This window comes from Canis aureus, chromosome 29 (genome assembly GCF_053574225.1).
Source record: "Canis aureus isolate CA01 chromosome 29, VMU_Caureus_v.1.0, whole genome shotgun sequence".
NCBI classification, from domain to species: domain Eukaryota; kingdom Metazoa; phylum Chordata; class Mammalia; order Carnivora; family Canidae; genus Canis; species Canis aureus.
This window is the reverse complement of record NC_135639.1, coordinates 7,594,728-7,666,480: the sequence shown is the minus strand read 5'-3', so window position 1 is coordinate 7,666,480 and position 71,753 is coordinate 7,594,728. Positions and strand designations below refer to the sequence as shown.

General features: G+C 49.3%; 2 long non-coding RNA genes across 3 annotated transcripts; both read right to left on the bottom strand.

Annotated features, from left to right (window-relative positions):
* Nucleotides 1-37,049: 37,049 nt before the first annotated feature.
* On the bottom strand, nucleotides 37,050-45,522 carry LOC144300975 (uncharacterized). 2 transcript variants are annotated; one of them, XR_013367720.1, is made up of 4 exons: nucleotides 43,259-45,522; nucleotides 39,530-39,666; nucleotides 39,025-39,245; nucleotides 37,050-38,781 (listed from the first exon to the last, which is right to left on the bottom strand). It is a non-coding gene; the product is annotated as an uncharacterized LOC144300975 (long non-coding RNA). The 2 variants fall into 2 exon arrangements; XR_013367719.1 differs by having other exon boundaries at nucleotides 37,050-39,245.
* Nucleotides 45,523-56,007: 10,485 nt separating this feature from the next.
* LOC144300974 (uncharacterized) lies at nucleotides 56,008-67,419 on the bottom strand. Its single transcript, XR_013367718.1, has 3 exons — nucleotides 62,937-67,419; nucleotides 61,831-61,901; nucleotides 56,008-56,403 (listed from the first exon to the last, which is right to left on the bottom strand). It is a non-coding gene; the product is annotated as an uncharacterized LOC144300974 (long non-coding RNA).
* Nucleotides 67,420-71,753: the final 4,334 nt, after the last annotated feature.

Genomic DNA, 71,753 nt, shown 5'->3' with positions numbered 1-71,753 from the left:
AGAGCCACGGGAGGCGGTTCTTTGCTTCCAGGCCACTCGGGCCCTGCTTCCCCCAGGAGGAAGGGGCCTCTGACGGGGACCTACATAGAATCAGGGTGCTTCCTGAGGAGCTGGTGCCCCGGGGCAGGCTCTGTGTGAGTCACATTAAAGGGAGGACCCGCTAGAAGGGACAGCCACTGCCCCTCAGGGTCTCACTCTCCACACCTTGGAGGACACTTGCCCACAGATGTACCTTGAGACCCTGCCCATCTATCCAAGGCATGTCACCTACTCTGATGTGTCCAGCTCTGCATGAGCCTCATCCCAACCTACTCCCCGCCACACACACACACACACACACACACACACACACACACACACACAGACCCTGCGTTCTCTCTCCTAGAATTCAGGCGACCTAAAGGCAAGCGTGGAACCGCCTTCTTGCTTCACCCCACAGGCCCTGTCAGGGACATGCGCTCCCAGCAGGCCCAGTAATTACCTGTTTTCCAAAGTAGCTTCACCGAGGTGGCAGGTGAGATGGGTTTGCCCATGGGGAGGCACTGAAGGAATCCAGAGCATAATTCCTCCTTACTTTAAAAAGATTGCATGTGTAATGTGTGATATTTTACCGAACTATTCCAATCAAAGAAAAGAAACATAATCCCACTATTGTATTCGGATATATAGTTCTCCAGTCTTTTTTTTTCATACATATCCAGACATAAGTTTTTTTTTAGATTTTTTATTTATTCAAGAGAGAGCGAGCATGGGGATGGGCAGAGGGAGAAGCAGACCCCTTCCTGAGCTCACTCCCCACTGCCTGTTCTGTTTTGTTACTTTACAGACCCATAAAATGCATCATAAATATCTTTCCATATCAACAGTTGTTCTCTGGGAACAACATTCTCAGTGGCTAGACAAGGCTTCACTGCATGTATGCTCTAGATAACCCACTCCGAATCGTTGGCTTCCCATATACATATTTTTTGTGCTCTCACTATTGTAAACCACGCTTGAAAAGTATCCTCAGAGACCCATCTCTGAGCACATCCTGAATTCTTTCTTTCAGGTAAATTCCTAGAAGAACAGTTGGACTACAGGGTAAGTACATTTTAAAGGCTTTAGTAAGTGTTGCCAAATCGCCCTCTAGAAAGATTACAATGGCTTGTCCTCCCACCAGCAGATGAGAGCAGGAAAGACATCTATTGAAATATTGGCTGTGTTCTTGGCTCTTTCTTCTCCTAAAAAAAAAAAAATTGCCCTCCAGGAGCCCTAGAAGGTTAATGAATGTATTAATTTATTGTGGGTAAATCATTTATGAAATCAAAACATCCCTTGGAATATTGTAATATCTCAGAATTGTGATGGGGGTCCTAGTAAATGGTCAGTGGAGGAAATCAGGCATAAGAGGCAAAATGCTTCTTCCGCCAACCTGGCCACCCTTGGAAGAAGCTTGTGGTTGGGTTTTGGGGGGATGGTGGTACTTTGGGGGCCTGCTGGTGATTTCTCAGATTTCTTTTTTTTTTAAGATTTTATTAATTTATTCATGAGAGACAGAGAGAGAGAGAGAGGCAGAGACACAGGCAGAGGGAGAAGCAGGCTTCACACAGGGAGCCGGATGTGGGACTCGATCCCGGGACTCCAGGATCATGCCCTGGGCTGAAGGCAGCCCTAAACCACTGAGCCACCCAGGGATCCCCGATTTCTCAGATTTCTATAGTGTTGGCCACATTTGTGGACTCAACTAGCAGAGGCCTGTACCAGCCCTGCCAATGCACCAAGGCTGAGCCTGGGAGCAAGGGGATCAAACTTTAGAACCCCAGAAAGGACCCCCTAGAGAAAATAGAGAGTGCCATCCCTAGCATATAGGTCCCCAGGCAAATATTGTTTCCAGGCTTCTGTCTATACTGCAATTTGAGTCACCCCAAATCAGCAGCCCAATCTCACATGATCCTGGAAAAAAAATCCACCAGAAATGCAAATCAAAACTGCAATATTACCTCATACTCGTGAGAATGGCCGTCATCAAAAAGACAAGAGATTATAAATACTTTTGAGGATGTGGAGAAAACGGAACAGTCATGCATTGTTGTGAGGGATGAAATTTGGTGTAGTTATTATGGAAAACGGTATGGAGGTTCTTCAACAGTTTAAAAATAGAACTACCATGTGATCCAGCAATCCCACTTCCGGTCATGTAACCGTAGAAATTGAAATCAGGATCTCAAAGGGAATACTGCTCTTCCACATTCATTGCACCATTATTCACAGTAGTCGAGACATAGAAACAACTTTAGTGTCTGTCAAAGGATAAATGGATAAAGAAGACGTGGCGTCCATAGACCATGGAATGCTATCAGCCACCAGAAAGAAGGACCCCTGCCGAGTGTGACAAAACTTGAAGACATCATGTTAAGTATAATAAGACAGAGAAAGACAAATGCTGTATGATCTCACTATCGTGTGGAATCTAAAAAAGCCAAACTCTTAGAAATAAAGAGAAGAGCGGTGGTTAGTAGGGGCTGGGGGAGGGAGAAATGGAGAGATACTGGTCAAAGGGTACAAACTCTCAGTTACAAGATAAATAAGCCCCAGGGGTCCAGAGTACAGCACGGTGATTATATTTAATAATACTGTATAATATACTTGAAAGTAGATAATAGGTCTCAAATGTTCTCACCACGCGCACACACTCATGCACACGCACATGCACACACACAGTAACTATGTTATAGTTTGGAGGCATTAGCTAACACTACAGTGGCAATCACTTTGCAATACATAACTGTATCAAATCAACACTTTGCACATCTTAAACTTACACCATATGTCAACTTTATCTCCCTAAAGCTGAAAAATAAATACCACAGCAGCCACTGGGAACAATCCCCCATGCCAAGGTGCCAGGGCTCTAGGATGACTGCATAAGTGGGAGTCCCAGAGCTCCTTGGAGCATCTGGTCCACCCAATAGATGTCAGGTCAGGAAGGAGCAGAGGGTAGAAGGCTGGAGTGATCCTCAAAGAAAAGAAATGGGATTCAGGGCCCACCTGTGACCCAGTCCAGGCTTTGGGCTTCCTGCCCAGCCAGCACTGCCACCCCATCTCTTCTGAGCACTAGAGACAGATTTTTAAATGTTTTTGCAAGGTACTCCAAAGCTCTGGACCTGAGCAGGGGCCTGGCCTGCACAGGACTAAGGGCGGTGGTACTGATAACAGATTTTCCTAGGAGACCTACGGTGAGTAAGCCAACTATCCTTTGTATAATGGGTAAAGCCAGGCACAAGGACAACCAGGAGCCATGTGATTGGACACTTCCCAAGTGTTTCTCCCATTCTGCACCCACTTTGTGGCCCAGGAGGCTCATCTTTGTGATGTGTATCAGCTGAACCCAGTTTGGCTCTGGTTTTGGCCAATGAGGGGGCACAGGCTAGAGATCAGAGGGTGGGAGCAGAGAAAGGCCAGGGTATTTATTTATCTGGTTTCTTGCCTGCTAGGCCACGGTCTGAGGGGCTCTGCGTTTCTTCTCCTAAAGCTTTCCTAATGCCCATACTAGGAAGCCCTTTCGGCTCCTACCTTGCTAGCTTAGAGATGGCAAAGGCTTCTTCCTGCTCCCAGCTCTAGGATGCCATCCCACCCCTTTCAGGATCCTTCTAGCCTGCCCACATTTTGTAAATGGACCCTTCATTTAACTCCCTTAGATCATTGCTTTAAATGATTCCCTCTCGGGCAGCCCGGGTGGCTCAGTGGTTTAGTGCCACCTTTGGCCCAGGGCGTGATCCTGGAGACCCGGGATCGAGTCCCACGTCAGACTCCCTGCATGGAGCCTGATTCTCCCTCTGCCTGTGTCTCTCTGCCTCTCTCTCTCTCTCTGTCTCTCATGAATAAATAAATAAAATCCTTAATAAAAAAATTAAAAAATAAATGATTCCCTTTCCTGCCTGCCAAGCCCCTGACTGACGCACTGGTTTAAGACTCAGGAGTAGTTCTGTTTCTTCATTCATCTTCCCCACTGGACCATCTAACACTCAGGGTCTTCTCAATAATGGTCCCTGGCTTCTTACTCAGAGGCTGAATGCCACCACTCTGCTAAATGCTGGGCAATGAGGGTGACTCCCCCATGGACACTGCTCTCCATCACTACAAATCTGGGAAGAGGCTGGGGAAGAAAGACACGCATGTGCTCAGAGAACCCAAGAACCCAGGGAAGGACTCAAGGGCTGAGGAGGAGGTGGAGGTATTAGCAAGGCGCTGTAGAATGGAAGGAGCAGGATATTGTGGGGAGGAGAGGGGCTTTCGGGGCAGAGGGAAAATTCAAGGTAGGCTTTGAAGAATGGATGGATTTTGTCAGGTGGAAACACAAATGAGCATTCATTCCATCACCATCCATAGAAGACGATGAGAAGACCAGAGCCTGGGGTAGTTGAATCTATGGGGCACTAAGGAGCCTAGACTTTCTTTGTGAGTAGTGGGGAACCAGTGATGATTTTTGATGAGAGGAGAGGTTTAAAGAAACTGTCCTTCAACCCAGAGTGGGATATTTTTGCATAATCTAAGCAGTACAAATTGTGATAGAATTCCACATTAACTTAAGAGCCCTCCCTATAAAAGTACTAAAGAAAAAGTGACAATATTCTATCTTTTTCTGTAGTTCATGAGAATAGGTTACAAACCATAAACAAGCTTAAACTAAGGCCTTTTTTTATTTTGAGATTGGTTTGTTTTTGACTATATTCCATCTTCTCCATTCCCTGGGGGGGAAATAACGGGAAAGAACTAGAAAGAAACATGCTTGAGGGCTTACGCTCTCCACCCCAAACTCTAGGGCTATTTTGATCCTTGCTCAAAGATGTCCTATTGCAACAGAGACAGCAGATATGGCTGGTGTTGAAGCAGGGACTGGTTCCAGAGCTTTAAGTCCCAACAGCCTTGGACCAGAGAAAACAATTAGGAGCCATGGAGACGGGAGACAGAGGCACTGGTGGCTGCAGTCAAGAGGAAATCAGACCTCACCACATCACTTTCCCATTTGTGACTTTCCCATCAATGTAGACAGCTTGAAGCCTCTCTGAGGCAGGGAGTGGGTTCTGTCTATCAGAGGCCTCCCCCAGGGAGTGGGGAAGTGGAGACCTCAGCCATCAGTGCTGCTCTGGGAGGGGAGGCACACACCCAACCAAAGGCTCAACTCTTGGGTCTCTGAGCAATTAACAAACTGACCTAACTCCCATCACAATCTTTCCATCAGGTTGAGATGATCTTTCTATGACTTACTGACTCAGGTCTTATAAATCCCAGAATCTGAGACTAGAGTAGTTGGGAGGGGCATAAAGGGCCCATATGATAGTCACGTCGCACCAACCCACCCCAACTTACAGATGGGAAGCACTTTGCCTAAGCCCCTCCAGGGCTTTCTCTCCTCACCTTATGACCTGTCACCAGGTTCCCAGTTTCTGCCTTGAATACAGTCCCAGTGGCTACCATGCCTTGTATACTCTAGGCCAGGCACCATGCAAAGGGCACACAATAAGATAACTCTGGAAGGTGTATTAGCCTGCCTTTTGTGCATGCAAGGAAACTGAGGTTTACCAGAACTTAGAGAGGTTGCCCCAATTGCCTGAGCTCACACAGCTGCTCACTGTTGTAGCTGGGATTTGAGGCTGGCCTGGATGTACATCGCTTGCACTACCTGATATGTGGTGTTGCATTGGTTGTAGACTCAGCACATAGGTTCCTAGAAGTCAGTCACTTGCTTTAAGGGCTGATAATACTATCCAAATGTCTAACTAAAATCAATCCTGGGCAAAGGAAACACATCTCCTTTTGGGCCCTATGCTGACATTGAGGACAGTTAAGTAAACAGCATGGGCCACAGGAGTCTTCCAAGCACATGAATTCACTCTCAGCCTTGACCTTCAGGGCACTGCTGTTTTATACCCTCTGTGTTCTCCATGCATCATCCAGCCTGGGTGAGGCCCCATTGCCACCAATCTACCGTGACTCTGCACTTATGCAAGTCAGCCTCCATTCCACATGCCCTGCAGGTGCAAGAGCTCATAGCCATGAAGTTGTCATTTCTGCCTCCCCTCCTTTACCCCCAGAACCTAGCTGTCCTGTCTGATCCCTATTTTTCTCTTGTGGCACTGGATTTAGTCATTCTCCTTCCCTGAGCCCCATCCCCAGGGGCTTCACTCCTAACATGGAGCCTGTTGCAATAGCACTGAGGAGGAACAAGGTAGCCTTGAGGATTGACAGCGTGGGCTTTGGAAGCAACAACAGACTAACTGCTGCTCCGCCAGCTATTAGCTCTGGGGACTTGGCGAATGACTTGACCTCCCTGAGTTTGAGTTTGTGCTCCTAACCACAGGGGGCTGTTGTGATGGAGAAATAAATAACATGCGTGACAGTGCTTTGGTCCAGGGCAGAGACCCAACGGTTCAAATTCCTGTTTCCTTAAAATGTATCTCAAAGGAATGCAATAAGGATTGAGTGAAATTATAAAGTACCTAGCATAGTTCCCGGCGCCAGCAGACACTCAATAAACAGAGCTTCCCTTCTGAGGTACTGCCTGCTACCTCATCTTTCATTTGAATTTTTGTTTAGGGCAATATGGTGGAACTAAATGCTGACAAACCCCAGCCTGTCTCAGAAGCTGGGGTGGACGTGGGCTGTGTAGGTCAAGGCCAGACCCGTGGCAGGCTCCCTCAGGCACCTTATCAGCTGGGATTCTGGGTTCCTGGGCTCCGTATGGCCCTGAGGCCGCCAGGACCAAAACACTTGCACAGATGGCTACTCCTGCACAGGGCCTGCCCTCCCAGGCTGCATCTCTGTCTTCCGAGAATCCTCCCAAACCTCCCTCTACTCCTCCTGCTGCTCTTTAACTAAAGCCCATTTTGTCAATTCAATAATCTTGTACTCTTTCTAAAAATAAAACCCATGCAGTCAGATCTCTGAGAAAGGGGAGCTCTAGGTTAAAGGGCAAATTCCTCCCTTTCTGATGTGATCTGGGCTCCCAGGGAGAGAACAGAGCTGGGAACCCCCACCAAAGCTGCTGTGTCAGGAGGGAGCCCCAAGAGAGGATTAGAGAGGCTGTCTGCTAAGTGGGTTCCCACAGGGGATAAATGGCCAAGCTCTAGCCCCTTCTTCTTGGCCCTCGCTCTATCTTATGGCTCATTTCATCTCCCTGCAGACAACTTTGACAAAAGGCCTCTCTGCTTTTGCCCGGGCTCTCCCACAACATAAAACCATTGACTGATATCAAAATGGTCACCTCACTTGGGCCTTCATCATTTTTCAATTTTCCAAGTGACTGCCTCCAGCATGTTGCATTAGAGAGGACAGTGGCTGCATGGGGAAATCCAAGTGGGTGCCTGTCCAACCCTGAGGTCTGTCATCATCCGATTCCAATCTCTCCCAGCAAGGTCCTCTTTAGTTGTTAACAGCCTTCTTCTAGAAGGCAACTGGCCAAGGAAGTTAAGCATTCAAGTCTTGGAAATCAAATGGACCCAGATTTGAATCCCAGCTCTGACACTTAAGTGTAGCACTGTGAGGACCTTACCTCTTTGGCCTCAGTTTATTATCCATAAAATGAGATTATAAAGAGAAAGGGATCCTACCTCTTGGGATGATAAGAGGATTAGATGAGATGATACATACAAAGTGCTTACAATGGCCTATGCCCAGAGTGATTATGTCAATGTTTTCATTATAATTGTTAATACTCTTACAAAGAGCAGTTTTTGAGCAGGATTTGCAGGTAGAACATCCGTTTCCTTCTTGAACTCCAATTAGGAAAGTACTCTTTGGGGCAAAGGGGGATCAGCCTCTGAACCCCACCCCTATCCTCCTACCACTCATTGCCATTGTGTAGGGTTCACATAGGAAAGGAGAGTGTTGCCTGGTGGTGGGCATCACACAGGAAACTTTGGAGAAAAGCTGACTGCAGCCATCTCTGGGGAAACCCTTGAACAGAGATACTTGTGAAGTTCATGCAATCAGTAACAAATGCTAATAAGAGAGAATGAACTCCTGGACCTGAAGGTGAGAGGTCCAGGGATAGGACTAGCCAGGGCAGGTTCATGAAACAGCACAGCTGAGTGAGGGTAGGAGCCTGCAGGAAGGGAGGTCTGGGCAGAGCAGTTAAAACCTGAAGGGGACAAAGCAATGGAGGCATTTTTCAGACTCGGGGAAGTGGTGGAGTATCTTAGCTAAGAACCTGGGTTCTGGATGCAGACAGCCTCCATCACATCTCGCCTCCACAATCTATCTGCTGCATGACCTGGGCCTCATTAGTTCTCTACAAAAGGAGTATAATAATGGAACTTTTCTCATAGGGCCACAGTCAGGACTTAACTGAGCACATACGTGTAAAGCCCTGGGCACAGCAAAAGGCACATGACTCATGAGTAAATGAGTAAATGGAGCCACCGGGCATGTCCAGGTAAAGAGAAGCCACCATCCAAACTCTCTCTCCTCTGTGATGCCATCCTCCTCCCTCCCAACTCTGGCCTATGCTGCCACACATTCCTCATTCCTCAACCTCCACATTGGTACAGGAGGGAAATTCTAGAATCTTAATTAGCCATAGAAACTCATCCTCAATATAATGTATAAACTTGCCAGGGATGTCTAACTGCTACTAGTACATCTCCAGTGCCAGAAAACTCACTACCTTCTAAGGTAGTGTGCAGCACCTGTGGAAATTCTAGAAAGCTCTGTCCCTGGTGGCTTGTGTCCATTGGTTGAAGTTAATTCAGCTGAGTGGCTACTCTGTGCCAAGCCCTGTGCTGGGTATTCATCTATAATAGCCACCAGGACAGATGCGGCCCAGGCTACGGTGGAAAGCTGTCCAGAGCAAACCAAAGTGCCACATACTGTGATGAGCTCCAAGGCTACAGAAACAGAAAACTGGGCCTCGGTGGATTAGTTCTTTCATCAGTCAAATCAAACAATGGGGAAGAATATTAGAAGCAGAGGAAAAGGCAGGAAGAAAAGGCCCAAGAGTGAGGGAGTTTCGTTCGCCTAAGCTGGGAAAGGATTTCCAGCTGAGCGGACCGTGAGGACCCAGGCCAGATGTGTAGGGCAGGGTCTTCCCAGGACCAGCAAGCCTGGTAAGCTGCTGGACCTTGCTGTGGGCCCCAGGAGCCCACTGAGGACTGCTGGGGACCAGTGACCTGACCCATCCGAGTGCCAGGAGGAGGGAGCATAGGGGGAAGCAGTGACAGCTGGAGAGGAGGTGGGTGGTGAGCCTCTGCCCAGGTCCAGACTGAAGTTGTGGGTTCGGGGGCACCTGGGTGGTTCAGTCGGTTGAACATTGGACTCTTGATTTCGGCTCAGGTTGCAATCTCAGGGTTGTGAGGTTGAGCCCCTTATCAGGCTCTATGCTCTGAATGGAGTCTGCTTGTCCCTTTCCCTCTGCTCCTCCCCCACCTCTCTCTGTTCTCTCTCTTCTCTCTCTCTCTCTCTCTCTCTCTCTCTAATACGAAAATAAATAACTTAAAGAAGAAGGGGGTGACAATGGCCTTGTGAAGCCCTACCCAGACACAACGCCTCCCTGAGGGAAGGCTGGAGCTGCCCTGGATGAGGGTGGCAGGGGTCTTTCTCCATTCCCTAGTCCCACCTTGCTTCCCAGGCATTCCAGGTTGGAGCTGGCAGTTATAACTGAAAGGATTGTAGATTTGCACTTAGGAGCGATGGTGCACAAACAGCTCTGGGTCCTGTTGACTTTGCATCCTGGAACCCTTTGGAGGCGGAGGAGGCGGATCCAAGGCTGGCAATTAACCGATTTTCAGCCTTGTTTCCCGCGCAGCAGACCAGATGCCTCTCCCCCGCCAAGACCAGGAGCCCATGGCACCCACCTGACCTTTATCCGGGGAAGTGGGGGTGGGTGGAGGGCCTCTGGTCTGAGCCTGCTGTCCCTCAGCTTCATCATCTGAAAAATGGGCCCTTCAGGGTCTCTTCCAGTGTGAACGACCCCATGATCGTCACCTAAGGGATAGCAGAATGGCTCCCCGATTCCACATCCCCATTGCCTGATGGGCGCCAGCAAGGTCTCCAAGGCAGGGGAACTCTGAGGGAGACTCAAAGTGCTCCAACCCCCCGCAAGCTGACCCTCACGCCCAGGTTCTCCGTGCCCCATCCCAGCGTGATCTATGGCTCTGGGGACTTGGAGCACAGCGCGCAAGATGCCGCAGTCCCAGACATACTGCCACACTCCCCACATACAGGAAATGGACCGTGATACACGTAATATTACATTTTAATGGTCTGCAGCACCAAAGGCAGAATGAGGGATCATTCCTGTGGTGGCGATGGATTAACTCCTTCTTTTCTGGTCTCTTCCAATTTTCCAGGGAAACGAATTGCAGCACAGCACACCCGGTTGTCAAGACAGCAGGGTGCTGGAGTCAGGAACTGGTTTACATGACAGCTTCTGGAATTCTCCTTTTCTGCTTGTCTGTCAATATGCAGGAAGGATGTGACCTTCTGATCAGATCCAACTCATCTTTCTTTTGTGGACCCCTTCAAGGTCTACCAGGAGTTCGCCTTCCCACCCTCAGTACCACACAGACCTAGAACCCATAACCCTCCACAAGACAGGAAATCTCTGGTGGCTGGCATCTGGGGTATTTTAAAGGGGCACTCTTTAAAATTAAAAGCTCTCTTAAAATTAATAGCTTTGTCTACACTGTAGGGCCAGAAGGGTACCCAGAGACTGCCAGCTCCCCCTAAGGTCCAGAGGGAGGAAGATACCTGTTCAGTGAATCAAGATCAAGGTGGATCAGGGACCAGAGCTTTGAGAGAGGTCATTACCACCTAAGTGCCCTCTTCCCTGGGTGACAGCACCTGTTGAGCCAGGTGATCCTTCCTTGCCATGCCCCCTCACAATGGTGCGCTGGCAAATGTTCAACAACAGACTCCAGGGGTGGAGGTGTCATTGACTGGTAGCATTTGCCAACTTTGGTGGTGTAAATAGTCCCACCATGGCCAGCTTCAGGCTACCAGTGTGAGGTCACTTGTGCAGGGCCAGGAAAGAGGCTCAGCATGACACGGTATCTTCACCACACAGATACAATAGACACAAATAACCTCAATATGCATCACAGTAAAAGAATTAGCAAGTGATGAGTTGTGAGTATTTATCGCTTTTGTTTTTCATAGGATTTAATTATGAGTTTATGTAATGTTTAACAATCGGCTCTCAAAATTCCTGAAAATTGGACAATCGGCAGTTATGAGGTATTTCAGGTTGGCTCCAGCACACCACTGCTCCCTCAGCTGAAAGTCACTGGCCACATGTCACTTTTATTAGTGTGGACATACCCGAGAAAGAGCCATGGCACTGGCTCCCAGGCTCAGCTGCAAACAGACACCAGCTTGGAAGGACCAATCACTGGCAGGTACTTCCTTTTCTCATCAATCAGCCTGAGCAGCTGCTGAGCTCAAATGCTATCACATATTTTGCTCCACAGATAAGATCTGGTCCCTGAACTCTACGTCCAACTCCTGCAGGCAAGGAGATTTGGACACTAGCCTGTCATCTTTAAAGCATACATGGCCTCTTCCATCCGATCATCTCCAAGGTGACCCTTTGTCAAATATTGGCTCTATCTGACTGACCCAAGGGCACGGGAGGCCTCTCTGTGGCACCTGCAGCTAAGACTGTCTTTGCTGAGGGACAAAAAAGAGAACCTTGAGGTACCCTCCAGTAAGATGGAAAATTGTCTTGAGGATGAAATGGGACAAGACCCAAGATGGCCTCCAATGATGCCAGCCTCCTGGTGGTGACACACTGCATAGTTCCCTCCACAGTGAATAAGGTGGAGTAGGACATCATGAAACAGCAGGAGAGTCCTTTGGAGACAGAGTCATGAAAGACAGTGTTTCTGCCTTGTTCCTCTTGTACCACTCTCTCAGGGAGGAGCCAGCCTCCATGTCACCAAGACAACCAAGGAGTCCTATGGAGACAACCACATGATGATGCACTAATGGTTCCTGCCAGCGATATGAATGAACTCTCTCGAAAATGGACCCCTCCTCCCAGCACCCCTTCAGTGCCCTGCAGCACACAAAGCTTTTGGGAAAGGGGACATTAAATAAGTCAAAGCATGATCCCAGCTGTCAAGGTGATGCATTCGCAGGGCATATGTGAGTTAGGAGTCACTTTGGCTGCGTGTATGATACTGCTATTGGTCACACAGTAACAGTGACTTAAACAAGATAGACGTTTGTGTCCCTTAGGTAAACAAGGTCAGAGGTGGACAATCTAGATCTGTTATGGCACTCCATCGGGTCAGTGACCCAGGCTCCTTCTATCTTGTTACCTTGCTATCATCAGCACGAGTCTTCTACATCCTAGTCCAAAAAGGCTGCCTGAGTGCCAATCATCACATCCCTTTTATCCAGGGAAGAAGAAAGGGATAAAGAAGGATAACCCTCAAGACAGTTAGCAGACATTGCACACACCCTTTCTGCATTTATATTCTATTGGCCAGAACTTAGTCATAGGGCCAGTTTTTATTCATTGCAGCCTTGCGCCCAAATAAAACTCAGGGGTTCTGGGATCCCCAGGTGGCTCAGCAGTTTAGCGCCTGCCTTCGGCTCAGGGCGTGATCCCAGAGTCCCAGGATGGAGTCCCACATCAGGCTCCCAGCATGGAGCCTGCTTTCCCCTCTGCCTGTGTCACTGCCTTCTCTCTCTGTCTCTCATGAATAAATAAATAAAATCTTAAAAAAATATAAAAAAATAAAACTCAGGGGTTCTAGGATAGGAAAGGAGAGAATGGGTATCAGTGAGCAATGAACAATTTCTTTCCCAGGGCTGGTGGAGGCCTCACAAGTCTCCAGCCATCAGACACACCTGCCCGATGCATCTCTTTGTTGCTCTTGGTGGTTGACCGAAAGAGCCAGCACTCTCTTTCCAAACCCTTCATCTGAAGCATATCCCACCAGGATTCCCTGCCCTGACACCCTATTTACTTGCTGACTTCTTCATTAACTGTCTCTCCCACCAAAAGACAAGTCCATGGTGGGAGAGAGGCCTTCTGATGAATAGATGAAGGACCCAGGTGTAGACTCTGACACTTGCCCACAGTCAAGGACACACGCACACAGGTGCCCCTCGCCATGAAACCACTATGAAAACATTTGCATGCCTATGGCCCAAGCTGGGGCCACCCCTGAGGCATCTCAGTACCCTCTTACCTGGTGCCTGTTTAATATCTGCTTGGGCACAAGACATTCCCTGGCTCTTAAGGACCTACCCCATCTCATCGGCCACATTAAAAAAAAAAAAAAAATGCCGGACATTCTTATGAGGAAAACAAAACAAACACAGAAAAAGCAACTGTTTTTAGAGCTCTTTAACTCTCCCCAGGGAACCAGAGTCTATGTGTACACAACACCCGAAGTTCCAGATGAAACACACAAAACATAATCAATCATGTCAACCACTGGTGTGAGGGGTTTTGTTTTTGCCATACTGGTTTAGGGGTCATGGAGACACAGACAACGAATGACGTCTAAGAGTTTTAAATACAAACCACATTTCCAAAGAAATGGATGTGAGAAAAGGATCCCCTGCTAAGTGTCTGCGAAAAGCGTGTATGTTGTTTTGCAGGGGTGATCACAAGCTACCATCCTCCGGCACAACAACAGTAAAGTGAGTGATTCTCACAGGAACAGGTATGAATAGCTCCCAAAAAGCCCCCAAAGGAAGAGGAATAGAGGAAATAAATAAAATTCATGGGAAACGGAAAATATGAAAAACCATTGAACTCCATTAGTTAGCACGTAAACTATTTTCACCTTCAAACCAGCAAATATTTTAAAAATAATACACAGTGCTGGGAAACATGTAGAGAGATGGTCAATAGCACACACTGCTAGTAGAGTGCAAATTTTTACACTTCTGTGGAAAGCAGTTTGGAAACATGCATCCAAAATCTCAAAAATGTGCACCGTCCATCTGATACAATAATTCTACTTCTAATCATTTAATCTAAATATTCTTTCATGTATTCAATAAATCATCGTTGATTGTCTCCTACCTACCATGTAGCATGTGTTGTGCAAAATACTAAACATTCATGGGTGAATAAAAAAGACATATTTCCTGCCCCACAGAGTTTACAATTTAATGATAAAACACAGAGTAAACAGAGTTTACAATTTAATGATGAAACAGATGTAAACAAGTAAACAAGCCAGTAAATAATTAAGTATAGATGATCACTACTAAGAAGGATGTTGTGTTATGTGGAATCATAACAGAATCGCTAATAGACGTTCACAGTTTCCATCGAGAGGGTGCGATGGAAGCCAAGATCTGAAGGACCAAGAGCCAGCCATGACAAAAGAGGAGTCCTGGGTCCAGGGTAAAGAGAACAGCTTGTGTAAATGTCCTGAGATTGGAAGACCTTACAGAACTCAAGAACCAAAGAGAGGCGGGATAGCTGCCAATCCAGAGGGACCTGAGACAAAGCTGGAGATGAGTCAGAGCTGGGAAGGGAAGCCTAAGTGTCCATGGACTTCATGCTGCAGACAATGGGGAGCAGTTGAAAGTTCTTGAGCAGAGGAGTAACACAATCCCAGCTATACTTTGGGAAAACCCAAATCCAGGGATATTTTAAGATCCCCGAAGACCTGTTTAAAGAGTCCAAGAAGACCAGACTGGAAGTCAGGAAGTTTCCCTGGGTGGTTATGCCATCCATGGCCAGAGGGGCAGATGAAAGAGGCAATGGGAGGTGAAGTCACATGATGTGACCACTGATGACTGTGGGTTGCCCAGAAATGGGAGGAGCTAGAAATATCATCACATCTGCAGGTTTGGACCCTGGGAGACCGATGAGTTGGTGAATAGAATCAGGAAACAACAGGATGAGAAGATATAAGGACAAAGATGAAGAGCCACCATGCGAACCTCCGGAATCACCACTGGTCACGTCTCCCTTGCAGAGCCCATGGTCTGCCTTGACTCCCTCACACAAGGCAAAACTGAGCATTTCCAAGTCCAATTCAACAGAAAGACCAACAATACAACAGGAAACCAGTTTCATTGCCTTCCTGGTCCCTTTCTTGATGTTCATGATTTCAGTTAAAAACTCAATCAAGGTCAAAGATTTTCCTTGGGAAATTCTTGTTGGTAAATTCTTTCATGGAGTGCACTCCTCCACTCCCTGGTTCCGGTTCAGGAAAAGCAACTCGTGTCAACTTACCTCAAGATTTTCTCTTCCTTGAGACACTACAGACTCTCTCGAGCCTTTCTTGGGAATGACAGCTGGACTTTGCATTTTTCACAAAGGGCTGTCTCACGTGTATTAGCAGTTCTTTCCTGGAGTTAACTATCTCACCAGCAATTTAAGTCTTTTTTTTTTTTTTTTTTAAGGATGCTGGTGGGGACTTTCCTCAGGGAAGAACAGGAGTGGGAGAACTATTCCTTGAAGTATAAGTGGCTCCCGGGGGCCTTCCCTCTGGCATCTGTGGAGACCAAGTGCTGCTGCCAGGCCTAATTACCTATCACTGTTTCTCCTCACATAAAACAGGGTGTCTTAATGCAATGCTCATTTCTCTGGAAATCCTGTGTGGGCCTGAGGAGGCAATTGTAATATATGCAAGCCCACTGCCGAGAACAGAAATGAAGGAATTGTTTGCAACGGCTGGGCTCCCACCAAGCTCACACACTTCAGCAAACAAGCACAGCTCAGAATGTCGAGGCAAGGCCACCTAGCCCCCCTGAAGGGCGTGCCTGGGAGGCAATGAATTCAGAAAAACATGATTGCCTTGATTTGGGCCACTTTCAGTAATGAAAACTTTTCCTCATAGAGGAAAATTGTTCCGAATGAACCGACTCAGTAACTCAATTTTGAAACTGTTTTCTTAAGTCCTATTGAAATGGGAGGTATTAGGACAGCACAATAAATCAGTTTATGAAAATACAATTTCCTGTCAGCTGTTCTAAATAAGGGTCTTTTAAGACCATTGTGTAGTCGGGAGGAGAAACCATTCCTTCTTCCATTTGGAAGTTGGGTTTTTTTTTAGGTTTGGGGTTTTGGGGGAGTTTTTTTGTTTTTGTTTTTCAAGTGATTTTAAATCTTGTGGCTGGAGTTAGAGGAAGAAAATGAGATGTTTACAACATACTGAGAAACACGTTTTTAATACCGTGAGACCCTTCCTATCACAAACTCAGGCACGGAAGGAAGATTTCATTAAACCCTAAATTTCACACTATCTCGTGTCTGCTTTGGAACTGCTAAGGCTGCCCATTTAAAGGAAGGAAATCTTCCCACTCCAGCTGCTGAGCCGGCTGCAAAGTCTTTAATAAAATCTCTTTCTACAGAAAGATCTACCGGCTTCCCCCGACAGAGGCCTAACCGGCAGACACGACTCCACAGCCACATAAAAAGAAATTAAAGTAAAAAAAAAAAAAGAAAGAAAAAGAAAAGAAATTAAAGTGTGCTATTTTCTGGGGAGTCCCCACAAGCCATATTTCCTTTTTTCTTTTGTTTTTAACGTATGAAACATTTCAAACATATCCAAAAGTATAGAGAAATAATACAACAGACTATTTATCCTCCACTGAGATCAAACATCTGCCATCATTGCTTCAGATTTCTCTGTCTCTCTCCCTCTGAAAGCATTTAAAATCAGTTAAAGTCACACATTTCATTCCCCCCCACCCTGCCTCAGAAGTAACTCCTTGTCCTAAAATGGTGTGAGTCCTTCACATGCTAATCTTAGTCTGCTTACAACAAATGTATGAATCCGTAAACTGTATAGACTGTTGTTTTGTACGGTCCTTAAAGTTCACCTAAGTAGGAATGTTTTTTGTATGTGTCCCCCAGAAGCTTGTTTTTCCCCTGAAAATTTTATTTTGGAGGGAGAGACATATGAGGCTCTTGACTCAAGAGACTCATCATCATAAAGATGTCACTTCTGCCTAAGTTAATTTACAGATTTAATGCACTTCCAGTTAAAAAAAAAAAATACCACCAGGTTTTTTTCTGGAGCGAGGCAAGTTGATTAAAAAGTTTATCCTGGAGAACAAAAAAAGCAAAGCTAGCCAGAAGAACCCGGAAAACGAAGAGCCATATGGGGGCAGGGCTACCCGCCATTAACACATACTGTAAAGCCTGTAATTAGGAGTTTGGGATTGGCACATGAATAAACAGACCAATGGGACTGAAAGAAAATCCAGAAATAGATCCAACTGCATCTGGAAAGTTCTTATATGCGAAAGGCGGCTTCGCAAGTCTGTGTGGAGAGATGATTTTTTTTTTTTTTTTTTAAGTAGAGTTAAGATAATTGGATAGCCATATGGAAAAAGTCAGACCTGGAGCTTACACCACACACTGGGGCAAAATCCAAAATGGATCAGACATTTAAATATAAAAGCTGAAACCCTATAGGTACCACAGGAAGACATGGGTGAAGGCCCATATAACCTGGGAATGGAATGCACTTCACCAGAAGCAGTGAGGGCACACATTGTTGAATCTGAGCATGTTAAAATAAACCCTTTCTCACAGCAAAACCATGATACGTAAGTATAGACAGATGACACCAGGGTGGAGGGCTCCTGTGCTTGGGTCAGCCTGGATCAGCCTGGGTGACTGGGCGGTTGGACTGGCTTTCTGGACAGGAGGCCACAGAAATGACCCTAGTTGAGCACATGGGACCTGGGGTCCAGGTACCTGTGTTTGAATCTGGCTCCACCACATATCAGCCCTGTGACCCGGGGGAAAATGTTTAAACTCTCTGGACTTCACCAGTCCTGGGGGTGTGAGGAGGAATAAATGAGTTTCTGCATATGAAATGCTTAGATCAGTGCTTAGAACATTCTAGAACTTTGGTTAAAAGCACAGGCAGTAAGTCGGCTGCCGAGTTCTCCCCGCCAAGCCCTCCTCAGAAGCTGAGAGACCCGCCTCATTCCCCAGTTTTCGACAGCAAGCCTGACCCTGGCCTCCCCTCCACCTCCATCTCACAAAGACCTCTTGTGCTCCTCCCTGCTCTTGGCTGCCACTGCCATCGAAGCTGACCTCTTCTGTCATTTTCACAAGAAATGCCTAATATTGTTGATTGGTGGCGGTTTTTTCCCTCTCTTTGAATTACTCCATCTTGTCATACGTTTCTCTATCTTGCTAGTTCGCTGTTTGTTTCTTTGTTTGTTTGTTTTTTAAATGAATCGGTTTTCGATTTTGATCTTTTCAATGATCCCTTTATTTTCTCTTTCATTCATTTCTGCCATCATTTCGTCATTTTCTTCTGCTTTCTTTGGGGCTTCTCTGCTTCATGATCCTTGTACTCTCTTAAGTCGAACTCCTAGCTCGTTGGTTCTCAGCCTTTCTTCCCTTCGAACTTTGGCACATAAAGGCCATCTGTTTCTCTCAAGCCATTGCTTGTGTTGAATCCCATGTGTTGTCATGGGTGGTGGCCGCTATTACTACCACCCACTGGTGACTGGTACCCTCCCACCTATGACAGGACTATATCTCTTCCCCCCTTCAAGCTCAGCCTGGCTGTGCAGAAATGCTAGTGGAACCAGTGAGTGCTGCTCTTGGGTGGAAGCATTTTCCAGACACTTCCATTTCCCAGGGCTCTCCTCTTTTCCAGTCTCTTTTCCAGACTTTCCAGCCACAGGGATTGGTGACATTCCAGATGGTTGAGGTTCCATCAGCCCTTGTCTCTGAGTAAAGAAGGTGTGAAGTAGAATGTCTTCCTGGCCAACAACAGACACGTAACGGAAAGGAGAAACAAGGCTTTGGTGTGTAAGCCACGCAGACTTGGAAGCTGCTTGTTATCCTAGCATAACCTCGCCCGTCCTGGCTGATATACATAGTGTTCTGTTATTGTTCAGTGTTAAGTATTATGAAATTTCCGTTATAATCTCTTCTTTGATATATGAATTATATACTAATTTTTTCTTATTTCCAAGCATATAGAAGGTTTTGATCTCTAATTTTATTACATGTGAGCAGAGAACATAATTTCTCTAGGATTTGATGATTTGGCATCTGTCAAGGTGTATTCTATGGCTTAATACTATCAGTTTTGGTATAAATATACTCATATGCTTGGAAAAATATGTATGCTCTAGCGGGCGGGTACCCGAGCTCTTTGATTTGTCGTTAGATCAATGTGTGCTTCAACTTTTCTACAACCTTGTTACTTTTATGTTTGCCTGATCTAACAGTTGCTGAGAGAAGCATGTTAAAATCTGCTGTGATTGCGGATTTGTAATCCTTTGTAGTGTAGTCAAGGCCTGCTGATGCTCTACTGTGTGCCTCCTCTGGTCCCTGGTCTCAGAACCCTGGGGACCCCATGGGACTCGCCCCTAGCACCTCACATCTCCTGGGAAAGTCTTGCTGGGTCATGGGCTTCTGGGAGTAATTGTGAAAGCTGGAGGCCTTTGTCTTAAATTTGTATTTATATTTGTATGTGATTTCAGGGGGTTCTCCTATCCTGAAAGCTCGATATCCCAGAATGGAAGTTTGGTGACCATCAATTTGAACCAAAAATGTGGATTTATAGCCGGATGGTTGATATGAAAAACAGAGAGGAAGACAAAGGACATGCTTTAAATTTGCACCAAGTGCATGGAGCTGGGAGAATCCATCCATGTGCAGTGAGCTTACCCTCTCTCCAGTTCAGACTGTCTCCAGCCCCAACTGTCTCTCTGGGGCTTCCTGGGCATGGAGATATTGCCAGAATGTATCTAAGAAGCCCCAGTCTGGAGAATGGGACAACAAACATGGGTCCCTGCAAGGAGACAGGGACAGGGATCCTTTCCCGGGAATCTGATGGGCTGGGGATGTTGGTGGGGTCACGAGGAACTGAAGACCGGTGGTGGTCGTCATGAAGAGGATGGTAACTGTGACGATGGTGGGGGAGAGGAGAGAGAAGGAGCTGGAGGAGGAAGAGGGACTTAAGACTTGTGCAAGCTGTGCAAGAAAGTATTCTGGGCCCAGGTTGGAGCCAGATTATCCAAGGAGATGGGGCTCCTTGAATACTACTCTGAGGAGGTTGCATTGAATCCTAAAGGAAATGGGGCCTCACCGGGAGCTTAAGAAGAGGGGACTCACAGACATGCAGTAGTAGAAGAGCATCTATAGACCACATGGATGATAAGAGCGTGGGGTGGTGTGGACACACGGGACCACAGGGAATGACAGGGCAGGACTGGGGGTCCCCTGTGGATGTGAGAAGGGAGGAGGTAGAGACGGGAGCCTTCAATCCAAAGCAACAGCACACGGGTGCCTGCTGTGTGCCCATGTGTTCCAATTACCAGATCACAGTTACCTTCAGGCTTTAGACACCCCACACAACAGCTCGCCAGGCAACCCATTCCTGAAATTGTGCACGGAGCACATTATTATTCATATTTTATAGATGAGATGGCTGAGGTAATAAGAATTTAGCTACAGTTTCCTATATCCAGCAGTTCAACATAACATGGTACTTAGGAGACCAGGATCTGAGTATGAAGATCTACCCTGTAATTGCTTGCTGTGTGACCTTGAGCAACTTCCTCAACCTCTCTAAGCCTCCATCTATTAGGATCGCATTGAAATAACATGTGCAAAATGCTCAGCAAATACCAGGCACACAGTAAGCTCCCAGAAACTACTTGCTGGTGTCGTTACTATTATTGACATTATCAACCTTGTTCGTGCTGACAGGACAAGATCAAGGTCAGGACCAGGGTCCCTGAGTCCGTGTTCTCCCCGTGGGGGGAGCTGACCCCGCCCCACCTCGCAGTTACCAGGGGACCGCTGAATGGTAGGAGCTGTTTTGCTAATTACCAGAGATGAACTTATGAAGCTAAATCTAGTTTAACATGTAAATCCTGACTTTCCTGCCGCCCACAGAGAATGATGATTCCCAATGATGATTCCCAATGATGGTTTCCACCCCAACATGGAGTCGGAAGCGGATGCTTCTAACAAAGCTCTGTTTCCTCTGCACTGGGAAGAAATGGATGCCTCTTAGGCAGATGGATCCATGGCCCAGGATTTTGCTGGATGCTAACCTTCCTTCATTGGGGCTCACTTCTGTTTAAGCTGATACAGATTTCAGACTTTAAATAGAAATGATAAATTATTGACTATCATGGTGATTGATTCTCAGACTGTCTGCTGACCACCAAATTGCTCCGATTCTCTCCCGAATGAAAATTCCATAAGTCATTAGCGTGAGCCCACACCGGCATCCGTCATGTTAACGATAGTGCTGCAATCACTCCTTGACACTAATTACCTTTTCTGACTAATTTTGAATGCGAAATTTTGCTAATGACTGAGACCCACAGCAAAAGGCCCCATTTTCTCCCAGCATTCTATAATCTATGGCACCTTCATGCCCACATAGCAATTATTAACATTGCATTCCATCCTGCCTCCTCACCGTGTTGGCAGCCTTTAAATAGAGAACTCTTTATTCCAGGCTCCTTGACATAAACATAATTTTATCTAGAGAGTCCCCTGAAAGTGAGTTTCCAGAGAAGCAGGGTCTGCGTGGATAGATTTCTAACTTGTAGAGACAATCATGAAAAATGTTGAATCCACAGTCCTTCTACAGCCAGGGGAGAGAAGGAGATGGGGCCTTGCCCTGAGAAAGTGCTGTGCTTGGCTATTTTGCACACACCGTCATAGGTCATCCTCACAATGGCCTTGTGAGGGCCACAGCTGCTAGAAGCCCATTTTACAGATAAGGAATTGGAGTCCAGAGGTTTTCTGTGACCTGGCCAATGTCTCAAAGCTTGTGAACACTGAAGAGAAGAGACCAGGAGTATGGTAGGCAACTTCTGGGTTGGCTCTCCATAGCCTCTACCTCCTAGTATAATCCCCTCTCCGTGACTGCAGGTGGGACCTAGAGACACTGTGGTCTGCATAAAACATGTCAAATGTGAGCGGAGGTCACTGCAGAGGTTGGGTTACAAAAAGACTCTGGCTTCACCTAGCTCACTTTCCCCACTCTCTCACTTGCTCACTCTGAGGAAAGCCAGTTGCCATGTTGTGAGCTACCCTTGGAGAGGTCCTTGTGGCAAGGACCTGAAGGTGGTCTCTGGCCAACAGCCCGTGGGGACCTGACACCTGCCAACAGCCACGTGAGTGGCCTTGGAAGATCACCTTCCTCTGACAGGAGCCCTCAGATGAGACAACAGCCCCCGGTTGCAGCACTGTGAGAGACGATGAGCGGGAGGCCCAGACTCAGCCATGCCCAGATTCTCGACCCAGAGAAACCATGAGCTAATCAATGCGTGTGGCTTCATGCCCCTGGGTTTGGAGCACAGACAACAAACACAAGGACCAAGCATATGTTAGAACAATGGCCAAAGCCATTGTTTGCTTCCTTTGGTATGTTTTTTTTACTCACAGAAGGGATATTTTATTAATTCTTTGTTTAGAATTCAAACAAAAAATATGTAAAATTAAAATCAGAAGCTCCTTTTCACCCTTCCCTCACCCCTTATCATATACTTCCTTCCAGAAGGAACCACAAATTCTTGAGTACGTTGAGGACTTTCCTATATATCCACATACATAAATATATTCAATAATGAACAGGGTACCCCATATATATTCTTCTGTGATTTGTTTTTTTTCATTTAATAGTATACCTTGGATCTCCCCATGTTGGTACATAAAGGAAGCTTTTCCCTACTTTCCCCTGACTTCAGAATAGTCAGAGGGATAGATGTGTTTCTTATATAACCGCAATGAGTATCCATATACATAAAACTTTGTGCATTTATACGAGAATTTCTGTAAAAGAGATTCCTAGAAATGGAATTGGCTGGGTAAAAGGTCTACCTACACTTTCTAAAGCCTGGCCCTTGTTGTTTCCAGGGCATCATACTTCACCTTCAAACAAACATACAAAATCACAGGGTCTTGCCATTCCTGCAGATGGGGTCAGCACTCCCAAATCTCAGGGAGTAAACCTAGGCAGGGCTTCAGGTTGGGAACCCAAGCCCAGAAGACAAGAATCATGGGCTCAGCCACCTCCTCTCTTTATAGAGCTTGGAAGAGTTTCCTCATGATTTTTCCTCTTGATTTTTTTAGTGGAAACAAATAGAATCCCAAAGGAGGTGTTGGCAGAGATCTATGCCAGGAGAGCCAGAATCCAGGCCCAGCTATTGTCTGACTTACTGTAAGAGTCCTGGCCAAGTCTTTGGGTCTCCCAGGCCTCAGTTTATCAACTCATCAGGCTGGATGAGGTCTGCTTCTGCATGAGTTTATAGGCTGGTTCAGAAAAGCCATGAGGAATCTGCCTTCCCTGTCATTGGCTGTGGGACTCTGGGCAGGTCTCTTATCCTCTCAGGCAAGGAGATAAAATAAAAGTCTTTGGAGAGTATATACTTAATGCACACATTTATTTAGGCCCCTAATGAGCCAGGTACCAGAGCCACAGAGATGGGCTGACATGATTCCCATCCCAGAGACACCAAAGGCCAGGGAGGGAGGCAGGCTGGAAGCACTGTGGTGGTCTCCACCAAGGCAAGGTGTGGAGGGTGTGGGTTTGGATGGAAAGGTAGTGAGCACTATTCTGAATCCCCTGCTTTGGCACACACTCAAGCACAAGGCAGTGTCATTGTCTTAGCCAGTTCTCTGGTGCCTTCCATTTGAACGTGGAGTCAGGATTATTTTGACATTCATTCTAGAAGAGAAGTCCTAGAGAGTCTGCAGAAGGGCACACTGTCAATCCACTTGGAATCTACAGCCCAACAAGAAATGAGGGCCAAAGCCAGATACGGACTCTTGGGGAAAACTCGATTGGCATTCTGTTCTAGGCAAGACAGGGATGAGGTGTTTCCTAATGGAGTTATAAATGCAATAATCTTAGCAACCAAACCATGAAAACACCACTCTACGCAATGGAAAACAGAGATTTGTGTTTGAGATTTGCTAAAGCTCTACAGAAAATGACCTGCATTTGAAGCATGGTAAGTACTCAGCCAGTGACCTTGGTGTCTCCATATTCATCCTACCCCAGGTGTGGTCTGCAGCCCAGCACCACCTTGAAGGTTGTTAGAAATACAGTATCCGGGCCCCATCCCAGATCTGCCACATCAGAACCTGCTCTGTAACAAGATCTCCAGATCATTTGTAGTAAGGCTCTAGCCTTGGGGTCCTGGTTGACTAAGGCAGGAACTTTTGCAGGATTCAGTCAGGACTTTGAGACCTGCAGAGGACCAGTGACCTGTGATTTCTTAGTTGGTCACTCTTTGGAAGCTAGTGACGAACAAGTTGTGGTCATTATATTTGGACTTGGCCACTAGGCATTCTGGGGCCTCAGGGCAAGGACTGGGAGGTGGTAGAGAGACAATGCTGCCAACTGAGCCAGCCACGAAGTTGGACACAGAAGCACAGTCTACCATATATGATGAGGCATGGCAAGCACGGGCTTGGTTGGGTCTGGCATCAATTCTTGGGTTCAGCTTCCAGAATCTGGGAGAAGGTCCAGGGCTGGCTGGCTATTGTCTGTTGCTATGCCTTCTTTCTTTACCCAAGTAAAGGAATGAAGAAGAGTGTGCCGGTGGAAGAACCAGCAGAGGACACTGGGGTGTTCTGCTTCGCCTGCAGGAAAAAAGGCCCAGGGAGCACGGGTCCTTCTACGGATATTGGAAGAGCAATCTTGGCAGAGCAGGAGAGCTCAAAGCCATGCTATATGAATTTCCTGGGTCTTCTGGAATAAACTACCACAAGCTCGGTAGCTTAAAACAACAGAAATTTATTTTCTCACTGTTCTGGAGGCCAAAATGCCAAAATAGTATCCTTGGTCCGAAATCAAGGTTTGGGCAGGGTTGCATCCCTCCAGAGGCTCCGGGGGAGCATTTCTCCCCTGCCTCCTCCAGCTTCTGGGGCTGCAACCTTCCTTGGCTTGCGACGGCATTGTTCCAATCTCCACCCCGTGATCACCTTGCCTTCTCCTGTTCCGTCTTCAGATCCCCACGTCTCTCTCACAAGGACACCCAGGATAACAATTAGGATCCACCCCAAAATCCTGGATAATCTCTCATCACAAAGTCTTTGATTCGCTCACGTCAACAAAGAACCTTTTCCCCAATAATGCAGCATTCACAGGGTCTAGGCACTGGGACTCACTACCCTTGTGGGGTCGTTTTCAGACTACACCAGACCGATTTTGGATCTGAAGAGAGGGCTTTCCAGCAACCTGGAGTCCGAGATCAGAACAGACGGCTTGGGAGCAGTGAGCCCCCGGGGGCAGATGCTCACCCATCCCCTTGGCATTCTTCTCCAGACACCAAAGGCTGCGTACTGCAAACCCATGACTCTGCCTGAAGGTTCTTCCTGCCACAGGAGCACGGGCAGCCACGCTCAGCCCATGGGCTGTATGGGCCAGAAGAACTGCAGTGTAAAAAGTCTCCAGAAGTAGCCCTCAAGCCATAAGTGACACAGGTTGGAGGGTAAGTAGCCCAGCTGCCACAGCCCTCTGCGAAGGGACTCTGAGCTGTGGTCACACCGCCACGCAGTTCTCGGGTGGGAATGAGCTCCAGATGCCCACAGCTCAAAACTGGCTTGATAGTACACCACCCATCAGCTGCTGTACCCTTCCCCTCTCATCTGCCTACAGATGTTCCCTGAAATCACCTCCTAGATAAACTACTTACTACAAGGGTCTGCTTCTGGGGGAGACCAATCCAAGATGGCTTAAGAAGTGGTTGTAGGAAGTAAACTCTTATTCTAGACTTGGATCCTTTGTCCTCCTGATAGCAAAAGAGTGCCACTGTGCGTGGCCAGATGACCCCTGGTGTTCTGTGCATCACAACTGCTAAGAACGCTCACCTTGAGGGGGGCGCCTGGGTGGCTCAGTCCGACTTTTAATCTCAGCTCAGGTCTGGATCTCAGGGCCATGAGTTCAAGTTCCACATTAGGCTCCATGCTGGGCCTAGAACCTACTTAAAAAAAAAAAAAGAAAGAACAGAACAGAACAGAACTGCCTTAGAACAACTAAGACAGAGTACAGGTGCAAGGGGATACACTAGCCATTGCTAATTATTATTATCATTAATTGATATATTATTTTAGTTAATTATAACACCATAATTATTAGCAATTATTATTATTAGTTGCTAGTTGTTATTATTTGCTAATTAGTACTATTGCTAATGCAGTAGCTCTACCACGGGAGACACATGGAAATGGTAATTCTAAGGATTGCCAGCTGTCATTAACAGCCATCAAACACTAAACACATTCTCAGGCCAGGTCCAACAGATGCGTCCCCAGATGAGCAACTTCTATTCTTGGTACCTGAATCTCTTCATCCTCAATTTGAAGATAAGAATTGTTCCTCCCGGGGTGCTGGGGGAGCTCAGTCTGCCGAGCTCAGCTTGGGTCATGATCTCAGGGTCCTGGGATAGAGCTCCCTGCTTAGTGGGGAGTCTGTTTCTCCCTCTTCCTCTGCCCCACCTCCCCACTCATGCTCTTTCTCTTTGGTGCTCTCTCTCAAATAAATAAGTAAATTCTTTTTATTTTTTATTATTTTTTTAAGATTTTATTTATTCATGAGAGACACAGAGAGAGAGGTAGAGACACAGGCAGAAGGAGAAGCAGGCTCCATGCAAGGAGCCCGACATGGGACTCCATCCCGAGACTCCAGGATCATGCCCTGGGCCGAAGGCAGACGCTCAACTGCTGAGCCACGCAAGTGTCCCAGTAAATTCTTTTTTAAAAAAGAAAAAAGGGGGAAAAAAAAGAATTGTTCCTCCCTCAGAGCGTCATGGTGAAGATTAACACAGGAGACTCATCCATGGGAGACCTCCACACTATCTGGCACATGGGACGTACTCCAATAAATGTTAGATGTTTTTATGTAAGGGTGGATGTAAAATGCCACAGAGAACTTCGAAAGAACTACCAGCAACATGCTTTTAATTTATAAGCCTTCCTAACCCACTAATATAGCTAGTCTCCTCCCCCAGCAAAATCCATACAGCTTTCCAAAAGTATCAAGATTGATGATACCCTCGGTCCAAGCATCAACCAAGTCAGCCATCAAAACCCGGCCGTCCCATCTCCTGCAGCTGTGTTGATGGCCTGGCACCGGGGCCTGTGATTTGTTAGCAAGGTCCATGAAGCCGGGGAGCCAAGGCTGAAAGATCTGTTTAATTCCCACTTTCCACGGGGTTGTTATTCGGCTCAACCCCCTTCAGCCCCAGAGTGAATCACAAGCTGCCAGCCTCTCTGCTCAGGGGGAGACTCACAGATCAACGGCTGCCACCCCACGTCTTGCCAAAGTGCTGTCCAGTGGTCACTGGCACCTGGGAATCAGCAAGTCAGTTTGATTAGACCTCGGGGTAGTTCCTGATAACAACCCTTCCTTCCTGCCCTCCCCAAGCACTGGCTCCCGAACCAACGGAGATCTGCCGGGGGGATGACCCCTGGTTTGAGGTTCACGTTCCTTAGCTGCTGAAACAGGTTGGAGGTGAGGTGCCCGCTACGCGAGGAGACCTGTGGTTGGCTGTGAAATTAATGACTTTCCTTTCTGACCCCCCTGCATGCATAATCACCCCAGGCAGTAAACAACCAAGAGCCCAAAGAAAACACTTATTGCCATAAACACCCGCTGTGTTATCATGAATTTATCATGAATTCGGAGTTCTATCTGGATGAACACATTTTTTAAAAACGCTCTTAAAAATGAAACCATGCAGGAAAGGATGGTAGCTTTCTGGAAAAGTCAGGAGGCTGGGAGGAACCTCTCAGGGCCTCCTGGCCGAAATCACCAATTGCATCGGGATGGGGTGAGAACACGCAGGTTAACCCCGTGTTTGCACTGATAGGTCGCAGGGCAGTCCGGCCTCCCCCTGGCCAAACACACTCTCCAGGTGTTTTGTAACGGGTGCCCAAAGCCAAGTCTCTCCAGGCAGCACGAAGCCTCCAGTCTGAGGAGGGCCCAGGAAGAGGGGTGGGGGGCTCAGAATGGCCCCCTGGCAGGCGATTTCAGTGGAAGCTTTGTCTGAGATTGGGAGACATAAGGGCAACCCCACGCAGGCCAATGGAAGCCAAGAGAAGAACTAGAAGGAAATCCATTTACGAAGGCCCGGTTTGCACTGTAAGATATTAATCCTTCCCCTTCTTAAAATTCATTCCTTAGCAAATTTAGCTAATAAGGATAAAGTGTTCCCTCCTTGGGCACTTAATCTGTGTCAGGCACTGGAATTAGCATTTCACGTACATCCTCTCCAAGGCCCCACGCTGGGCCCTGCGGATTTGCTGCCTAAAGGGACCCACAATTGTCTCCCCTCTGCTGATGAGTCTAGGGAGTGAAAATAATTTATTTCCCAGGCCCCACTGAAGTGAGGGGTGATCATTCACCATAATTCTAGCCAACAAGACATCAGCCAAAGGCAGGCTCCCCTTCTGAAAACAGAATACTTTGTTCTTCTTTCTGACCAGAACACAAACCAGAGGCACCAGAGGCAGGTGTTGGAGCGATCATTTTGAGGCCATGAGGCAGCAAGCATGAGGACAGAACCAATATTCTAAGAGTTGGAAAAAAAAAAAAAAAAAAAAAAGGAGAAGAAGAATGTGGGCTGCTGTTGGGAGCCACGCCAATAACCTTGGACCATCTACTCCAAACTTCTGGTGAAGGCAGTTTAAAAAATAACCCCTCTTCATCTATGCCAGTGTTAGCTGAGCATTCTGTTACTCCCAGTGAAGAACGTTTTGAACCAACAGATTCCCATTCTACAGATGAGAAAACCAAGGCTCGGAGAGATGAGGTGACCCACTGTCGTCCCCACCAAGGTAAGTAGTGGTTCTAGGATTCACTCTGACTCTGACCCTACCGTCAGGGTCCTGGCCTAAGCCAGGAATCACCTGCATAAACTCTGCAAACTTTTTTGACTGTCACATTTCTCAAGTGCATGACCCCAGGAACAAGCCTGGAACAAACCAGATATGCAACCGACAGCCATCATTACAGCTAATGATAATATGAATCCTGATAACAGCTAACGTTTATCGAGTGCACACACGCCGTACCCACCCGTCCCATTTAACCCGACAAGGCCCTCTGGGGTGTTTACTCTTATAATCACTACTTTGCACCAAACGGAACCAGGACACAGAGTGGATAAGGGACTTGCCCAAGGTCTCCCAGCCAGTGAGTGGCTGAGCCGGGTTACGAAGCAGGGCCCCAAAGCCCACGTGCTAGCTACCGAGCTGTGGGCAGGAGGAGTGCGCTCAGCAGCACTGGTGTGCCTCCCCGTGCCCTTCGACTATCCCCAGCCACCCCCAGGCCTAGCAGGGTTCCACGAGGTCTGTCACCTGTCAGAGGGAAGGGAGTGCGAGGCCTGACCACCCTTCTCTGGTCCCTAGCTAAGCTCTGTTCCTGAGCCTGCAGACAGACCCCACCTTTGTGCTCTTGGTCTGGTACTCGTCATAAGAGGCAGCTGCCCACTAGGCAGATTTCCCCAAGTGGAGGATCTCAGTCCGAAACAGAAAAACAGGGAGCCCCTTCTCTAGCTCTGTTTCCCTCCCCTTTACGTTTGTCATATTAAAAATTACTTTGGCAGCGCCACGAAGCCCTGAACTTGCAGCCAGAAGGCTCCAGCTCCTCTTGCCAGCAGCGTGCTGCATGACCTTGGACAAGTCACCCCTCTATGCCTCACCTTCCCCAACTGGGAGCTGCCTCAGAAAGCCAACATGTGGGGTGCCTGGGTGGCTCAGCGGTTGAGCGTCTGCCTTTGGCTCAGGTCGTGATCCCAGGGTCCTGGGATCGAGTCCCACATCGGGCTCCCCACAGGGAGCCTGCTTCTCCCTCTGCCTGTGTCTCTGCCTCTCTGTGGTGTGTCTCTCATGAATAAATAAATAAAATCTTAAAAAAAAAAAAAAAAAAAAAAGGAAGCCAACAAGGAAGTTTGAAGAAAGTCGAAGAGGAAATGCAGGTGGAGAAAGAAACACGGATGGTTCTTTGCCCACAGAAAGCTCCTAGATTTCAGAAGATCAGGTGGTGTCCTTTCCCCTTTGCACTCGGCAGAGGCCACCAGGGTGTTGCTGTCACCCACCCACCGACTGGCAGGACTGTCATTGGAGGTGGGGTGGACCGGCACCCAGCCACCCAGACTAGAAGCCAGGCCACCCACATTCAAACACTGGCGCCTCCTCTCTCAGCTCACTCTGCCTCGGTCGCCTCATCTGTAAAAAAAGAATAGGAATAGCACCTGCCCCATGAGGTCGTGGGGAGGACTTGTTGAATAAGCACAGGTAAAAACATCTGAGCGGTGCCCGGCACACAGACGCTCTCGACAGATGTTGGTTTTCAGCGGGGAGGGTCGTCCAGATCCGTTCGCTGCCTACAGTCTTTCAGGGGAGGGAGGACAGGGGTTGTCTTGATGCTAACCAGTGGAACAGGGGAGGAGCGGCCGCCCCAGCTTATAGAGATGGGAACCGAGGTTAAGTGAGTTGTCCAAGGTCACACAGCTATGATACCGCCCCTGCAGCTCAGACCAGGTCATCTGGTCCGTCTCCTGTCTTTCACGGTCTCCATGGACTGTGTTGGGGACCACAGTCCAGGGCTCCTGGCCTTCTCCGACAGGATCCCCTGAGGTCCAAGGGCTCAGCCAGGACTCAAAGAAGGAGGACAGACCTTCTGGGGACACCCGGGGTGGATTCCTCTGCCCCTCACAGCCACCACCCTGCTCTACTGCAGAGGCTCAAGCCCCACCCCTCCCTGGCCTTTTGTTGTTGTTGTTAAGATTTTATTTATTTATTCATGAGAGACAGAGAGAGAGAGAGAGAGAGAGAGGCAGAGACACAGGCAAAGGGAGAAGCAGGCTCCATGCAGGGAGTCCGATGTGGGACTCGATCCCGGGACCCCAGGATCACGCCCTGGGCTGAAGGCAGTCAACTGCTGAGCCATCCAGGTGTCCCTACTCCCTGGCATTTTTGGATGGAAAATACATGGGGGTCACACAACCCTTATCACCTCGGTTCTCTGTAACACGATACATGTTCTTTGTATGTGGCAAGGAAGGACGTCTCCGACACATTTCAAAATGCCTAAAGTTGTGGGACAAGACAGCTGATTCTGCGTCAGGTCAGGGCTAATCCAGGCGAGGCGGGCTGGAGCAGCGCAGGGAGACAGCTTTCCACGGTGACCACCCCCACCCCAGGCGTGCTTCTGCCTCCCTCCCACTCCTGTGAGGACTCCCTGCCACCAAGACAATTTTTTCAGTTTTGCCTTTCTTTGTTTTATGAAAACAAAGGTTGGTGTTTGGTTTTGCTTGTTAGCTCTCAAAATACAAAATCATGTTTGAGGATTGAGTTCACTGCTCCAAAAAACACCTGTCACAGCTTTCCCCGCCCCCCCCAATCAAATTTCCACATGCCTACAGAGGAATGCCACCACCGAGCAGACACCCCCAGAATGTAGGGGAGCACCCCACAGATGTGTAATGCTGCACAGGAGGCCCCACCACCAGGGAGCCGTGCTGAGCCTCCCCCCGTGTTTCCAATAAACATCGTGGCCAGAACCAGGGTCCAAGAGGCCACAGAAGGCCCCACTCTGGACTCCGGTAAACAGCAGAGACTGATGTACCTGTGGTTACAGGCGCCACGAGAAAAGAGGGTGCCAGCTATTTCTGAGGATCTGGCTTCCAGCAGGCATCAGCAATACAGACACAGCATGGGAATGAATATCCCAGCGCCAGACCAGGGCTCCGGGACGCCCATCTCACAGGCTGCCCACCTGCGGCCTTGCTCGCTGCAGCAGGTGCGTGCTGGGCACTCAGCCTGTCCCTCGGGACCCCTGACCCCTCTCGGCCTCTCAGTCCAGAGGTTTCCCTTCACGAGGGCGGGTCACAGGTCACTAACTCCCTGGCCTCTAAGAGCCGTGAGACCTTGGGAGCCATCCTGAGGCTCCTGCCCCAGCCTCCGGGGGGCCCTTTCCACCATGGTTCAAGCAGTGAGTGACTACCAGCATCTCCTAGTACCTCGACAGTCTGCTGTTCACAGAGCTGCTGGCGAGAATTGTGATTTACCTGCTTCACAGAGAAGGCAACAGAGAAGTGAGATTGAGGAGTTTGTCCCAATGCTTCCACCCCATTCTTGGTCCCCAGCATCATGCTGGGCACTCAAGAGGCATCTGAAAAAGAATGTCTGTAGTCCATAGACTCCTGATAGGTCAACGCTAAGCCAAGGGAGAAGACACGGGGTGGGGGGGGAGAGACAAGGGGGTTCCTGAAAGGCTTTGAGGAACATCAAATCACATGAGCGGGAACAGACACCACAGACGTGTGAGCCCAGAGCTGGAGGGTGTTCAGGAGAATATGTTTGGTTGCAAGTGAAAGAACCCCAAATCAATTACCTTAAGAAAAAAAAATTGGAGAAGTATATAACAGGGCAGCTTGGGGCGCTGCAGTCAGGCATGGCTGGATCCAGGGTCTGAAATGATCAAGGCCCTTGGACTTCCCTTCCTGGCTGTCTCCTGGTCCACCGTTCTTCTGTGCTCCTTGACCCTCCTACTTAGGCTCTGTTCATGCAGCAGAACGTGGCAGCTGGCAGCCCCTCCATCTTACCTTCCAGCCCGTGTGCCAGGTGGCAGCACACCTGCATCAGTAGCAGCCAGGATGCTCCTGGAAGGGCCTTCAGACTGGCAGAGGGAGGGCTGTGGTCTTTCACCAGGAGCCTCAGTTGAGCATCAGCTCTGTTTCTGCCCAGAGGCCCCTCAGTCCCCCTCTCTGTGTCTCCCTCTGTCCCTTCCCTCTCCCCTCCTCCACGGGCCCTGCCCCACTAGCTCCCTGTCTCCTGAAACTGCTCACTGTGTCCTCATGGATTAACTCCGAAAAACGCAAACTAGACGATAACCCAGGAAGACCAACCTTGACGGACTCCACACAGCGCCACGGCGGCAGCTGCGATTAGTAAAGTCTGAGATGGAGAAGGAACTGATTTATGGAGCAAACCTCCGCTGCGAAATTCTAAATGCAAGAGAATTGATCTCCATGAAAATAATTTCAGCAAAATGGAGACGGAAACATCGGAAATGGTTTAACTGTGCTGGACAGAAAACTGGTAAAGGGATTAAATTGGCTTAATGGAGTTCCCTGTGGAATTCTGGTACTTTCTAGAGGGAAACGCATCACTGTTGACTAATTCTGATTAAAATCCTTGAATTCAAAATATCTCGAGGACAAAATGTCCACAGGAACAGAGCTTTGGGTCGAAATATCCCAGCCCCTGACCAAGGAGTTGGAGTTTTGTCAACAGCCCCAAAAGACAGAGAAGGGGGGAAGCAGGGCCCCCGAAGGCAGAGTGGCAGGAGGTGGTCACCGTGGAGGAAGGGAGTGGGGGACACAGGAGCAAACACACCCAACCCGGATCTTCCCCACAGGCCCCTGCTGGGGCTGGAATGGCCGCTGGTTGCTGCAGGCCACCCAGCCCAGGGTGGTCGGCTCAAGTCCCTGCAGAGTCCCGGCCCTGGTGGCTCCCACCTACTGCGTGGCAGCCTGAAGCCCACACGAAGTCCTCCCCCCAGGGCCCTTGGGTTCCAGCTGAGACCAGAAAGCAGAAGTTCTCAGCAAATGCTATTTTCTTTCTAAATGGCATTTATTGTTTTCGTCTTTCTGACCGCAAGCACAGTGCAGCAAAAGGCACAACTTTTGGGAAAACAGAAAACCAAAAGGGAAACACGTCGCTCCTACTCCACGGCAGGAGGACACAGCCACGGAGGGACCCCTGCTGTGCCGCGTGGCCCCTCGAGCCACCCAGAGCAGGGGCTTCCCATTCTTCCCCCTCGTCACCCTCTGATGAGTCAGTCCTGAGGGGTGGCCGGATGGGGAAGTAGGTGACTCCAGGCCGCTGCCTCTGTCATCCTACCAGGGCCTTATCAGGCTAGGACTCTTGTTACTCCTATTTTGTAGAAGAAGGAAAGGAGCCAGAGAGGTGAGGTTATTTGACCAAGATCTCAGAGCTGGGAAGTGATGGATCTGGACTCACACCTCCGGGTGCCAGTCTCTGGAGCTCTTCTAAGCTCAGGTCTATATGTGGAGCAGGAAGGGAGAGGGGAGGGGGGAGTGGAGGAGAGAAGGGGAGGGGGAGGAAGCAGTGGGGGAGGATAAAACCTGAAGAGCCTCTGTGGGTCACGGGTCACTGCCCATGGGTGCGGCCGCCAGGTCCGGCCCCCAGGGCCCCCGTGAGAGTGCGGATGGCACCCTGAACTCCCAGGCTGACCCTCCAGGGCCCAAACCCTGGCCTTCCCTGTGCTGCTCAGACACTTGTCTTCCCAAATCAGGAAGCTGCACTCCACGGCCTTTAGGAAACAAAACCAAACCAGCTGCTATTTTTAAAAGGGTATTTTTATAGAACAATCTCTGGTGTCCTGCAGGAATTTCAGCCCCAAAGCCCCTGGTGCTGTGGTTTCTGGAGGAGTTAACGCACATCCTGTCGGGCAGCCCAGAAGCTGTGTCACTCCTCCCCTCTCTCCTCTTGCTGAGGAGGCAATAGCTCTTTCAGCAGCTTCTCGAATTCCCACATGGGCTTTCTGAGCCTGTTTCCCCACCACCGCTCAGCCCCTGCCTCCTGGCAGAGACTGGGAGATTCCAAGATCCAGAGAAGCCAGCGTCTGCCCCTCAGGAGCTCACAGCCCAGGGGACACGTAGGGGCACAGTGACATGCCATGGTCCTTCACCCATATCCGCTGGTGGCCTGTGTGCCCAGCGCCTCGCTGAGGTTCGGGGGTGAGTCTGCTCGAGCCCAAGGGCCCTCGGGCTGCCCACCATCCAGGTCAGAGACCAAGCACGGGGCCAGCCCGCTCAGAGAAGGGAGGACCACCAGATTCCTTCTATGCAGGGGTCAGGGTATTGACACGGAGCCCAGAGGGACGAGGTCAGCTCACCAGGTCTGCACGGCCCAGGCAGGGGACAGCAGGAACAAGGGCAGAAGTCATGGCAGAGCTAGAGGTTTGGAGAACCTTGGGTAGTTTGGCCCATCCGGGGGCAGTGGGCTCAGGGATTGTCTGCTGGAGTTACCCAGGACACCTTTTGAAAAGATTCAGGGTTGCCCTCCCTTTCAGACCTGAACTCTACATTTGCGGGCCCTCGGGCCTGTCTTGTTAGCTGAGGGCTGTAACACTGACGGTACCCAGGGCCCCCGGTCGCCAGGATCTGCCCGTTTTCGTAGCTCCCTGATAGTAAAAGCTACACACGGTGCGTGGTTAATTTATGCAAAGCTCGGTCTCAAGCTAACAATTAGCAGAGCCCAGATACAAGCCCAGGGGACTATTATCCAAACCTATACTTTTAACCCAAGAAGGCCTTGTGTGGATGTTCAGGTTGCACACTGCACATGGGTGCCTTCACTGAGAGGGGCTTCACACAGCTTGTAGACATAGCACATAGAATGCACAAGGGGCCATGGAGTTCTAGACTTCCTGGCCAGTCTGTAAGGTTGAGGAGTAGAGTCAGCGGGAAATCCCTTCCACATTAACCTACCCTGCCATGTACATACTCACAGGCACTCATTGTGGACACTTGGAGCGTAGACATCCCCAGGTTGCCTCTCCTGCCCCCCTCCCCCGTTGCTGTCTGAGGCCTGATTTGCACTCCTTCAGACTAAACAGATACAAATGCTCCAGTGCCTGGGAGCTGTGTAATTGGACAGGAAGGTAGGTTCGGGTTCGTGTGCACTTGCCCACACACACATATGTGCAACCAGAGTTGCTGTGTGCCAGGGAGTGCCCTTCCCCCAGCAATTCAGATTGCAATGTTGGACTAACTACCAAATGTCTTTCTTGAGCGAGGAGCACTGGGCTCTCATTAGTGCAAAGGCACCATGGGAATTGACTGTGGTCTTGCTGCAGCCCTGGAGTTGCACGGCCTCGCAGTCCAAGGCTCAGGTTGGTTCTAACCCAGAGGAGCAGGCCAGGGGCTGATGGGAAAGAAGCATGTGAGAGAGGTTGCTTGTGGGGTGACTGACTGATCCACAGGTTCTCTCTCTGCCATCTTCCACTCTGCTCCTGGGTGAATTTGAAGAGTAAAGATAGAAAATGGGGGGAGAAGGGAGGACATCAACCAAGACTCTGGGCTAGCTGGGGTGTGGCCGGCACGAAGAATGACACACCCAGTCCTTCCAGGATGAGGCCATGAACAGAAGGACGGCTGGGGGAGCAAGAGGTGCTGTTCCTCCCAAGCATGTTCTCCGAGGGACACACCTGGAAGCCAGCAGTTTTTGATGGTGGTAAAGGCTGTTGGGAGCTGCTGGGACTAGCAAATTGGAGGGCAGGTCAGGAGAGGGAGGGGATGGTAGTGCATGACCTGCAGGGGGTTGGTCAGAGAGGAAAACCAGGCAAGATCCAGAGCTAGACCTGGGAGGGGCCAAAGGGACAGCAGTGTGACGCTCAGAGTAAGGGACAAGAAGGCAGACATGGCAGGGGAGGAAGGGAAGATGTGATATGTCCTGGGGAGGAGCAGCTGGGAGGAAGGGTCAGGGAGTCCCCCGCCTGTAGGTCATGCACCAGCCAGCCCTGGGGAAGGAAGGGAGGGGGGTGGCCTCCTGTCTCTCTGTCTTCCGTGCACCCAACTGTCCTCTATTGCACTGCTTAGCTCTTCACATCATCTTACAGAAATCTGAAGTGGTTCTATCACTTAAAAATTGGAAGATTTGGGGACTCCTGGGTGACTCAGTGGTTGAGCATCTGCCTTCAGCTCAGGGCGTGATCCTGGTCTGGGGATTGAGTCCTGCATCAGGCTCCTTGCGAGGAGCCTGCTTCTCTCTCTGTCTATGTCTCTGCCTCTCTCTGTGTCTCTCATGAATAAATAAATAAAATCTTTTTTTAAAAATTGGGATATTTCTCACAAACCAATCAACGTGATACATCAGATCCACAAAAAAAAGGATAAAAACCATATAATCATTTCAATAGATGCAGAAAAAGTATTTGACAAAATATAACACCCATTTATGATAAAAAAAAAACCCTCAACAAAATAGGTTTAAAGGGAACATACGTCAACATAATAAACACCATATATGAAAAACCCACAGCTAATATCCTCAATGGGGAAAAGCTGAGAGGTCTTCCTCTAAGTTCAGGAGCAAGACAAGGTCGTCCATTCTCACCACTTTTATTCAACACAAGTACTGGAAGCCTTAGCAATCAGACAAAAACAGAAGTAAAAAGCATCCAAATTGGTAAGGAAGAAGTCAAACTTTCACTGTTTGTAGATGTCATGATACTATATATAGAAAACCCTAAAGACTTCACCAAAACATTGCTAGAACTGATAAATGAATTCAGTGAGGGTGTTGGATGCAAAATCAATGTGCAGAAATCCGTAGCATTTCTATACACTAACAATGAAGCAGCAGAAAGAGAAATTAAGAAAATAATCCCATTTATAATTGCACCAAAAATAATAAGATACCTAGCAATAAACTTAAGCAAAGAGGTGAAAGACCTGCACTCTGAAAACTAGGAAACACTGATAAAAGAAATTGAAGAGGATACAAAGAAATGGAAAGACATTCCATGCTAATAGATTGGAAGAACAAATATTGTTAAAATGTCTAAACCACCCAAACAATCTACAGATCGAATGCAATCCCTATCAAAATACCCACAGCATTTTTCACAGAGTTGCAACAAACAGTCCCGAAATTTGTGTGGAATCGCAAAAGACCCCAAATAGCCAAAGCAATCTTAAAAAAGAACAAATTTGGGGGCATCGTCACAATGCCAGGCTTTAAGCTATATTACAAGTCATCAAAACAATATGGTGCTGGCACAAAAATACATACACACATCCATAGAACAGAATAGAAATCCCAGAAATAAATCCACAATTATATGGTCAATTCATCTTTGACAAAGAAGGCAAAAATACGCAATGGGAAAAGGACAGTCTCTTCAGCAAATGGTGTTGGGAAAACTGGAAAGCTACATGCAGAAGAATGAGACTGGACCATTTTCTTACATCATATACAAAAATAAAGTCGGCTGAGTGAAGTAAGCCAGTCGGAGAAGGACAAACATTATATGTTCTCATTCATTTGGGGAATATAAATAATAGTGAAAGGGAATATAAGGGAAGGGGGAAGAAATGTGTGGGAAATATCAGAAAGGGAGACAGAACGTAAAGACTGCTAACTCTGGGAAACGAACTAGGGGTGGTGGAAGGGGAGGAGGGCGGGGGGTGGGAGTGACGGGCACTGGGGGTTATTCTGTATGTTAGTAAATTGAACACCAATAAAAAATAAATTAAAAAAAATAAATAAATAAAAATAAAAATAAATAAATAAATAAATAAAATAAAGTCGAATGGATTAAGGACCTAAATGTGAGACCTGAAACACTAATTTGGAAAGATTTGGGAACACCTCTGTTTATAGCAGCATTATTCATGCCAAGATATGGAAGCAGCCCAAATGCCCATTGACTGATGGATGGATAAGAAGAGGCTGCAAATATACATATATACACAATGGAATATTAATCGGCCATAAAAAACAATAAAATCCTGCCATTTGCAACAACATGGATAGATCTTGAGAGTATAATGCTAAGTGAAATAAGTCAGAGAAAGACAAATACCATACGATTTCACTCATATGTGGAATTTAAGAAACAAAACAAATGAACAAATGAAAGAAAAGAGAGAGAAACCAAAAAACTGAGCCATAGAGAACAAACAGGTGGTTTGTAGAGGGGAGGTGGGGGGGGGAGGGCAGGGGAAATAAGTGATGGGGATGAAGAGAACACTGATTACACCTACCCTGATGAGCACCGGGTGTTGCACGGGAGGGTTGAATCACTATACTGCACACCTGAAGCTAATGTAACACTGTATGTGAATACACGGGAATTAAAAATGTTAAAACCTGGGAGGTTTCACACACCCGCACGCAGGCCTAGCTTTCTTCCCTGGCTCGTGCTGAGCACGCTGCTGGTTCAGAGCAGGTGGGCTCACCACTTCCCTGCAAGTCCCCCCCTCCCTGGGGAGTGGCTTTGCCCCATCCACTCTCCACATCTAAGCCAGCAGCCTGGACCCTCAGATATCTGACACCTGCAGCCCTGGACCCCATACCTGCATCAGGTACAGCAGGGAGCTCCTAGCTAAGGCTGTGGTTAGCGGTCAGGGCTCTTCCTGAGCTTAGATCGTAGTCCCAGGAGAACAGAGAAGGATGGTGTGTCACCCAGTCACATTCCACCGAGCCAATGCCTGGGGGGCAGGGGGAGTTCTTGATCCAACACACTGACCAAAGGGTCCCCTGGGGCAGATGTCAGCCCCTGGAGGATTCTGGTAACCTAGGGAAGCAGGGTCCAGTCAGAGAGATGCAGACCCCTTGGTCCCCCTCAGCCTGGCCCCCCACTACCTCCAGGACAGAGCTGCGGCAGTAGCCACTCTTAGGCGGGAGGCCTCCCCCACTAAATGTCCTCCTCCCTGCCCCCCACCTCCCCAGTCTGGTCCTTCTGTGCCTTCTACCGCAGCCCCACGGAGCAGCACACCTTCAGGGCTGGTCCAGCCCAGCTGTGAGTGTCTCTAATGGAAAAACTAAATGAAGCTGAAACACTCACCCAGGAGCACCCACCTTTGGCATTTGCTTCTCCTGCTCCTCGAGGTTCATAGAAGTCTTGTCATTCGTACAATGGCATCCCTACTGACAGGTCCTCAGTGGTCTTGTGAAAAATCAATGTAGACTGTTTGGAAGGACACGTCTTCACACCCCTGAAAGCCGGATGTATCGTCACCAAGATGCATCAAGAGCATCCCCCATTTACAAAGCCCTTTCCTGCTGTGCATGTCCTCCGCCTCTCCCACAAGCCAGCAAAGGAGGCAGGATTACACCCATTTTACAGAGGAGGAAACTGAGTCTCGAGACAGAGAATCATTCGCCCAAAACCTGAACTCTAATGCACAGAACCCAGACTCAGATGCTGAGACTTTACATCCTGTGCCTGGGGCAGGATGGGATCTTGGGACAGAGGGAATCCCTGCCCAAGGGTGGAGCTAATCTTGGGTGGCAGGTCTGCAAGGCCTGGTGTGGTGGCAGTGTGACCCCAGGGGTCGTTGTTCTTCCTTACTTTCCTCCCTTTCCAAGGGTGGGGAAGGGCAGGGGGACCTGAGGGTGACTCTGAGGAGGCCCCTGGTGGGCCCCATCCCTGCCGTGGATGAGGAGCAAACCCTGAAATGAGGTGGAGGGAGCCTGGCCGTGCCACGGCGGCACCTGACAGGTATGACAGTTTGATCACGGGCCACCGCGCTCCACACTGCCACTGGAGCCGGCACGCTTGCTCTAGCCCTATGAGGTGAGAACCACCTCATCCTCACCTCGCTGTTGCCGGCATCGCGAGACCCCACACCGCCGCGCCAGGCCTCCTTGCCTAGAAGACGCTTAGACTTTGGGCAGAACTTTCTTCCTGCCTGTCCCGCATCAGGGGCATTTGCCACTTGACTTGGGGGTTCTTGCCACTGGCAAACATGACGCATTTTTGCCAATTCCCATTGTTCAATGGCACCCAAGAACACTCTGACCTAGTGCATGGCGTTATACTGGCATTTGGCTAAAACTTCTACCCAGAATGTTCCAGAATGTAAGAACAAGACAAGGGCAGGTGATGGCGCTGATGGAGACAGCACTGTCGACAGTGCCGCACTCGGGCCCAAGAGGCTGTGGGGAGCCAGGCTCCGGGTCAGCGGAGTCAGCGAGGGCTCTCCGGGCCAAAGACTTGGAGGCAGGACATGAGGCCATGTCCCCGGAATAATGAGATGCCTGTGTGACCGTCCTCAAGGGGACACACAAGACGCCTGCTGGCAGATGAACAATGCTGTTTTCAAAGCTTCTGGCAGGAGGTTTACTATTTCACCTGCTTCCTTCTCAGGGTTGAGAAACCTTGACTTCTCACACAGCTTTCACCTCCTCGTCTGCCAGGTTCTCACACTCACACTCCAGGCTTCTAGAACTCCATCTCCACACATCAGGAGGAACAAGCGCGTTTAATGGGAGAGCCTTACTTCCCAGAGCTGGGGCCTGCACACGGCCCAGTATGGGGGGAAATGGATCCATCTCTCCCACAGGTGAGATTCCACTAGGAGCCCAGGAAGGAGCCAGCACTCCCAGGGCTCATCAGTGAAAGCAAAGGGTGTTGAAGACCATCTGGGGACAGGGATGGGACATGCCCTGGGACCAGTCCCAGGTCTGGCTCTTTCCACGTTGCAGAGGGCACCTCTTTCCCCGCGTGTGTGGCATGCTGCCCGAGGATCGCAGTGCTCCTCGCCACACCGTGTGGCCGGCTCAGGCTCCTTGTGAAGATGGCCTGGGGCGTGGGGTCCCCTCTCCCGGCCTGGAGAGCTGGTATGAGCTGCACAGAAGAGAGAAGGGAGCGAGCACAGACAGAGGACCCTCAGCCACATCACGGCCTCCTCCCAGCACCCATGCAGGCTGTGGGCAGCACCCCCCCCAGAATTCCAGCCTCGAGCACACAGATGGACTTTCTAGGAGGTCGAGACGCCTTCCCAATGTCACTGGCTGAGCCAGAGGCCACCAGAAGCACAGTCCCTGAAGTTCACACGCCACCCAGTATCTTCCCTGGGGCATCGGCTCATTTCTGTGCCGGCGGAGGACCTCCTACTCATTCTAAAGCACGGTGCCACGGCTTCATTTGAAGAGAATGTGCACACGCTGCAGACACAAAGAGCTCAGAAAATAGGTCAAACCCAACACGCGCATCCACAGCACCATCTTCTCCGATGCTTCCCTCTAAAATCAAATTGGCGATGTATGCAAATGAGTTGTGAGAAGTCATTACGTTAATTTATCTAATTTCAGAGGCAAACCTGAAGCAAACAGCGCCTCATTCTGCAACACTTAGGACCTCGTGGAATATTGATTTCGGAGTTTTATTAGCCTGGCACCAAGGCCCTTTTATAGCCCAGAGGTATGAGATCGTCAATTTTCTCATGAATACAAATGCTCCCGCTGCAGGGCCCCAACATATGGTTTTCCAAGGTCATTTCTGGGGGTGACCTATATGCCAGGCCCCCAAAACTCAGAATCGGGATCTCTGGGAAGCCCTGGCAGGAACACAGGGCCATCTGTCCCAGCAGGATCAATGGCTGAGCCGTCCTTCCCATGGCATCCACACTAATAGGTATGGAATTAAGAATCTGTCCCCTTACTGAGCATCCATAGCCAGGGCAGCCAGCAGCAGAGCTGAGCTCAGGGCAGATGAGCTTTATGAGCAATGATGACTTCATTGTCTCCTACCTCCTAGGGGACCAATGTGATGTCTTCAGCATGATACATTTCACCATAAAGAACCCAAATTTACCCCCTGCTAGTCTGGAGCTGGCCATTTTAACATACCCCATAAAGGCGACTAAGTATGAGTTTCACCCAGTCTCATGAAAGGAAAGTCACTCTGGCCAGTCCCTCAAAGCAGCCAGATAGGCATGGGACTCCGTTTTAGAAGTGGGATCACAGGGCACCCTCTCTGCCCCTAAACACCTCTTTGCAGCCTATTGTGAGCTGGAATCTCCTGTGCCTTGGTCTCAGGCCTTCAAGGCTGGCACAAGGTAAAGCATACAGACCTTGGGGCACCCGGAACTGCCTTGGAGTCCTGGTTCTGCCTTGAAATGCCTTAAGGGCCAGGACAGGTCAACTGACATCTCAAAGACTCGGTTTCCTCAAAGAGAAAATTAAATAACACTACCTGGTAGGGCTGATTTGAGGATTGGCACTAATTGGCTTCCATAGAAGGAGCATAATGGGAGTGGCTGCTTTCATGACTAGAATCTGTCAGGGTCACAGAGCAGCTTGATGAAGCTGTGTAACGAGTGTGTCCCCAGCCTTTTAAAGAGAGGCTCTCGGGGCACCTGGGTGGCTGAGTCAGTAGGCAGCTGCCTTCAGCTCAGGTCATGATCCCAGGGTCCCGGGATCAAGCACCATGTCAGGCGCCCTGCCCAGCAGGGAGTCTACTTCTCCTTCTCCCTCTGCTGCTCTCCTGCTTGTACTCTCTCTATCAAATAAATAAGTAAAGTCTTTTTTTAAATAAATAATAAAGAGAAGCTCTCCAGGGGCATCTGGGTGGTTCAGTCAGTTAAGCATCCAACTCTTGATTTCAGGTCCAGTCATGATGTCAGGGTCATGAGCTCAAACCCCACGTTGGGCTCCACAGTGGGTGTGAAAGCTGCGTAGTATTCTCTCTCTCCCTCTGCACCTCCCTCCTCCGCCCCTGCCCCTACACACATACACATGCACTTGCACTCTCTCTCTAAGAAAAATTTAAAAATGAAAATAAAGAGAAGCTCTCCAGCATACCTGAGTACTCGTGTTAGTGGCTGCTGACTCTTTCCTACAGATGAACATGGTGGCAAAATGGATTCTTGTCTGGTGATCATTCATTCCCCCTCCTCCACCTCCATAGGGTTTGTGCACCCTCCTCCCTCATCCATCCTGGCCTTGCCGTGGCCAATGGGATTTAGGTAGAAGTGACAGGCCTCAAGGAACATGGCATGCTTCCATTCACCCCTTGAGGAAAACATGCCCTAGCCATGCTCCTTCTCTTCATCCTAAAACGAGAACAAAAATCCAACCCACGTCTGAAATAGCCACCCCCAGGTCCGGCGTCCATCCCATAGACCCTTGATCTTGAGAACAAAGACTTGCTGTTGGAGGCCACTGAGTTGGGGGCTGAGAGTTGGTTTTGCAGCAATAACTAACAAACTAGATCCTTGAGCGCCCTACTTATGTCTCCGGCCCCGGTTGCTATCTACATTTTGGCAAATGCTAGTCTCAATGCTCATGGCATCTTCCTAGCGCCTCCCCATCCTTTGGTTCTATCCACTGCACAAAGTTCCCCTACCCCTGTTGTTCCCCCTGGATCCCAAACCCAATGCACTGCCACTTACAGCTCTGACCTTACACCTCCTGGCTTCATTCCTGCTTTGCCTCTCACCCCGGGGTAGAGCAGAGAGCAGGTGATGGTGCAAAGACCCTCAGCAGAGAGAGGGGCCAGCCCTGGGCAGGCACCAGGCTGGGCACACTGTGCATGCTCCTTCATGAACCCTAGGAGTGGTAGGGGCCAGAATTTGAGCCAAGAGCCTCTGACCCCAGAATCGGAGTCTTCACCTCCATGCAGTGGCTGGAGTTCCAGCTTCTCTGGGCAAGCAGAGTCTCCTAGCAATACAGAGCCCTTGTGCTGGAAGGGATTTATGCAGTTCCCTAGTCCAATAAATAGCCGGTGAACCGTGCGAACTGGCCATGTTTGTAGGTCAAAATGGTCAAATATCGGCAATCTCACAGCTCTACCAGATTCACAGCTAGTCGAACAACCAAATTCAGTCCTACCTCAACTGACCAACATTCAGTTCCCATTTCCCCTCTGTGGTTCACGAAGATTTCAGGAGGGACTCTGAAATGCCCTGCCAAATTTCCAAATAGCCTACCCATAGGGCATTTTCCTGGGACACCCATAGGAACCCCGTGGCCAGGGGCAAATGGCATCACCCTGGCTTGCTAACAGTTCATTTTCAAGTGCGCGGATCGAGCACCAGCCCTCTGCTCAGCCCTATAAGTAAACAGACAAGTAAATATTGTAATACCAAACAAACCAGACTTCTTTGTGATCTCCACTTTCTTTTCTGTTTTATAACGTGTCCCAGAATTCGGGCCAGGGATGAGCTCAATCAAAAATATAATCCATCAGTCTTAGATCTGGAAACTTACCCTTTCCCTTTCTTAAGTATCAGGAGACTCGTCAGTCACCACTCCTGTGGTGACCAGTTTTTAAAGACCATCCCCACCCAAATTCTTTCCTACTGGCCTCCACCCTCAGGCCTGTGGATTTCCACGCTGGCCGGAGTCCCCAAAGGCAAGCTATCTGGTCCTGGGCAGCCTCTTCCCCCCTGAGATGCCTCTATGAGGGAAGAGAGGGACAGGGCAGGAGACAGGCGATCACTGACGGATGGCGTGCCGGGTGCCAGGCACTGAGCTGGCCCAGACCTGCTGTTGTGTCCACGAATCCTCACATCATCCTGGGGTCATGACCGGGGCCTGGCCGACTCCTAGCCCATCCCCATCCTTACAAGGAGGCCCAAGTTCCTCAGAATGTGCTGGTTCTTCTGCAAACACACCCTGGTTTCTTCGGTGTAGAGGAGCTTCCCAGCTGTATCTGGCCTCGGCTCAGCCTAGTCCCCTGCCCTCCCGGCCCTCCGACCTGGAAGTAGGTGTGGGTGGCACAGCTCAGCAGCCACGAGCAGCCTGTTGCTAACGGGACACAGTCTGAAAAGTCGTGCAGCTGTAGTTCCCCTCTGGTCCAGCCACCTAAGTGCCCTTCCTGTCTTCCTTCCCACGCCGGAGCGGAGCATCTAAAATTAAACTGCCAGAAATAGAGCCACTTGGACCGGAAGTGGCCAGAAATGCTTGGGGCCTCCTGACACTTTGAGGCAGCTCGGCTCACGCCACGGAGACTTGAAGGCAGCTGATCACGGGCAGCTCCGGCGCCAGGGAGAGGGGGCACCCGGCCAGGAGGGAGCTTGCGTCCTCCACTTCCTCCCCCATCCTGTGTTATCTCCAGACTTCCTGTTGCTTTGCATCTCCTTGAGCAGATCTGCTCCAGCCTTACCAGCTTCCAGCTGACTTAGCAGAACTGGAAGCAGAGTCCTTGAGCCATCGTGCTTCCTCACAGCCCGTTCACAACTCCTCACCCCCGGGGCCACCTGGCAGCCTGCATCGCTGCGCCCCTTCTGTAGTGCCCTTACCCTGGCCAGGTGGTTGGAGAGACACCGGGGCAGGCGGAGACAAGGCTGGAGAGGTGGGCAGGGGGCTGAGCACGGAGACACCAGCACCCTAGTCAAGGATGATGGGCCAAACTGGTAGGTCAAGGTTGGGATGCTGGCACATGGGCGCTTTCCAAATACTGCTCTCTGCAGGGTCGAGGCGACGTAAAGGCCCGCGGAGGAGAAGAGGCCAGTGGAGGCTGGGCGTGGACTTGGTGGGCTGTGCTGGGGTCCCTCGCTCTGGGGTGCCTTGGAGTCAGTCCAAGGAAGAGACACCCCCCACCCCGACTCCAGTTAGGCTTTCCACAAGCCCTCTGTCTGCCAGGCCTTCTTGAGGTCCTGCCTGCTGTGGAGCTCCCAGCTCTCAGCGTGGTCACATGGGGCTAGCCCAGAGGCAAGCCTTTGTTTCCGGGGATCCCTGAAGCTGAGATGAGCAGGGGCAAGAGGACGGAGAATGGCTAGAAGTTGGGGTACAGGGAGCCCCCCATGCATCACAGAAGGGAAACACAGAGCCTGGGCAGGCTTTGGAGCCCTCCCACTGTATCTTCTCTATTACTGGAAGCTGTCATCACCGGGTCCCTGGGGTAGCCCCGGGAGCTCGTGACCCCTGCTGTCACACGGGTTCCAGCCCCAGGAGGACCCCATGCTCACCAGGGCAAGGTACTTAATGCATCTGACTGCCATCGTGAAATTCTTAACCTTATCTTTGAACTCTTGTATCTTGTGAGTGCCGTGGGCCGGAGCCTGCGTGCGGGGCAGGAGGTATGTGCAGTGGGCACATCTGCCACCGCTCCCTGCCTTCTCACACTCACCCGGCACAGCTCCCATAGCACCGCACCTGGCCCACCTGGCCTGACGCCCAGGAGGGCTCCTCACTTGGCTTAATGCTCTGCGGTCACTATCTTAAAGCCATAGTTCTGTCTTCCCAGCTGTGGTTTGGAGATGAGATGCGATGGGACAACAAGGGGTGCCTGTGAGCAGCGGGGTGGAGGGTGGTGGTGCATGCAGTGTGTGCGTGTGCACGTGCTGCTCCTTGCCATGCTGCAAGCGTGCCACTCCAGCGGCCCCGCGGACGTGTGCAGTTCAGCCGCACTCACAGGCAGCCCTGGGTACGCACGTCATATCTGCAACCATTCTGATCAGAGCTTCTTCAGAACACACGCACGTGCACACACACGCACGCGCATGCACACACATACACACGCATGGGGCATTCTGAGAAACGAGAAGGACCGGGGCACTGCGTCACCCTCTCTTAGTCACATGAGGTCCCTGCATTAGCCAATCACTTCTGCCAAAATTGAAGGTGCTGAAGGACCGGGAGAGACGGCCCCCCCATAGTTCCCTCTGACTCAGCCCTTCCTGGCTCAGCAGGAAGGCGAAGGCCCAGCACGTGGGCAGAATGTGATTTCGTCAAGAAGCAAAACAAAAATAGTTGAGTGTTCTCACTTTTCTGGTAAGAATGAAGTTCATGTGCGGGCAGGACCTTTGAAATAGGACATGTCGTTTCAGCGATTCCGCTTACAAGCTAAAGGCTCTTAGATCTCCATTTAAAACCGGTATTGCACAATATAAAGATGACCGGTCAAATGTGTGCCAGTAATTTTAATTTTTAATTGTTCTTTATGTAGAAAATCATTAAATACAAGTAAAAACCCTATGATAAGACAAGAGAGGTAAATGTGGAAGAAATGGGGAAAGCTTTGTATTTTAGCGCCTTGAAATGGCACTGGTCCTTGCTTTTTAAATAAGAGGCCCTGCATTTTCGTTTTGCCTTGAGACCTGTGAATTATATAACATCTCTGCGTGGCCAGCTCCTGCCTATTCATCCTTCATGGTTCTGCTTAGGTGCCACTTCCTCCAGGAAGCCCTCCCTACCTCCCATCTGTGTGCTCCCACAATGAACAGTACACCTCCCATCACTGTGCTATAATTGTCTGCTTGTCTGATCAGCTCCTCAGCTGGATGGGAGCTTCGGAACTGGATTGCCAGATTTACAACCCTATAGAGCCTTCTCTACCTATCCTCAGCATCAGCCCAGGGCCTGGAACATAACAGGGATTCCTTCCCAATTAGATGAATGAATGAATGGAAAGAGTGTGTCACATCTCAGATACGGTCCTTAGCATTTTGCACACACTGCCTGATTAGTGAATGAATGATGGCACCAAGATTTCTTAAAGGCCCTGACCGGTGAGTTTCCCCTGTGTGACCACATGTGGTGCAATAAACCCTGGGGTCTCAGCCATGACACCCATTTTGGCTGCCTCCTGTCCTTCCCCTCTTATTGTGGACATGTATGATGGCAAAACGACAGGTTCCTTGAGGGCAAGAACACTGTTTGGTTGTATCTGGGCCCCAAGGGTGGCCCAGAGTTTTGCACAGAGTCAGTACCCATGACTGTTAACAAGAATTTGTGAAAATAGCATCTAAGAGAAGACATTCTGACCAAACTGATTTAGATCCCGATGAGTCCATTCCAAACCAAGCCACAGGTCACCCAACTCTTCAGGATATACAAATGGAAGGAAGGGAAGGAAGGAAGGAAGGAAGGAAGGAAGGAAGGAAGGAAGGAAGGAAAGGAGGGAGGGAGGGAGTCTTAGTATTTTTTAAATCGCACTTCTGGGATGACCTGGGTGGCTCAGCATTTAAGCATCTGCCTTTGGCTCAGGGAGTGATCCCAGGGTCCTGGAATTGCATCCCACATTAGGATCCCTGCAGGGAGCCTGCTTCTCCCTCTGCCTGTGTCTCTGCCTCTCTCTGTCTCTCATGAATAAATAAATAAAATCTTTTTTAAAAAACACCTAAATAAATCACACTTCTGAAAAATGTCAATATCACTTTTTTTTTCCAAAGCAAAGCAACAAAAACAGAAATCAGGCATTTGGCAAGGTTGCCCCTGGACGCCGATGACAGACTGCCAATCTTCAGACACAGCTCGGCCACTGCACATTAGAGCAGTCTCGCTTTCCAGATCCAGAGCCCACATTCCCAGATGGGTCTTTGGCAAACTGTGATGCCAACGTGTTCATCTCTGGGATGGTTCCCTTTCAGCGAGTGTGGAGTAGAGACCGGCTGCTAGCTCACTAACCCCATTTCTTCCTCCTGAGCATACAGAAAGACGACATCCCAGCCTCTGCTTTGCAGTTAGATTGAGGCTCTATGACAGGGTCTTGACCAAGGAGATGCCAGCAAAAGCAATCCGTGCTGTTTACAGGGTTGGCCATAAGATCACGGACTTGGTTGTCTGCATTCCCCCTCCCCTTCCATGGCAACCACGGAGACCATGCGTGTGTTGAAAAAGATAATGTCACGGGATGGAAGGAGCCTAGATCTCTGGGTCACAGCTTGGAGGAGCATTGCCTAACCCACATCAGATGGTGACACGAGTGAGAAACAAACTGAATGGTGTTTAGCCGCCGAACATTGTCGCAGCAGCTAGCATTATTAATCCTGGCTCCCACAGAATGTCAGCTCTTGGTAGGAATGCATTCAGATGCAAGTAACTGAGGAGCCTGTCAAAGTGACATAAATACACATAAGATTGTTTTTCTGCAAAGCAGGAAGTAAGTCTTGGAACAGGCGATTAAAGAGTGGACCAGCTCCTCAAGGACACAGGCTCATCTATCTTTCTGCTCAGGCATTCTTGCTGTAGTAGCTTTTGTCCTCATGCTTGTCAGCGCAGTCACAAGAGGGCATTCCATGTGCATTCCAGGCAGCAAAAAGAGCAGAGGGCAAAGGGCTAAAGAGTCATGCGAGTCAAAGGTGTCCCAACTTTTACTCTACTTCTACTCTGGCCAACTTCTACCTACACTTTATTGACCAAAATGGCATCGTATACCTGCCTGGGACCACTGATTGGCCAGTGGGAATGATGTTATTATGCCAGCCGTACTACAGCTGTGATTCGTCTCCTGGGGCTGGGGTCCGGGCTCCCACTATGAGCTCAGGGCATCTACAAAACTGCCTGAACAAACTGCAGATCTACTGGTGAGGAGAACACAGGAGCGATAAGGGAAATTTTCAACTTTTCTCTGGGCTCCCAGGAAAGCTCTCCTTCAACATTTTGCCAAAGTCCAAAATGACTCGGCAAAATCTCAAAACACGGGCTCTATTTCTGCCCCGAGCACACACTGTATGTCTGCTTCTTTAAAAAAAATAATAAATAACCAAAAAGGAGCATTCCAGACATAAAGATAAGAAAAACATAACAAAAAATCTCCTTGGTTCCCAAATATTCAAGTCATACAGTCTTGCACATATTAAAAACATAAGATAAGGTCTGTAACTTTCTGGAATGTACTTCTTCATGATGATTTGTCATTCTTTATGTAAAAGACACATCACCCTGCACCAAATGTTCCTTCCCTGGAGCACTCTCTTCTTCGTGAGGATTGTGTATCCCGGGCAGCTGTCCTACCTTGGGCTTGAATGAAATCCTTTCCCTTTCTCTTTATAATGTTTGAAAAGGTTTGTTCATTTTGCACTGATAGGAGTGAAATAGAAGGTGCACCAATGACTGGCACCCTCATATTTTTCTTTCCTTCTAGGGCATTCATTTCTCCAGAAACAGTTGCGGTTACGAGGGGCCAGAGAGACTCCTGACTGGATCCTTTGACCTTCAAATCCATGGGTTTGGGCCTCAGCTTAGCTGACCATAGAACTCCATTTGGTCGTCTTGCCCAAGGGACTGGCTCACTTGGAGTCAAATGATGGCAAACTTGTGGTCAATAGGACAGCAGCATAATACACACTGGAGGACAGTTTTCCCAGGACCTGGCCCTCTAGGACAGCTCCTGTCTTTTCTAGGATGTCATTGATTTCCATAGACTGGTCATCAGAAATTAGCAGAGCTATTTAAAAATTAGATGCTCAATGCTCATGAAGGTGCAGTGAAATACGCTTGATCACAGGATGCCTGCAGGAGGGTGAGTTGTTGCCATACAATTGGAAAGCAATCTGGCAGCAAGTATCATGAGGCTTAAATATATTCAAACCCTTTGATCTAATAATTCCACTTCTGGGAATGTCTCCTAAGGAAATAATTTGAATACTGAAAAAGCTTTTTGCCCCAAGATATTCCTGGCAAGATTACTTATAATAGTGAAAACCTAGAAACAGCCAAAATAACCAGCCATTGGAGAACAACCATTGGAATAAAAAATATATATTTTCTATAGAATATATTCTATGAAGTGAAGGTGGGACAGATAAATGGATGGATGGATGGGTAGATAGATCAGTGATCAATAGGGTGGATAGATGGATGGATGGGTAGATACATAGGTGGATAGATAAATAGATAGATAGATTCCACTCAATGAACTATATACATTCATTAAAGATTATGACCACAAAAGGTTTACATTGCAAAAGTGTGCTTGGATAAAAGACATGAGTTAAAATAATGGGCATGATATAATTATTAGTATATGGAAAAGGCTGAAATAAAATACGCCTAAATGTAGTCCAAAGTGAGCACTGAAAGCATGGATGGTTTTTGTTCCTTCTCTCTATTTTATGCATTTAAATTTTTTCTTTTATAAGGATGCACTGTTTTACAATAAAAATTATTTTAGAAAAATATGAGGGTTGCTAAGTGAGCATGGAAATTGGATGAGGCTAAGGGACAGTTTGTTCAGCTGGGGCAGCATTTGGAGAAGTTCCCCCGCCCCGCTCTGGGCCGTTCTCTGGTGACCACAATGCTTATTCAGCCAGTTTCAGGGTGTCTCCCCATCCCACTCCCCTGGGAGCTGTCTTCTCTCTCTCTCTCCCTCTCCAGGCCTAGCGGAGGCCCCTCCCACACTGGCTCCCCAGCTTCAACTGTGGTGCATTATAACCCTCTACAGGTACCTCCAGTTCTGGTCACCTTGATTCAACTTGGCCACACCTCAAGCTCCAAACCAACCTTGGAGGTGGTCCTCCTGCAGACAGAGTCTCGCCCTCTTCTGTTGACATCTGCCCATCCTGTTCTCAAAAGGTGGTGGCCTTTGACCACAATTGCCCCTAAATGCTGGACAACTTTTTGGGGTCCCCTATGCACCAAGGAGGGAAAAATCTCAGATTTCCTTTTATTTTACTTGAATATCCATTCAAATTAGATTCTAGGATTCATTCATATTTGTGTCCCCACTGTCATTCAGTTTTACTGCTCCATAATATCCCAATGTCTAAATACACCATAATTCATTTATCTACTTGTCTATTTCTGTTGCCAGGATGTGGGCTGTGTCCAACGTTTTAATACTAGCAATGGTGCTGCCATGAACATCCTGGTAAGACCTAGGAGAAGAATTGCTGGTATGTGAGGTATGTAAAGGCTCATTCATGAGACAATGCCAAAAATGCTTTCCAAAACAGCAATATAATTTTGGGAGAAAAAAAGAAAGTCCAAAAGGATTACACAAACTCTCTGCATTCTCAATTTTTCCGTAAATCCAAAACTGTTCTAAAACTTCACATTTTTTTTAAATTATACAGCATAATGCCCTTTTTAAAGCTAAACATGACCAAAATTAAAAATATTTTTGAGGTTATATTTAGATGTGATCAAATGAAACCAGGGGGATGATAAACAGAAGATTTATGGAAATCTGTTCCCTTGGGTTGGGGGAGGAAAGTTCTGGATGGAGGAACACAACATGGCAATTGTTGTCAGGGTTCCAGCTTTCTTGTTGGATGTTGATTAACGGGTGTTTATTAGATTAACATACAGGAAGGAAGGGAAGGAGGAAGGGACAGGGAGGGAGGCAGGGAAGAGGAAGAGGGTCTTCCGTGGGGAGCTCAGAGAGTGTCATAAACAAAGATGATACATAGTCCAGCTCTACACACCCAGGGCCCCGTTAAACAACAGGAAGGAAGGGATCTGAAAAGCATCCACACTGGCTTAAGAGGAGCAGCTTTGTCCAGTGAGTAGCTTGGGGAATGCTCAGGGAGCTTTCAGACCCAATGCCAACCCCACTGGACAGCCACACAGTGTCACCCAAGGTGAGGGTCTGCTGTCTGAGCCTCAGGTGGCAAAGCAGTTCCGCACTCAGGTTGCCTGATTTAGGATTCAGCTCTGGCATCCCCAGCCACGTCTACAGGGACCTATGTGCTCTCTCCCAAGCTCAGTGTTCTCATCTGTAAAATGGGGAGAAGTCAGTAAGATAGTATGTGTGAAGTGCTTACACACAGAGTAAGCACTCAGTAAATGTCTGTCATTATCGCCCCCGAACCCCCGCCCTGTGTGTGTGTGTGTGTGTGTGTGTGTGTGTTCCTCACCCTCATACCTTCCTCGCACCCTGCTCCTTCTGGCCAGAACGTGACCTGCTCCAGCCAGCTGACCTGAACCTGGAGCCCAGTGGGGTCATACACCTGGGACATACTCAGCCCCTCCTTCATTCCTCAAGCCTGAGGCTCCTCAGGATGAATTGCTCTGATCTCCCGAGCATTTCTCAAGCCCTGTCCCCTCCCTAGCTGGGCCCACCTGGACCATTGCCTGCACCTGCTGCCTCCAGCTTGCCCTCCGAGGTATGACCGCATAGCACCCTGCTCAGATTCTCCAGAAGCTCCCCCTGTCCCTCTGGGATGCAGCCCTAGAGCCCTCCTTGGCACCCAGCTCCATCTGGCCTCTCCCTGCCACATGCACCCAAAGGCCAGCCCCACCCTCTCCCCAACACACCCCCTTCCTCGATTGCTGTCCCTTGGCAGATGCTTTCCCAGCAGTGTACACCCTCCTTCCCCTGGAGAGCTCTCAGTTCCCCTCCAAGGCCCCTTCCCAGGCCTTCCACCCTGGGGGGCTGCTCAGGGGGCTGCTCCCCAACCAGGATCTCTCTCGCGTCCCCTCCACCAGACTGTGAGTGCCTTGAGGGAGGGAGCCTGTGACCCCACCGCATCCCAGGGCCACACTCAGAAAGTTCCCACTGAGCACATGAATGACTTTCCTCTTTCAAGGGCAAAGATGTTTGACTCCTCACTGCAATTATATTTTCCCTTTCTTGATTCAAAACCTTGCCTGGCCAGGGAGGAGGCAAGACAAGTGGAAAACATCTGTCTGGTGGGTTGACACGGGTAGGAATGGAGGACGGAAAAAAATCTGGTGTCTCCTGTTTACCATGGACACTGAGCTTGGAAATAAAAGTGCAGCCACAGCAGGAAGGACGAGTGGAGACAACTGCCCCGCTGGGGCCGTCTGAGGCTGGCCGGCAGATGGGGGCCGGGGGGCCAGGGGTCAGGGGGCCAGGGGTCCTCTCCGGCCACGATGGGGAAGCGCTGGTCCAGGCCGGGCAGTGTGCTCAGACTCCCTCAGGAGGATGCTCGGCACTTTTCCATCCTTTCGAGAAAGATCTCGGGCTGCATCCCTCAGTCAGGGAAGCTGGGGGCGATGTTACAATTGGTGGACAACTGTATGCTTAAAGAAGAATAGGAAAGTTCGCATAAGGACAGTTTCTGTCCTGAAATCACCTTAGAGAGAGAAAGGCAATCAAGAAGGAGACGTGGCTGTAACAGGGGCGTGGAGAGAGGGGAGCCCCGCGCCCGGCCGCTGGGAACACGAACCGGCGCAGCCACTGTGGAAACAGGATGCACCGTCCTGGAACACTAAACCCAGAAACACCACGTGGTCCGTTCCACTACTGGGTATTGACCCAACACGACGCCCAAGTGCCAGCCAGCAGGTGCCCTGAGCACCAACCGACGTGCTCCCCCAGGACGCCCCTCTGCCCACGTGGCCCCCCAGAGAGCAGGGCTGGGAGACCTCGCACAGGTCAACTCTGCCATTTTACAGGTGGGAACCCAGCGAGGGGAGGAGACGTGCCCAGGGCCACCCAACCCCTCGGCCACACCGAGACCCCGAGGGGCGCCTCCCATCAGCGAGCCGGGAGCCCCGGGCCCCCCTCACTTCGGGTCAGCAGCGGCCTCCCTGCACATGCGGCCGACCAGACCGGCCGGCTCACCTCGGTGAGGGGACACCCCCAGTCGTGGCCATGCGTCCTGCTCCACGGACCGTGCCCAGGCTCTGCGCTAAAGCCCTTGGCTGGTGTCATTGCGCCGACGCTTCATAGTGATTCTGAGAAAGAAGAGTTACTCCTGGTTCGCGGGTGTAGACAGTGAAGCTCAGAGGGGTCAGTGGCCTGACCGTGGCTACTCGAGCCAGGCTGGGACCCGAGCCCAGACGCTGCAAGCACGGACCCTGCCTCCCATCCCGCCCAGGACAGGGGTGCGGCCGGGCAGCTGCGGGGGCAGGGAGGGCAGCTCTGGGTGCTGGGCACTGTCACCAGGCCCCAGCCCAGGGCCCCACTCCAGCCCAAGTCCGGCCTCCCCAGTCCTCCCAGGACCTGGGCTTCGTGCCTTCCCCTCATCTCAGGCCCAAGGAGCACGCGAAGTGCAGGAGCTGGGGCTCTCGTCAAATTGCCTGACCTCTCTGGGCCTCAGTCCTTCATCTGTAAAACGGACACTGCAATGGTCGGGATTGCACTAGGTTAGGGCCGCGGCTCCCACGGCCTCAGGTAGACAGCACGCTGGCCCCAGAGATGTCCACGTCCTGGTCTCCAGAACCTGTGACCATGTTGCCTTGGGCTGGTGGGACTGCATTCATGATCCAGACAGAGGGAGAGGGGACGGCTTGTCCATAGGCCCCGAGTGATCACCAGGGCCCTTACACAAGGGAGGCAGGAGGGGCTCCTGGGGAGAAGCCGTGGGAACGGGGCAGAGGTCTGGTGGTGCCGGCCCCGAGCCAAGGAACATGGGCGCCTCTACCAAAGCTGGAAGCAAGGAAATGGGTTCTCCCCTGGTCCCCCGAAGGCTCCGTGGTGACCTGTCGCAGCAGCAATGGGAAACTACTGCCAGGCACTAGCGTCTCCTCATTCCCCATCGTGAGGGCCTACGTGGGCCTGCTCTTTCAGGGGCAGGGGGCCAGACACAGCCCAGGCCTGGAGCTGCCACAGGCCAGAAAGTGCCAGAAGCACCCCCAGTGCAGCCCAGTGCAGGGAAGCCAGCACTCTGCCCAGGTGCATGGAAGGTTCGGGGCTTGGAGCAGGGCAGCCTGCTCTGTTGAAGGGCAGGGACGGCTGTCGGCCCCACTGCTCCATTCCTGCCCCACGTCCTGGCCTAGAACTTGCACCCACCTCTACTGCCCCGGGGCGCCTCCTGTGCTCCCTCCTCAGCCCACCAAAGTCCCCCCAACATGGCTTTGCTCCCACACCCCACTAGCCAGGTGTTCATGCTCCTCTGGTCCCCCAAGGGCCTGTTCCTCGGTGGAGTGAGCCTTCCTCCTTATCCAGCCATCATCCACTTGACTCAACAGATAGGGGCTGGGACCAGCACCCCTCTCCCAGAGCTGTCCCTCCAACCGGCCAGCCAACCCCCACCCAACCAGGGTCTCCAGGAGGCAGAGTTAGCCTGTCCCCATCTGGATCCCTGAGCCTTACGCACCTCCAGGCATTTAGCAAGTGCCTTGAAAGTGGTGTTGGGTGGCCGACCAGGCAGGGGTTAGGCTTGCATGTCCCCCCCCCAACTAAGCTTCCCAGACAGATGTCCTCCCCAGGACTCCTCAGATGTGCACCTGAAAGTTGCTGCCGGGGAAGCCCCCAAAGCTGCAGAGAGGAGGTTTCCAAGCCACACCGGACATCCTCGGGCTGAGTGGGGTGGCTTCCTATATTTGTCGACACAGGATGCATGCCCCTTTCCTGGTGGCCTCGTGGGGAACTGCATCGGAAAAAAACACGTGTGTTTCTCATTCCTCCCCACACTCACGACACTTCTGACACCAGATGTGGGTTTCCCACCCATAGAGCACTTCTCTGCGACGCCAGCTGGGTGTCCTATGACTCGATTCAATTCTGACACTAACTGGAGTTGGCACAGATGCCACAAGGGAAGGGCTCAGTCCCACAAGACTGCTCCCACTCAGATGCTGATTGTGAGTCTCAGGTGCCATCTGTACTTCTGTCCTACCAGTTCTACATCAGGGTTCCCTCCACGCCCTCCCCAGGCTCCGTAATTTTCTAGAACAACTTGCAGAACTCAGGGAAACACACTTGCCAGTTTGCTATATAGTGAAGGATATGATAAAGGACACAGATGAACATCCAGGTGGAAGAGGTGCATAGGACACGGTATGGAGAACGGGACACGGGGCATCCGCACCCTGCCCAGGCATGTCACCCTCCTAGTGTCTCTAGGGGTTCAGCAACTGGGAGCTCTCTGAAGCCCATACTAGGCTTAGGCAGTTTGTTTGAGGTAGAGCCCTGGTTGGAGAAACTTCTTGTCTTAGACTGGTCAGGTTGCTGTAACAAAACACCATAGACCAGGTGGCTTGTAAATGACAGAAATTTACTTCTCACAGTTCTGGAGCCTGGAAGTCTGAGATCAGGGCACCAACATGGTCAAGTGAAGGCCCTCCTCTGGGTCACAGACTCATTGCTGTGTCCCCACACCGGGTTGAGGGAGCTCTGTGGGGTCTCTGTTATAAGGGCAATAATATCACTCTTGAGGGTTCTTCCCTCAGGATATAATCACCTCCCAACAGCTCCACCTCCTAATACCATCACTTGGGGGGTTAGGCTTTCAACTCATGAGTGTGGTGGGACACACACCCAGACCATTACACCTCCCAGGCCGAGCAGGGTCTTGCTGCTATCTTCCGGGTTGTTGGACATGCTTCCAGTTTTTCACAGCACAGTTGTGGTGAGTTGAATAGTGACCCCAAAAAGATAGTCCATTTCCCAGAACCTGTCAATGTGATCTTATTTGGAAAACGGGTCTTCAAAGATACAATTCAAGCATCTCAAGATGAGATCATTATTCATTAGGGCAGGCCCGAAATCCAATGACAAGTGTCCTTTTAAGACACAGAAGAGGAGACACACAGAGGAGAAGGCCATGTGAGGACAGAGGCAGTGATGGGAGCGATGTGGCCACAAGCCAAAGGACGCCAGCAGCAACCAGGAGCTGGAAGAGGCAAAGAAGGATCCTCCCCTAGAGCCTCCAGATTAAGCCCAACCTTGCTGACACCTACATTTTGGACTTCTGGCTTCCAGAATTATGAGAAAATAAATTTCTATTTTTTTTAAGTCACCAAGTTTTTGGTAGTTTGTCACAGCAGCCTGAGGACACTAATATTCCAGTTTATGTAGAAAAAACTACTATATCTGCAGTATTCTATGGTTCATTGAGGCTCCTTTGCTGGATGCTTCTGGCCTGGGGCCTTTGATGCCTATGTGCCCCCACCCCAGCTCCACCATGGGCTGAGAGGTCAACCACGATAAACCTCTGTTGGGAAGCTCTGGTGCAGAGGTGCTGGGGTCAGTAGTAACCACAGTCCCCTGGTTTTGGTGGGCCACAACATTAACGTGTTGTCTCACATTGTTAATGGTTGATTGCTCCCATTTGTTTAAGGTGATGGTTTGGAGAAAATGGCGCTGTGCCCCACTCCCGTCAGAAAGGACAGCTGGATCAGAGGGCTATGAGGTGCCAGCAATGTGTGAAAGGTTAACATGGGTACAGAGATGGTGGGTTCTGGGCCTCTGGGAAGAACTCCCCAGCCAGGACCTACTCCAGCCACCGTGAGGTATGAGTTTACACTGGCTGCGCCCAGTGAAGGTGCCATGGATCTTGCAGAGAGCAAAGTCCCCTGGACTGTGGGGATCTAACGTGGGCCCACCTGCCTCAGAACGTGTGGCCAGGTGTGCCTGTCCATCTAGCCTTCTTCCATCAGTGCTGATGCTTAAAGAAACATTGCCTGCATAAAGCTAACAATGCTGCTCCTAGATGGTAGAGCTTAGGATGACTTTTCTTCTTTCTCTCTTGTAGTTTCTGTGTGATTTAAGCTCTTTAAAATTAAAATGTATCCCTTACAAAAGGAACAAACTGGTTATTACTACTATCATTATTATTTTATTATTATTATTATTTTCATCACCTGGCACAGTTTTGAAAAATAGTTTTCCTCAGCCCAGGTCTGCATGATTTTGATTCCCTTGGCCTGGGGTGGGACTAGAGGCAGGACCCCATTGACTCTGGTGGGCAGTCCAGCTGGTGTTTCCCAAAAACCTCCCTGATGAGAGTCACCAGAGCACTTGTTCCACAAACATAGCCCCAGCTCTGACCTGTGATGCTCAGGTGAGGCTCCCATCATGGGAGGCTGGCCCGGCTGCAGAATGAATCTCCCCCAGGACCATAAGGACTGATGTCCAGCTATGCATCCTGGAGTGTGACATAGCCATGAGTCACCCACCAGAATCGAATCAAACCTAAGCTGGGAACAAGGAAGGGGGTCAGTCAGGTGGCAGCTGTGGCCAACAGAAGCCCTGTCACTCCATCTGGAAGCTTGCAGACTTCCTGCTCATTCAGATGTGGGGAAGTTTGTCCCAACTATGCATCCCAGGGGCTTTTGTGATTCTAGGGACATTTTCTTTTTTTTCTTTTTTCTTTTCTCTTTCTCTTTATCTCTTTCTTCTTCCTTCCTTCCTTCCTTCCTTCCTTCCTTCCTTCCTTCTGTTCCATGCTCCCACCTAAAGCCAATCTTTTCACTTGTGCTCTGAGTTCCATCCTCTCTCAACTACCCAAGGCATTGTTCTAGCAATTGTCACTTCTCCTTTGTATCATCAATTTATCTCTCTGTGCCAGATTATTCCCATCATTGTACAAGTGTGCCTAAATATACCTCATCTTAAATTAAGAAAAGGGAATCTTCACTCACGTGCACTCACATGCCCCTCCAGCAACTACTTCAGTCTCTGCTTCTCTTTCAACATTCTGAAGAGTCATCTCTACTTACTGTTCCTACCTCTTTTCCTTCTATCCTCTCATGAACCCATGCCAATCAGACTTTTTGTCCACGACCCCCTTGACTTTTCCCAAGATCATCAATAGCTCTATGTTGCCAAATGTAATGACCAATTCTGTCATTATTTGTATTTGACACAGTTAATCACTTCCTCCTTTTAGATGTCCTTTCTTTACTTGGCTTCTTAAACGCATTGCACCCTCCTGGTTCTCTTACAACTTTCCTTGGCCATTCTTAGTCTCCTCTGCTGGCGGTTGGTGTTCATGCTGATCTATAAATATTGGAGGACCCCAGCAATTGTCCTGGAACTGTGTTCCTCCTATCTAACTCATTGCCTTGACCTCATCTTCCCTCTCGGCGCTGTCAAGCAAACACTGATGACTCTCAAATATTTATCTTCACCTAGAATCTTTTCCCTGAACCCCAGACTTGTATGATTTTCATGTCATAGGTAAAATATTCAGAACCACACCACTGATTTCCACCCCAGAACTGTTTTTCTGCATTTTTCCTGAACTTGGTAAATGGAAACTCAACTCTTCCCATTTCTGAGACCAAAAACCTTGAGCTCATTTTTTTACTCCTCTTTCCAGTGGGACACTGTTAAATGTGTAACAGCAGGTTCTCAGCTCTGAGGGGTGGGCCATAGGGGAAGGCCCAACTTCTTGTATAAAAACTACCATCATTATCCATTTGTAGCTACAGATGTCGCAGCACTGGACACTGAGTTGAGAAGAGATGCATAGTGGCACACCACTATGTAGTATTTCCCCACAGAGTTACAAAAATGTTAATAACCTCAAGAGCATGGGTAATTGCAAAACTGGGGATCCCTGGGTGGCTCAGTGGTTAAGCGTCTGCCTTCACCTCAGGATGTGATCCTGGAGTCCCAGGATCGAGTCCCACATCAGGCTCCCTGCATGGAGCCTGCTTCTCTCTCTGCCTATGTCTCTGCCTCTCTCTCTCTGTGTCAATAAATAAATAAATAAATAAATAAATAAATAAATAAATAATCTTTAAAAATTGTAAAACTGTAATAAAATAATTAGGAAGCGATGAATTTCTAGTATTTATTTACTTTTGTCTTGTTGTTCTAGGGACATTTTCTTGAAGAATAAATGGGAACGTTTAGGAGACAATACAATAGAAGGAGCTCAACCAGGGCAAAGATTCTTGGACCCAGCTGATGATTAACCACTCTCCAAGTAAATCCATGTTCAGGAGAAGTTACAATGTGGCTTCACTGTGCACTGTTGAAGTCCAAGTCCATAGACAAGTCAACATGCCCAGCTCAAGAGCCCCAGAAATCCAAATGCTAAGGTCCCATCATGCTTGGAAAATAAAACATGTGAGCCACAACTCAGCTTACAGAGGCAAGAGACTGTGGGGTAGTGGGACCTCTGGTTCCTCCTGTAGCTTAGCTGTTGGGTACCCCCTGCTGTGGGTCATGCCCACCCAGCTACCTGCCAAGAATTGGGGTGCAGGTTTGGCAGGAGGAACTGTGGTGAAGAGACCACTGTCAGTTGGGTCCTGAGCTTAATTATTTGAGCCTAGTTTGCCCCAAAACTGAAACACTGGCCAAGGGAACCACTAAGGAGCTATCCCAAATGACTGGCCTCAATTCCAGCACCAGCCTCATAAGCTAAAATATAAACAAAAAAAATCTACAGGGGCAAACCCTCCCTTCTAAGGTAGAAGATTAAAGGTTGCCGTGAACTTAATGTGCCCCCTCAAATCTGTATATTGAAGCCCTAACCCCCATGAGATGATATTTGAAGGTGAAGTCTGGAGGAGATAATTAGGGTTTATGAGGTCATGAGAGTGGGACCCTGCTGATGGGACTGGTATCCTCATAAGAAGGGACACCAGAGCTCTCTCTCCTCCATGTGAAGACAGAGTTAGAAGCCAGGAAGAGAGCATCTGCCAGGAGGCAGCCGTGCTGCACTCTGAGTTTGGACATCCAGCCTCCAGAACTGTGAGAAACAAGTATCTATCGTTCAAGCCCCTGGCTGTGGCCCTTTGTCATGGTGGCCTGTGTAGAAAACATTATTGGGGTGTTTAACATTCTCCTTTTCCAAAAGCACTGCTGTCTGTGAGGTCACCTTATGATCAGGCCTCTGAGGAACCATATCAAGTAGAAAACCATCAATGGGCGAACACCCCTCCCCACTCCTGAGAGAACTTTGCAGAACTTCCTTCTGTGTTGGAGGGGGCATCCCTTGTTCATGCGTGAACACCAGCAGGTGCCTCTCCCATAACGCCAGTCTTGACAGGAGAATGTGAAGGGGAGGGGAGCATGATGGTTTCTAGTAGGTGAGTTAATGAACATTCCATCCATGACATACCTGATTTCTCAGCAAGACCCAGCCAGTTTTTAAGATTTTATCAATTCCGATGGGCTTCTTAAAACATGAGCCTGTGGAAAGACAGAGGGGAATACTACTATTCACCCAGAGACTTTTCATCATTAACTTCCTCTTCTAACTGCCCAGGGCTTACCCCCAGACAATAAGCTCTCCTTGGGCCCATAAACAGTTCTTCAAGGGCCTCTGAACATCTTTATTGGTTTTCTCTGGTTATCAGTGGTGGGTGACCCCAGAGCCCCTGGGTTCTAGTCAGGGTATAGGCCTGGGGTGCAAATGTAAAGGGCACCAAAAACTCTGATCAAGAAAAATAATATTTTAATGTAATATTCTAAATAATCCAAATGAGTGCGAAACAAAAAAAAATATGATGACTAAAGTATCAAAATTTTAAATAAAAACAGGATCCTGTGGGTACAACAAAGGGTCTACTTCCCAGGCAAGGTGAGCAGGCAGCGCCAGGCTCAGAGCCAGGCTCAGGGCTCAGCGAGCTTGCCCTGTGTATTTGCCACGGCAATTATTCCCAGGGCTCGGGGCCCAAGGTCACTGCAGGCCACAGCACATCCCCTCCTCAAAGGGTCCTGGCATCTCAGCACAAGGAGAATTCTAGGGACCACCTGGTCCCAGCACTTAAACCACCTGTGGTGATGAACTAATGAAGGTTTTGTGTCTCAATTTCCAACCCATCACAGATGGATACTTCTGTAAAATACAATAAAAATAAAGTTCTAGGGCACCCAGGTGGCTCAGTCGGTGAAATGTCTGCCATCGGCTCAGGTCATGATCTCGGGGTCCTGGGATTGAGCCCCATGTTGGGCTTTCTGCTCGGGGAACAGTCTGCTTCTCCCTCTCCCTCTGCCGCTCCCCCTACTTGTGCTTTCTGACTCTCTCTCTCTCTCAAATAAATAAATACAATATTTTTTAAATAAATAAATTCCTAGAACAATGATACGGAAAAAAAGATACAAGATGCAAGCCAACTATTATATTTCATTATAATATTATATATTTTATTATATTCAACAGATCATTACTCGTTCAAATGGCTGTCATGTGTCTCAGTGTCTGCTCTAAATTTCCATACTTACTAGATCATTAACAGCCCTCACCCAGCGGGGTCCTCGGGCCACATACTGAGTAACACGGATCTGGCCCAGGCCCCCTTCTGGAGAGCAGGGGCTCCGAGCACTGGGGACCTGGTGGAGTCTGCATCTGTCCCTTCCTCACCACCCTATCCCATGGGACCAAACATGTTTCCATCTCTGTTTACAACAGATTGTTGGTTCTCAGCCTGAATTAGTGCCCAGAGGTAGTCCTGGGGACAGAAGCAGTGGGGCTGGTCCTCTGGGATGATCAAGAACTCAGAGGACTGAGGACAAAGGAAAATAAGCCACCCTCCTCCCCTGCACTGTCACCTTCTCCCTCCCCATCCAGACTCCAGACCCAAACCTGTGTCCTGCCCTCTGTGATCTCAGGGGTTTGGTAGCTCCTCCTCTGTGACCCCACCCCTGGGGCTGCTGGGCAGCTTCCCTGGGCTCAGCCTCTCAAGGGAGACCCCAAACCTCTCCTTTCCTGAACAGATGCCTGGGCAGCTTCCCTCGGCTCAGCCTCTCAAGGAAAACCCAAGCCTCTCCTTCCCTGAGCAGATGCCTAATGTTCGGCAACAAGCCTTCCTGGAGCTCCTCCTTAGGGATCAGACGCCAACAAGGGGCCAGTGATTAATAGGCTCAAAAATCCTCCAAATAATAACAGCTATCATTCGTTGGACACTGACGTGAACAGGCCATGGGCCAAGTGCTCCTAATGATGATCCAATTCAATCCTTACTACTATAAGATGGGTATTGCTATCACTTCCAATCTACAAATGAGGAACTTGAGGTTCACAGGGTTCAGGAACTTGCCTAAAGGCTCAGAGCCATGAGCAGCGGAGCTGGAATCTTATTCCATTAGGTGCAATCTCCTCCCAGAGTAAAACCGCACAGGGTCAATGAGAAGAAACCCACATGGGAAAGACAATGTGTGCCTCAGCAGGGTAGACTCATCTCCTGGCGGGAGCCCCTGTGGTCAGCCCTGCCCTTTCTTGTCACTGAGGTTCAAGCCACCCCATGCTTACTCCCCTGGGTACCAGCCTAAATCTAGAGACTCTCCCATCAGTGGGCAGGAAGGAAAGGTGGGCAAAAGGACACGAGACAGATGAGGCAAGAACCCAGATTCTGAGATGCAGGCCAGGAGCTCAGGCTTCCCTGGAAGTTAACAGGGAGCTCTGGATGACAGTTCCCAGGCAAGGAAGGGGCTGCCTACGGAGCCAGGAGGGACTGGGCAGGAGACGGAACAGCAGGCTGCTGCAGCCGTCCAAGCCCAGGGCAATGCAGTCTGAGCCAGGCCCACTTTGGGGGAGTGACAGGTCCTAACACTAAGAGACAGACAAGCAGTGGTGCCCTCTCCAGAGGTCCCTCCACCCCTTCAGCCCTTCCTGGCTTGTTTCCCCAACATAATGGGTGTGCAATCACCCTCAAAAGCCACACAGCCCCATTCCACCTGCCTGCTAAGGGGGTAACTTTCCACCAGGCATCCTCCAGCAGGGCGGCAGGGTCACAGAGGAAGCATCGAGAAAGGCAGCCTTATCAATAACATGCCAGAGCCCCTGGAGTCAGCCCCAGAGGGCGAGCATTTAGGGGAGCAAGAGCAGCGAGGACCCACCTCCGAGAACCAAGCTCCTGAGGCTGGGGCAGCCATCCCTTCGGGGCAAACACTCTTATTTTGAGAAAATCCCATGAGTCAACATCTAACATGTGGGCTGGGACCAGTAGGAATTCAACCCCTCCTCTGGGACTCAGACTGCCAGTCCCAGGCCCTCACCTCCTCCTTACGGGCCGGCCTCTCCTGGTTTCACAGTGAGTCTGTCAGGGTGGGGCCTAGGTCCTAAGGATGTGCCAGGTGGAGCTCTTGTTGGGAAATAACAGGTGGAGAGGGGTGTCTGAAAGCCTCACACGTCCTCAGCCGCAGGAGGGAGGGCAGGAGAGCCAAGGACGGGACACAGTAGAGGCGCAGGGCTTGCACATCTGTGCACAGAGCTTCCAGATGTGATACTTCATGTACTTCTCCTTAAAGATGGGCTTATTAGCCCATTTCAGAGATTTAAGAAACTGAGGCCCACAGAGATTAAGCAATGGTGACACCAGGGCACAAGTCAGAATCAGGGAGAGACGGTGCCTGGCACATGGTGGACAAAACAGTGCTAATGTAAGGAAAATACCAGACAGAAGGAAAGAAAGGCACTCCTGGTTTCCCCGGGAGCAGTGCTGGGTACGAGGAATTTCAGAGGAGCGATTCTGAGGGCTGCAAATGAAGATTAATTCACAAGTTCATTCCTGAGACGGGACTTTGCACTTACCACAATCTTCTTGTCTCCTTGGATGCAGAGACTGTTGGGACTTAGACTCAAACGGTCATCTGCTCTTCCCTCCACGTCAGCCTCCACCAGGGCCGCCTGCGGAACAGAGCACCTGCTACTTCTTTCTACAATTCACGGTGTGCCCACTGCCCTCAATGCAGGGGTGGGAGATCCAGCTGGAGCCCACTGTCTAGTGGGGGCACAGCTACCAAACAGATAGGTGCAAACGACAACAGCTATGAGAGCACCCAAACAGGAAGGTCTGACTTCATCTGGAGAGTCGGGAAGGCTCCCCAGAGACCATGGCTCAGGCTGAGGACTGAGCAGGTGTTACTCAGAAAAAGGTAGGGCCTGTGTGTGTGAGTGGGGGCTGTGTGAGCACAGGTGGGGGGTGAGCATGTGTGTGTGAGTATGAATGTGTGTGTGAGTGAGCAGGTGTGTGTGCAAGAGTGAGTAGAAGAAGTCCATGTGGATGAATGTGCATGTGTGCATGTTTGTGTGTGTGCATGTGAACAAGCATGAGTGAGTGTCAGTAGGTGTGCATTCATGTGATCATACAGATGTGCATGTGAGTGTGTATGTGAATAGTATGACTATGTGTAAATGTGTGTGAGCATGTGTCTCTGAATAAGTGAGTGTGTGTGTGTCTATGTGAGTGTGAGCATGGACAACATGTTCTCATATGTGAATGTGTTTGTGTGTATGTGAATGAGCTTGTGGATATAGGTGTGTGAGCATGTTTTTGTGTGATTGTGTTCCATGTGTATACACATGGGGTATGGACAGTGTGTTCCTATGGATGAGTGTATCTGTGTGTGTGTCTGTGTATGCATGTGTCCAAGTGTGTTTGTATGTGCATGTGTGTGGGGGCATGGTCCTGTGCGTGTCTCTATGTTTTGTGCATGTGTGTCCATGTACGTGGGTGGGTGTGGACACGTTCCTGTGTGTGAGCGTGTTTCTGTATGCACATGTGTCCATCTGTGTGGGTGAGCAGGGACTGTTTGCAGAAGGAAAAGAATGGCCAGTCTGGGGAGGGCACGGAGAGCAAAGCCCGCAGTGTGAGAAGAGGCCAGGCCTTGATGGCCAAGTTCACCATCACAGTGTTGGTGCCAAGCCCAAGGGAGCTGAGCAGGTGGGTGATGTGTGACATCTGCACATGAAAATGAGCTCCTCTGATGGCTTTCAGGGGCATAGGCTGCAAGAGGTGAAGTCAGGTTCTTGGTGAAATCAGCCTGGAGATTTGGCAGTCATCCCTGGGGCCCACACCAGGGGCTCCTACAGAAGTGTGTAGACGTCACCACAGCCCCATCTTCCACCTCAAAGTCTACTTGTTTTTACTAGGTTAAGCATTGCCACTTCCTCAGCTTTCCACTTGCCCCAGGATTGTTCCTCCTAAATAGGTTCTGGCATCTGCAGACTTTTTTTTTGCAGTGTCACCCCCAGTCCTGCAGCCTGCCCAGACCAGTGACTCTCACCTCCCAGATTCTAGACATCATCTTTCCATTAAACCAGCCTGAGCTCAAACGAAGACCACTCTTCACCGCTGCCTTGGTCCTGTGTTCCAGTCCAAGAGCCCAGCCGTCCCCACATGGAGCTTCTGAATCTCTCACAGAGCAGCTGAGCAGAACACAGTACTGTCTGGAAGACAGAAGGCATAGAAGACACCGAGAGTCAGAACAGGGCAAGGGCCTAATGCACAAGCTTTGGGGTGGAGTTCAAATCTACGTGGAGGGTCAAGACGCAAATTACTTCATCTCTGTTTCCTTCCTGTGAGTAGGGTGAAGGAGCCTTGCCTCAGAGCTGTGGAGAGGAGAGACATATATAAAGCAGCTAGCACGGGGTCTGGGTTTCACACACCCTGTGGCAGGCAGCCTCCTCCAGACGGCCCCCAGTGATTCTCACCTCCTGCACAGCCCTTCGCCTCCCCAGGACACAGAGATGCCGAGGAGATGGAACCAGTGGGGAGCTAGTGGCTAGTGCACCTTCCACGTCCAGGTCATAAGATACACGGAGCTTCTCACTGCTTTCTCCTGGGTCACCAGCTCTGAGGGAAGCTGGCCGCCATGTTGTGAGGACGCTCAAGCAGCCCTGGGGAGAGGTCCACGTGGAAGGACATGAGGCCTTCCAGTCACAGCTGGCGCTAGCCCTTCCACCACGTGTATAGAGCCACCTTGGAAGTCAATCCCCCAGCCCCAAACCAAATGACAGCAGCCCCGCCTGACATCTGACTGCACCCTGATGAGAGACCTCAAGCCAGAAGCACCCAGCTCAGCCACTCCCAAATCCCCGGCCCTCGGACACTGAGTTAGTAAGTGCATATTGCTATTTTCAACCACTAGATTCAGGAGTAATTTGTTACACAGTAATAGATAATCAATGCAGCCCTACATAGCAACTATTGTTTGAGGCCATTTACTTGAAAAGAGACAGTCAAGAGCCTCTGATCACTGCGCAGCCAATTTAGGTGGTCCAGAACTCCCAGATGAGAATAAGAGAGGTGGCTCCACGGCAGCATCGAGGGAGAGGGTACAGCTGAGACATGGCTCCCTGATGTCCCTGTGCAGGAAGGAGCAGAAAGGCAGTGAATGAACTAGGAGTCTCCCAGGAGATACCCAGAGGCATGCTTCAAGCGCACTCCCAGTCAATTATAACCTATGAACAGCAGGTGCAGTGAGATTTCTAAAATAATAATTTCCCAGACTTACCACTTGGGGGGCAGCAGACCCCAGGGCTGACATGGACTGCCCTGATTTCTTCACCCACAGGACTTAGGTGTATCAGCACATCACTCAACTCTGAAGATTAAATTAAGTGAGGCATTTAAAGTATGCTCTGCAAATTATAAAGTACCTACAAATAAATATAGAAGGCCTTTTTAAAAAATATTTTATTTATTTATTCATGAGAGACACAGAGAGAGGCAGAGACATAGGCAGAGGGAGAAGCAGGTTCCCTGTGGAGAGCCTGATGAGAGACTCAATTCCAGGACCCCAGCATCATGCCCTGAGCCAAAGGCAGATGCTTAACTACTGAGCCACCCAGGCACCCTCTACCCAGTCTCAAGGCACCAGTTATCTCAGTGACAATGAAGGCTGAAACAGGACACAACATGCCAGAAGCAGGGCAAAACCAGAGACTCCATGCCCTTGCCAGAATCCAAGAACCTGGATCCTATTCCCAGCATCAGAGTTTGCCATCTGTGTGACCCTGGGCAAGTCATTGTCCTTGTTGGTAAAACCAGGACGTAGAGCTGGAAAATCTCCAAAGGCCCTTCTAATCCAAAAGTCGTATGAATCTGTGCCCTGTTCTACCTGGATAAGCATCCGGGAAGATGCCCACAAAATCACCATGAGCTAGCCAAGATTGCTTTATGTGTTTACCTTGCAATTGCTCTGCTCCTTCTACCCCATCTCCATCTGTTAGAGTATTGCCTATTACACACCTAGAGGGTGGAACAACATGATTAACAACATTAAGTAAATAGACATTGAGTTTTGTGCCCCACAGAGAATGTACCTTTTTCTCAAGTTGGTGATGGATATAAAAATTTATCACATGCTTACTTGTCCAAAAAAATAAACCGTTTAAGTTACAAAAGGCAGAAATTATACAAGCCATTTTCCAAGCCACAAAATCCCACCAAAGCTACACTGGAATGATGAAAGTCTGAATACCAAAAATACATAGACAGTTAGATGATAGATAGTAGATAGAAGATAGATAGATGGATGATAGGTAGATAGATGATAGATAATAGATAGATGACAGACAATAATATATTTGAAGACTAAAATAGTCTTCCTATTGAGTTTAGAAAATAAGTAATAAATACAACAGAAAATTAGAATATGACTTGTTGAAACTCATCCCATCTCATCAAAGCACTACTTGGAGCTAAATTCTTTAATATAAATTTGCCTTCGCTCTTAAAATAAAACAATAGTGGGATCCCTGGGTGGCGCAGCGGTTTGGCGCCTGCCTTTGGCCCAGGGCGCGATCCTGGAGATCCGGGATCGAGTCCCACGTCAGGCTCCCAGTACATGGAGCCTGCTTCTCCCTCTGCCTGTGTCTCTGCCTCTCTCTCTCTCACTGTGTGCCTATCATGAATAAATAAAAATTTTAAAAAAAATTTAAAAAAAAATAAAATAAAAAAATAAAAAATAAATAAATAAATAAAACAATAGTTTCCACTTCTGGGATGAAGCGTGAATAACTCCATGGACCATCCCCTAGTGAAACAAGCAAAGCTGGCAAAACTGCTAAAACCAAACAAACATTTAGAGTCTCTGGGAACTGTCCTAAGAGCAAATGACAAATGAAGAAACATCTATTCAAGAAAATCTACTAAAATGCAATAGGAACAGCAAGAGTCTGTGGCATTTCAGCCACTAGCACGTTTCTCTCCCTCCTGTCTCTGGCTTAGCTGGACAGAAGCTTCCCCTGGGTGGGTGTGGCCAAGAAGCAGGGTGTGTTCCTCTCTATCTCCGTGGAGGGACAGGCCACTAACACTCCTCAGCCCTCCAATTCCAAGTTTAAAAAGCTAAATTCAGGGTGCCTGTGTGCACAGGGAGCCTGCTTCTCCCTCTGCCTATGCTTCTGTGTCTCTTCATGAATAAATAAATAAAATCTTTAAAATAAATAAGTTTATTCTTTTTGAATAAATTTCTGGTGAGTGTGGTGGAGAGGTGGGGCTACCTCCCAGCCACCCCCAGGAGGGGCAGGCCCCAGCTCCCCTCCTGCCAGCTGGCTCCTAAGGCAGTTTCCTTTTTTTTTTTTTTTTTTAAATTTTTTTTTAATTTATTTATGATAGTCACAGAGAGAGAGAGAGAGAGGCAGAGACACAGGCAGAGGGAGAAGCAGGCTCCATGCACCAGGGAGCCCGACGTGGGATTCGATCCCAGGTCTCCAGGATTGCGCCCTGGGCCAAAGGCAGGCGCCAAACCGCTGCGCCACCCAGGGATCCCATCCTAAGGCAGTTTCCATGGGAGAGGCAAGCTGAGAAGATGGGAAGCGCCCAGAGCTGTCCCCAGAGCTGGGCTAGAGCTCAGGGAGTGTGCCCAGGGGAGAAGGCAGTGTGTGAGAAAAAGCTCCCAAGCACCCCTGAAAGAAGGAAACGACTGTACGAAAAACAGAATGTGGGGAAGTTTAAGCCCAAGGGCACTCATGAAAACAACAGCTCCTCTTAATTAAGAGCAATCCCCTAAACCAAAAGCTAGCCAGTTCACCAGAGAGAACCAAGGGAAGGAGACAGTCGAGATGAATCCTCCTGGGCTCCAAACAAACTCAAAAGGCGCCTGAACGTAATTGGGTCAGACTGGGGAACAATTTATGCACCAGGGCATTTTTGAAAACAATTGAGCAATCAGCGATTAGTGGAAACGGGCTGGGTCCATTACCAAATGTAGCAGACAACTTAACAAAATGATCAGGACCAGACAAAGAGGGCCCTGCTGAGACCACTGCCCTCCCGGGGTGGTGGGGCTCTGCCCACGCTGTACTCTTTTGGAGGATAATGTTCCCAAATTGAACACTGTGGTGGATGCGCAACTTGGTGAATACACTAAAAACCAGTGAGTTGTACACTTCGGACAAATGTACTACATGATAGGTGAATTGCACATCTCAACAAAATTATCAATAGAGAAAAAGATAGAGAGTACACTTAGTGCGATGAGTGCCGAGAAATGTACAGAATTGTCAAATCATCATATTATACACCTGAAACCAGTATAACAGTGTATCTTCATTATACGTGAATTTAAAACACTTTTTAATAAAATAAAATTTAAAAAGATACAGAAAGTAAATGACCTACATAGTCATTTCCATATTACTTCAAGAATCCCATCTTAAGAAACATAATACAATAAAAATGAAACTAAGTGACCCGGATGGTAGAAAAGATGATGGAATTAATTAATATACTTTTTTTTTTTGGACATCTTGCTACTCTTGTGTCTCTTTACAACAGTCTGGATTTCTGCAAAATGCTCCCACGTACTGCCTGAAAAACCCTCATTTCAGAAGACCTCCTTTTATTTGATTCTTTGGCCTTTGAATGAAAAGAGAATGTTCACCGGATGCTCCCCAGGAGAGTGCGTTCCCTCAATTCCCTGCTATGGATTCTTTCTCTGAGTAATTTCCCAGCAGGTGCCCCAAAGGTGGGCTGCCCATCCTGGGGTCTGTGGTTCCTCTGTCAATAAGGCCTACACCTAGGTGCACTGTGCACGCAGCTCCCCACACAGCCAGGGAGGAGACAGCACTCCGATCCAAAGGTTTCTGCTCAGATCCTCAACCCTGGAAAGGAACCTCATTTTCCCAAAGATCATTTGGGCTCAGCCACCAGCCACCGGTCTATGATCAGAGGGGAAGCTATCTGCCTGGTTAAGCCCTTCCATTCAGGAACTTTGGGTTTGTGAGGCTCTGCTGCTAACTCGCCGGGTGACCTAGGTAGACCACTTAGTCTCTTGGAGCCAAGGTCACCTCACCTGTGCCGTTGTAAGGAGTGC